We start from the raw sequence: 72,089 nt of genomic DNA, 5'->3' as shown, positions 1-72,089 counted from the left end.
TTTTTCAGTGCAACTTTCCTCTTTATAATTCTTATTGAGAGCATCCTGATCACCTTACGCCGGTTGTGGTAATGTATGCAATTGTATAATAGCTGCCAAGCGTGAAGCGTTACGCCGCATCCGTGCTGGGTGCAGGGCAGATGCTCAAATTATTTGACATTTGAATATCATTCGGGGCATTGTTAGTCATCGAACTCTAGTATCGACACACTTGGCACCTGTCGAATATTTAACGCATAAATCCATAGCGCTTGTTCGATCAAGTCGTCCGCTTGATGGAATCTGAGCTATATTTAATCAACAGACAAGACGCGACGTCGCATTGTTTTCTCGATTGAATAGCATTGGCGTGTGGCTATTAAAATATGTCTTATAGGCAAAATGTCGTGCTAAAATTTAGTAGACACTTTTTAACTGGGATTTTATAACTACAAACATGCAAATATTTACTACTATATTTTACGGTAAATATAGGTATTAGTTTATTTATAAGTATTAATACAAGTTAGGTTTGTTTTATTTTTGTGGTATTTATTTCGTGTGGATTTTTGTCTTATAAGTAAGTAGAAGTCGTTTTCTGATTAAGATAGTGGAAGTTCTTTTTTGAGGCAAAAATACACTATTATTCAAACAATTTACCCATGAATTCAAATTGAAATGAAATTAATTATTTGTTGTCGTCTAATTTATGAGAGAACAAATGTTAGTCGGATCATATATTTAGAAAAGCTATGTTCACCTCGATATTATAAACAATGCTATTTAAAAAAAAATAGTTTCAGTTGTATGTGTATGGGTTATTTATAAATGTAGTAATGTTTATGACGAGCCAGCAATGATTGTCGCGGACGCGAGCGGAGCGTGCGGCGAGTGATTGCAGCGGCCGCGTCAAACAATTGATTAGTCGCATAAACTCGGTTTGGCGCGTACTAACGATGTATCATCCAGACTGATAATTAAATTGTAAATTAGCTAATCCGATGCTAGCTCGCAGCCTGCCGTGGTCACTCGCAGTTTCCGATTGTCGTGGTTTCGTGTTAGGCACTAATCAAACATTATTATATTATTTTATTAATATATCTAATATTTTTATAACGTCTATAAATAATAATATTATATATATTTATTAGAATATTATCCGTCTGCCTGTGAACCATTTTATACACATGCATGTAGGTGTTGGATAAAATTACATAAATTCGTTCCGACCAACCCCGCCTGTGCTGATTGCGAAAAATTCAATCTTGTTTCATGGAAATTTAATTTAACATACAAAATGAAAAGCTGCCGTCGCTCGATATGAATCGATGTCGGCCGTCGACTGAGTGACTGCTCGGTGTTCGATGCTCGCCCGTGTTTGTGGACGCGATAGCGCTTTGTGTGCATATTGTAATCAATTGTCGAATTGTATCAATTTGTACTTTCAGTTTGCAATTTTGACGTGAATTCATTAATTTGTTAGGACTGTTAATGCAATCATGCTCGTTATATCGTTCAGGTATGTATATGTAGTTCGTTAGCATTTATTTAACATTTCGAGGATGGGTAATTCTTAAAACATTGAAACATAAAAATTGTCTAACTCTTTTTTGGATAATAAATGAATATATTAAATTCAAATGTACAATAACGAAATTATGTATTTCTTTGTTTTAGATGTATGGACTCAAATAAACTTTATACTAATAACTACTACTTATATATATATTTTTTATTAACACTCAACAATGACTGCATTACTACAAACACTCGTAAAAAAATATTTGTCATATGCGGGATTCGAAACCGTGTCAGTAAGCGAACCAGCCAGTTGCCTTGAACACTGCGCCAACCGGTTATTTTCTTTATCACTATTTTATTAGAACAAAAGATAAATAAGCTTATCTGTCCTAGCGTACGTTTACGAATTAATTATACAGATCGATATATTTTTGTTTAATTAAAGAAACTTAATTGCGTCTTAAGAATTAAACAATATCATTCCACTTAAATGCACCCGTCTCCGGAACATAGCAGTTTGTCACATTCAAGTCCGCCTATTGCGATGTGTCCGAATACGAAGTATATTTATAGCAGTTCGACGCTCCCGCACCTACCGTGAGGAGAATTCGCGTGCCGATGCCTTGTCAATAATCGCTAATAGATATTTCAGAAGACAATGCAATCGGCTAAGTATAGCTCTCGTGACTAACGTCCCGTCTGTCGCGGCGGCCCGCGTCTACGCATCCTGTTAATCTTATTATATTCAGAATATTTATCACCAATGAACTCTGTTTGACACCCGGTTCGATTCTACTTACTGCTGGCAATTTTCGTATCTTTTTGGTTTATCTCAAATAACTATACTGATTGATAGTGTAAAGTAACAATAAATAAGAATCCCTTTCTACATTAAATGCTGTGCATTCTTTCCGTCTTTCTGATTTAGAGATAAAGATGTTAGTAAGATAATAGTGCAGTCGCTATTAGAAAAAATTGCCATTCCGCATAAAGCCCATATGTTGGCAGGCGTCGGAAGTCGTAACTCACCGTTATGAAGCGAACGACACCAGTTTCATAAACATTGTTTTTCTTCATTTCGCCCCTAATATTTATATTTATCAATCCATCTACACATTTATTTATAGTTCAAAATAGCGAGCTTCCGAGGGAACCCAGGGGGCGCCCTGTCATTAGAATTTATTGTTTTCTTTGGTCATAGTTAGCCCCTAGAACATGTTCTCTTAAATGGGATTTTGTATTTCAAATTCATTGACCACCTTTTCTATAATGCTATATCATATCAGAAGTGCATAAAAATCATTCTAGCAAAAAAATCATACTTTTGTCCTTTTCTGGACACGATACCTAAACACTTCCTTAAAACTGTTTAACTACATATTAAACTAAAAGGATACAACTAAAATATTAAAAAAAAAACTATCATTTATTTTAGTCCGAGCCAGGACTTGAACCTTGGGCCATGGGATCTATAGTGTAATAAACTACAAATCAATTATTTTTATGAATTTTTCATACTTTATATTTCAAAATTATTTTTTATAAAATATGACTGCAAATATTGCGACATAAATACTATTGTATTGCATTGGCGTGAAACTTTATTAATTACACAAATTTTATTGGGTTCAGTCATTATCACAGGAATAAAATTTGTAATAAAATAAAACCGATTTTTGATTTTGCTTCGATATTATTTGTTCTAGATGTATAAGATATTTCAACGTGATATAATTAATGAGTCGGTCTTCGATCAGGGCACGTACCTGATAGGGTTCCGCAGATAGATTTTCGTAGTCGAGTACTGGGAAACAAATGTATTTCTGCAGTTTATGTGTTCTTCAGATATATTTTAGTCTCAATTTTTAAAGCTATTTACTTGGTTATGGCAGCACTCATTATATATTCTACCGCCAAACAGCAATACTAAGTATAGTTTTGTTCCGGTAAGAAGGGTAAGTGAGTCATTGTTACTATAGGCACAAGGAACATAACATATTAGTTCCTAAGGTGGCGCATTGGTAATGTAGGGGTGGTTAAGATTTCTTACAATGCTAAGGTCTATGACCGCTTGACTACATAAAATAGGTGGTCCACTTGCAAGTCCGCCTATCAAATACAATAATTTTATAATTATAGTTCTTAAAAAACTTCAAGCCTTCAATCATAAAATCTGATATTGATAAAACAATTACCACGTTTAAATCAAATAAGCGATAAATAAAGCTTTTAAAGTTACATCCATATTTAAGGAACCTCTTAATGAGGATTTATTCTTTCACAATGGGGCCCTAAAGTTATGTAATTTCTATCAAAAATCTCATATTTTCATCTAGTTTGTTTAACTGAAATTAATTGTACTATCGTTAATTGTGTTACTTGCGCGTGAGTCTATCGACGGCAAGCGACAAGAGGACATTGAACTTTTACAATATTTGTTTTTAAAATTTTATTTTATACGTGATAAATATTGAATAAACGATTGATTTATTATGATTTATTATTATTATTACTCAGATAATAATCGTTAATTATATTTAACAACTACATTTTATATTAATTTAATTGAAAAAATATGTTATAACGCAAAAAGTTTCTTAAATGAATAAAATATTTAAAAAAAACTGGTTGTAACTTAAACGTTAAAGTTTTCTCAGAACCTAAAATTTTAATTCGATATTAAATATTAATCCCATCGCTTTTTTACTATTATTTAGAATATAGGCAGACTGGCAAATATACCACCTGATAGTAAATGATCACCAATACCCATAGACATTGGGTCTGTAAGAAATATAAACTACCACTTACATCGTCAGTACGCCAACCTTGGGAACTTAAGTTGTCTTGGGCCTAGCTCACTCACCCACCACCTCGCTTACCAAAGCAGAATACAACAATACTACGAATGCTGCTTGGCGGTAGAACATGTGATGAGTAGGTGGTACTTACCCAGAAGGGCTTGCGCAAAGTCCTGTCACAAAGAAAAACTAACTTTCGTTTAAAATACCTTAAAGTTTTTTACAAATAGTAATAGCGACTTAAGACGTGATTTACGTTGGCTCTCTGAAATTACTTCATAGAATGAGTAATAATAACCGAATAATGCGGGCTTTTCTTCATTATTTGACATATTTATATACACAGTAGGTGCAACGCACGGGGACATATGGCGAGGCAATTTATGAAGTCGAGACCCCATTACCATTTTAAATATTATTTTTAGGGAATTTCGTGTCAGATCTCACTCGTCGAGTGGCCGTATATTAAGAGATGTGATCCTCTGATTAAGTCTCCCTGATATTTGTGAAGCGGACTGTTTTAAATCGTTTTGTTCATTAAATTTTGTTTTAACTAGTTTCTTATATTCTTCATTAAGGGGAAATTATAGGAAATAATTATGTTTAAATTTATAATACTTTAAGTTATCTAAGAAAAAAATATTGATGTTTTATTTATTTATCTTTCTTTATTTATTAATCTTATGTTTTACAATTATAAGTAATATACAATAAAATATATTTTTATTTTATTTGAAATGTTCTGGATCGTTTAATTCTCTAGGTGTGCTATCATCTAAAAAAGTCATGGGTTTATAATAGCCAACCTCATAACGTACACGAAAAGTAGTTGGTGTATAGCTGTAGATGCAATCATATATATGTATACAAGAACTATATATTGAAATACTACATTACTTATATGTATTCGTAGATAGATTGTACTAATCAGCTGATACATTGCTAAGAGGCAATTGTTTCACCTGACTTTGTTTGACTTAAATTACTTACAGCAATTCAGTTTGAATAAGACAAAGATCGAGTAATAGTAATGTGTATCTCCAAAATAACTCCTAACCGAACTCAGCTCTTCTTTAAACAACGGACGAGCAGTAATTGCAGCTAAGCAATTAATAGTTAACCAGAATGGCTATGAATGGTGCAGTTGTGAACTCGGCTAAAGTAAACACGGCTGGGTCAACCACGCCGTTAAAGTTTATGAAACGGAAGCCGTCAACTCTACCGACATGTGCGGCAGCCTGTCCTTCGATTTGTCAATAACAACCGATCGACGCGTGCGCAGTGCGCAGACCTGATGTCTGAACCCATGTCTCACATGAAATGAAATCTAACCCTTATATCATATGCTACAAAATTTAATTTTCAACACCAATCACGGTGCCACAGGCATGGCTCGTATTTGTTCATCGCTAAGTATTACTTACTTTAACACATGGCTTATTTAAATTAAATTAGTATCTATTAACAATATTGTATTTCCATTACTGAGTAAATAATAATCACAGATGTCTTTCTTTTTAAGCTCTTTAGATAATTTCTTAGTTAAATGTTTATAATATCATGTTAATAGAATACATGGAAGAATCTTGACCGTAAAGAAGTGTGGAATGAATTTGTGCTGCATATTTATATAGAACTCGTTGTGGAATCAGTTCGCAAGCTTCTCCTTAGAAGAGCAGGTGAAGCCTTTGCTCAGTAGTAGAACATTTACGGATGTTATTTTTTTATGTTTAATGAAAATTTACCTATATGACACTTGGCAAAAATTGTTAGAAATGTCATTGTCATGAAATGAAAAATCAGCTTATTTCTTTAATTGTTTAAACGTTTTCTTATATTCTTTCACATGATACTTCGCCTTGTTTTTTAATTTCTAATCAACAAATAATTTGAATATCTTAACTAAGGCTCTTAACATTATGTCCACATCTTGCGCAAGTAATATAATCCATACGTATTTAATATCGATATTGTTACGTTGTACGGATGTATCGTGTGTTGTTATTATGTTGAAGTTTAAGGTACCGCGGTTTGTGAAATGCAATGAGTCGTGACGTTGTGTCCGCCGGACACTGCGGTATTTGCTCATCGCTGTACACTGGATATCACTTTCATTTATTATATATATTTTTTAAACTTTATTTTACACAGAATTTTGTCCATTTGACACGGGGCTTTATTAATAAAAAAGAATTAAGAGCCTTTGTCGAGAATTACTTATGTTTTTTTTATTTTTTTTTTTTATAAAATAGGAAGGCGGACGAGCATATGGGCCTGATGGTAAGTGGTCACCAACGCCCATAGACATTTGCATTGTTAGAAATGTTAACCATCGCTTAGGACATAACATCTTAGTTGGGAACTAAGATGTTATGTCCATTGTGCCTGTAATTACACTGTCTCACGCACCCTTCAAACCGGAACACAACAATATCAAGTATTGCTGTTTTGCTGTAGAATATCTGATGAGTGGGTGGTACCCACTCATCAGATATTGATTATTGAGTTCCCGAAATCAATAATACTGTTCGCCGCACCAACACATAATTTACATTATTAAAATTTTATTGTCTTTAACGAATTTAGTATGGACTTTTGTTTTAATAGTGCATCTACTTTATGATAGTGAAGGGAAACACCGTAATGAAGCATGCCTTGAAAAATATTGATGTGTTCCCTTAATTCTGCAATTAAGTAGCATTTGCATCAGTAATATAGTATACTGGGCCTTTTGTCTGCCTAATGGGTACCACTCACTCGCTAGTTAATTCAACCACCAACTTTAAATATTATGTACTTGGGGTCTGGTTTCAACTTTAAGTGACCCAGGGTAATTACAAGCAAATTGGACATAACATTTTACATCTTGTGGTTAAAATGGCATTGACATTTCTTATTGTGCAAGTTTTTATGGCGGAAGATGGCCACACAACATCAGGTGCCCCATTTGTTCCTAAAATAAATAAAAAATAGCGTCGTTTTATTTTATCGTATTACATTATGAAGATTTAATGAATCATTGTAATAAGGGATTACCATCATCATCATATTCTGCTCACGTTAATCCACAGCGGGACATAGGTTTCTTCTATTGCGTGTCAATTCTCACGATCCTTTGCTAAGCGCATCCATTGAGCACGTTTCATTTTTCTAAATGCATCTTACCACCGGGCGGGCGGGCGGTCGGTGCCTTCTGGCCTCCTCGATTCTCTGGGTTCTAATAAGGGATACAAAGGCTTTATATGATAATATCCATACACAAGATAATTACCATATATTATTCTTATATAGAAGGATTTCTTTATATTAGATATTATACTTGAATCATTAAAATTACAAAGTAAAGTAGGTTTACTATTAAAATAATACTATTAAACTTAGTACGTAATGCAGAGCTAGTGTCATTTTACGACTCTATACGGTCGTAATCTAGGTTAATTGAAACTGAATAAGCACGTAAAACGCCTTACATGCTCTGGAGGCCTATCGAAAATAAGCTAGTAACTGTTGTTTATATTTCACCTTCCAATCGCGGTAGTCAGATAGCGATTTAACAATTTTGTTAACGACTGTACTGAACGAATAATAAATAGCTAATATCAAACGGAAATATCGGGTTCGTCAACGCCATTATATTCATACAACAAAGGTCACATCGTTTATATTATTCAAGGAAGTTTCATTAATTTCGAACGAGGGTATTACGTATCATGTTTTAGTTGAACCTTATTGATAAGAAATGCATTGAAGCCCACGAATGATAAAGTTAGAGTGACGAATATCGTAAGCTTATTTCGATGGTTACGCTTTCTTATGATCAAATGAGAAATTCAAATATTCCCCTTGATAAAAGTATCGTTCAAATCAAAGAAAATATAAATGCTGTCCAAAGGCGAGCATGCGGCAATCCCTCACACAAGTGGGTAAGACGACTTGAATTTTTAATGTTACACTCAGACCGTTGCAAACCGTAACAGTTTTCTTGTCATTGGTAGAGTGGAGATGTGAGATAAATTTTGCAGAGTGGCCCCATCTTTTCGTTTGACATTAATTTTTAATGAGAACACGCTTTATCAGTACCTCATACGTGGCGTGTCTAATGCCACTTGTGTGCATCATATAAAGCTTTTACTGTTTAATTTCTAAACGACCGTCCTAATGTATGCGTAAGTTAAAATGGTTTATTCGTTTACGTTTAAGCTAATATGGAGTATAGAGATAACGTTAAATACAAACTAACTATTGTTCACCTTGAAGCTGAATCAACTTCCTTGTAGGCATTGATAATAACGACGAGTTTAAGACAATAATGTTGGAGCTATTAGTTTTTATTTTTCGCTGCAATCGAAGGCCACTTAAACAATACACAAAACAAAGTTGTCGCGATTCGTTTCGCCATATAATTTCAGTTAATCAAACGCCGCGTCACCACGAGGTTTAGAATCGATTAAAGCGTTCTACTTCCGATGTTTTTATTGGGAATAATATTTATAAAAAATCGTTTACAAAAATTAGAAATCATTGGTTTTCTATTTCTTATCGTTGAAACTGTAGATGATCTGTATGAACAGCCAACTGTAACAACTTCCGTAATAAATCTGTATTTCTTCTCCGATAATTTGTTTTTATGTTAAATGTGACGGTTCTTATAGTTTTTTTGGTAGCTCGTCGTCGTCGTTCTCTTGTTGGCGCATGCTTGCTGCACCTGCTCGCGGCCTCGATGAAAGCAATGGTTACTTAAAATTATTAACTATCTTTTTTATAACATTTAATATCTCGATTGGGAAATAGATCACCTCGTTGATTACGAGTATCTTTTTGTTATAGTTTTGGGCTTTAGATATGCGCTGAAGCGTAGCGCCATTTTTTTTTAGTTCGTTATTTATGTCAGTCATTAATACAATAGTGCTTTATAAACATATTGTAAAATAGTACTCGATGATTTTTATCGTTTATTCTATATTTTGTTAAAATATTTACATAATGATTAAAGTCATAAAGATTCATCGTCACAGTGGCTGCAGTCGCGAGAACAACGAGACGCTTCAGTTAACTGTGTGGTGTAAATGGATATGTTCTTAATGGATTGTTAAACTCCTGCCACTAAATATTAATATTGAATTCCAAGTTGAGTTATTTCGGATTCAATATTAACACAAGTTATTAATTGTAATAATTTACTGATGCTTAATTTCTTATATCGGACAGTTAACTGAATGATCAGCTGTAAATGTTCTAAATGTGTCTATAAAATGAAAGACATTCTGACACTTATTTAATTTTAGATACACGTGCCAACAATCGTTGTTGGCATGTGTGACGTGACATGATATTAATAATTTTATAGTTCGATTCAATCCAGTTTAACGACCACTTTCCGGTTATACATAAATCTGTATTTTATAAACATTTTAACTAATTATGGTAAAACAATTTCGTTTTAATAAGTCTTAATGGCCTAAAATGTATTACTTACTTAATTATTGTTTTAAATAATATACTAAAAATATTAAAATAGAAATGTATTGCATTCTCGTTTTACAAAATTGTTTATTACCATCCGTCTTGTTTTTAATTTTTTTTTATGTATTGTTATTTTCTTTTAATGGTTGATTGGTTGTATTGATTCTGTCAAACACTGCTGTAAATTAAAGTCTATAGTGTTTAACGTATGTGAAACTAAGGTTTGTAGGTTCAGGTTCCCGTAATAATATTACCTCGAACGAGCATTATAATATTATATATCTAAAAATGTTGAGATAATGCGTATATAATCAATTAACGAATGGTAACGGGTTTGAACTTTTCATCCAGAGGCATTATTGTCTTTTTTTATGTACTATTTCCATTTTTATAACACTCGTGCTCAGCAACATCAGAAAACGTTGAAAGTTGAAACTTGCATATATCTTACGAAATTTAGTCGAATAGGAATGTTAACCAACTCACTGTTATTGTTGATTTGTACTATTTTCCATTTTAATCGACGCTTTGTTAGATAATATGTTACGAGCAACTTAACATTTACTCATCATTTTCGTACGTGATCTGTCAAACTCATCCCTATGTCAAGGGTTGACAACGGTGCGTGCCATCCGCTTTACCTGAGGATAACCCACTTATAATCACATCACTCATACATCACATCCGAAAATCACTCCAAATGACTGAGCAGTTTTGTACGTTATCCTACAAATTCATCTCAATACATGTTACTTTTTTGAAAACAAATTATCTGTATTATTAATTCTAAAACGTCCTTTGCAAAATTTATAATCAAAGGAAATTCAACTTTATTCTTTGTGGCATAAGGTAGTTTTTAATTTTAATGTTGGAGTCATACTTTTACAACGGAAGGAATAGCTTAGTGTGTGGCTGCACATTTGTGTTATTAAATGATTTATGGAGAAGGATTACAGTGAGAGACGTAGTTCAGTCAATTTTAGCGGTTATTATCGGTAGGATTAGATTCATTTTTGTGTATATATAGAGGGCGTTAATCATGCACGGTAGTCGTGTGTTGATCTCGATGTAATTGAGTTAACTGACACGCTGATGACTTATTTGACGTGTTTTACTATTCCATATCAACGTCGACGTCTTCCGTTATGGATCACGTCATAATATTTGTAGAGAGTTAATGCTTTAATTTATAATGTGATTTAATTATGTTTTCGTGTTTCGGACAAGTTTGAGAGTTTTTTAATTTTTATTTTTTAAGTTTTTGAATCGTGGAATATACTTTTCTGTATGAAATGATTATTAATGAAAACGAAACGAAAAAATGGCTAGAAATTCCGTATATTTTTGAGCTGGATGAAGTATACAATTATTGTTTAAATAGATAAAAATTATTTGTGTGAAGCCAGCATCTAGCTACGAATAAGTTTTTCAAAATAAAATGAAAATAATGAAGACATTGCTTTTACAATAGTTGCTACGTCAGGTAGGAAGTCCAACGTCGTATATATGTTATGGATAGCACATTCATCGGCGGTGCATTATTTTCTTAGATCGGGATATCAAATTGATAAGTGAGCCACATTCGAGGCGGGCGGAAGGCTGCGGGGCGGGCGGGGGCAGGCAAGGCATTATGAAATTGGCTGTATGTTAGGCGCCGTTACTTCCGATAAAATATAACCGGCTGCTCCGCTCATATCTGTCGAACGAACCGCTGAACATTTCCTAGTAACCGACTCACGTCTCCGCTGCAACCATCATTTTATCTATTAGGGCAATCAATTATTTATCGTGGCCCCATTAGCCAAAATACTTTTGTATCGTTATGTTTCTTTTAATATTAATAAATAATCTTACTGAAATACGTCAATTATAAATGAAATATGGTCTTTGCTAAATTCATATATAATGTTTTAAGAATAAACATGAGATTGGCTAGATTTGCTTATTAATATAAAATTAGATTTTTATTTATGCTTTTATTCATTATGTATTAGATTATTAATTAACATACGATGATTATTTTAATATAATTCACAAAACAAATAAAATAAATCATTTCATAATGCTGCTTTCACACAAACACCTCAGCAAGCGTGTATTAGTGAGGCAATTAATATTGTAATTAAAGATATTATATTACTTAAGTTAGTATATTTCTCAAGTATGTAAAGATTGAATAGAATTGATTAAATTATTAATAACATTATATGTGTCCGTTATTATCATTAATTTAAAGCTATTAACACACTTATCTTTATGTTTATTAATATGCCGAAAAATATTAAAACCTCACATTAACAGGTTTATACAATTTCAAACAAAGTTTTCGAACGTATTGAACACTTAGTAGTTTTACTCGTTTTCGTTCTTGTACATTTTCATGCATTCTTCGGTTTAATAACTATCTCTACTTATGCAAAAAAAAATACATCGCCCACCAGCACCGTTGGTACGTGAAAGACGGACAAATCAAAGAACACTTTTGTATTTATAATATTACTAGATGTTAAAAAGTTAACTTTCAACAGCTACACCGAGTTCAAATACATTGTGTATCGCTTGAACACTTCATTGGTAATGGATTTTAAATGTAATGAACAAGCTTCAACTATACAACCAGTGCCGTATCTCAGAGCGTTTGATGTGCTATACCGCGGTATTGGTCTCGAGCAGAGAGTAGTACTGGCTAGAACGGCGAAGCAGGCGTAAACTCAGAGATTTATGTGCGCATAACCAGACGTTCCCTTGCTAAACGATCAAATATATGGATCTCAGTATTCATTTTTAAATAACTGAGTACGCTTATCGAAAACTAGAGTTTTAAAGTTTTAGATGTTATTTCGTAACCTATAAATTAATAGTAAAATAACGTTAAGCATTAAAACAAGTTATTTATCTATATTTATATATATAATACGTTCAATTTTTTTTTATTGATCCATTATTTTTGTCATTGTTAATAAAAGAAATGCTGCTAGCATTCTTGCCACCATTCCACGTGGTCACGATTTGCACAGTAACTATTTCTAATTTTTATTTATATAAGGTTTTCATGTAATTAATTTGTATATAAGATATTTAATAAAGATAATTTGAATTAGAATATTTATTTATCATTTATAAATCTTTTAAGACTTTTAATAGTAGATAACTTTTATTTTTTTTAAGAAATAAGGAAATACACACTTAGTCAGAGCGTCAGTTGCGAACATCGGTTCACATTGTTTGTATGCGATATGTTCATTGAATAATTAATTATGATAATGGATAGCTAGAAAACTTATCAGAACATGATTTATTCAAACGCTTGTCAATAGGCAGGCAATAGATATATAAATTTATTTTATTGACATATATAGAGATTCTAAGTATAAAGTTCTATTTGATATTTACGTAGACGAGCAAATCGCAGTTGATGGTAATATAACCTAACCACTTTTTTCTTCTAGCTTCTATTGCTATACACAGTATTGCGTTATACAAAAAGTTTTAATAAAAATGTCTGTTCTAATATATATGTTTCACGAAAAAGAATACTAACTACTGAGTTTCTTGCCGGTTCTGCTCGGTAAAATCTACATTCAAACCACCGAATCGATGGTTGATTTATACAGTAACTGCCTGTGAATGTCCAATTGCTGGGCTAAGACCTCCTCCCTTTTTGAGGAGAAGGTTTTGGAGCTTATTCCACCACGCTGCTCCAATGCGGGTTAGTGGAATACACATGATATAATTTCAGTGAAATTAGACACACGCAGGTTTCCTCACGATGTTTTCCTTAACCGTCAAGCACGAGATGAATTATACTCGCAAAATAAGCACATGAAAATTCAGTGGTGTTTGCCCGTGTTTGAACCCACGATCATCGGTTAAGATTCATGCGTTCTTACCACTGGGTCATCCCGGCGTCGGATTGATAACAAATTTAATATTATAAGATGTCGGTTTAAGAGTGCTTGCAAAAGACTAATAATCTTTTAAAATTTTCTTATAAGAGTATACTTGAATAAATTATAATTTGTTTTGATTAGATATTGCTGTTTGTAGTATACGTTCATGAAAATACTATAGAAAGAGTGATGCATGCATTATTTCGGTTGTTATTATTTCTTGTTTGGTATTATACGTTTGTGTTGTAGAATCGTTTTGTCCGGGAACTGTGGTCCGCTATCGAGTAACTAAAAAGGTGTCGTTAGTAATGTTCTTTGAAACATCATAAAGATGTCAAGCAGGCTGTTACCTGATTGTGGCTATCGGTTGGTGTAATAGAGCGTGCGTAAAGCCGACCGCGTACCGTGTGCCTGAGCATTCTAAGACGAATTCAAAAATTAATCCGCCATTCATCATGACTTTACCTCAATAATTGCCCACTGAAGCCGTATTTCTGGAATATATCTTGATATTTATATAGAAAATAAGATATTTATATCTTATCTGTATCTTTTAAATTAAAATGTAATTTTTGTGATTAAATGGAAGCATAGAATGTCGCGAATGATTTGATAAAAAAGTTTAATGACACAAAAATTGATTTTTTTTTTCTATTTAAGTCTAAGGTATGTTTAATTGTGTTTACATTTGTTTTGCTGTCTGTACCTCCTTTTAATCACTTCATAAGTCACGAGACCAGCATTGTCAAGGTTTATCTTGTAATTTTTGATAGTCAATGGTCACTTAACACTTCAAATCGTTTCGGATAGTTGTTTATTTATTTTAATGGCACTTTAGCCCTAAAGAGCATTCCACTAATCACGACAAGTGCATTGTCCAATGAATATGACGAGATCTATAGTAATTAACGAGCGCACATAACAGATTTTTTTAAACATTATCAGTAATTTTTAACGACGACGTGATTAACAATTAAGGTCACTTAAATAAATTGTCAATTAAATGGCTTTATGATTTTTAATAGAAACTAGACTAATATTAATTGAGGAACTGGTTCTGCATATGCCAAATGTTCCTTTAAGTATATCTTATTTATCTAAATTAATTAATTAATTTACTTTAAATTTTGAATTTTATTTCTAAGTATTTTTCTATATTTTGTTTTCTATATCTGATATCTGAGCTAAAAAATTTTTTGTACAATTTATTATAAATCGAGAGAAATAAATTTTACACAGTAGTAGTAGTATATACAGTACACAGAACAAAAAAATGTTAAATATTCCAAATTTCGACCACATAACGGTTTGTTCAATAGAGAGATCAACATTACAAATATTCTGTATAAACAAACTTAAAACTCGACGCAGAATACGATACGACAGAAATGTCAGTAAGTGATACGCGGCATTGATTGTAATAGATAATTATAACATTTAAAGTATACACTACACGGATCAAAATAGTGCATCACCGTTTTTTAACATTTTACAAGTGATATAGTTCATACAGTCGATGTTTTTGTCGATTTAATAAGTATTGCTTCGGTTGTTATTATGACATGAGGTCAAAAATTTCTCTATTGTGTACTATTGATAATTTTACCACATTTGGTAGAGTCGCGCAAGCGCTTGCGCGATTCTACCAAATGTTACAACAACAACAAGACGACGACAAGAAATAAGCGCTTGCGCGATTCCCACCGACTCATCATATATTCCACCGCCAATTGTTGTGTTCCGGTTTGAAGGGTGAGTGAGCCAGTGTAAGTAAAGAACAAGGGACATAAAATCTCAGTTTCCGCTTTGGTGGCGCATTGGCGATGTAAGGGATAGGTAATATTTCTTGGCAATGTCTATGGAAGATGGTGACAACTTACTATCAGGTAGGTTTGCCAGTTTGTTGACCTATTTTGTATAAAATTAAGTCAGATACAAAAAATAATCATGACTATCTATAATTTCGCCATCAGGCTTTAATTTCCTTTAATGTTCAAAGTTTTTATTTGAATATAATACAATAATTTTTCATCAGTATTGAAATATTAGTCGCCCGTCCATTCGTCGTTCCCCCAATAACATTTATGCTTGATTTGTCACCGTCATCGGCGAGCGGAAATTTTAATTTATGCGCTTGAAATTGTTTGTTTTTATAGGAACATTGTTTTTGTATTCGAAATTTAAAAAAAAGTTGATTTCACTCAATTGAGGAAGTTACGTAGAACATTTTTGTTTCAATAATATAATATAAATATTTATAAGATACCTCACAATTAATGGCATTCGCCAGTATACTTTGGTAAGAGAGGCCAATGAGAGGTTATTGGGTTTTTTATCGAGGATTCTATGTAGTATCCCGGAGTCTAAAAGAAGGAAGTGTGTACACTCCCGTGCTTCGGAAAGCTTGTAAAGCCGTTGGTTCTGCGATTGAACTTTTTCTTCTTGTGCTTCTGTGCCTATGCACACAGTGGTGTACTATAATATGCGCAGTTGGCTAGTCTCCCTTGAGACTGGTTTTTGTGGACGAAATCAGTCAGGAGGGCATCATGTCTAGCTTATGCCTCTTTAAATATTGTTGTAATAAATACCCGCTGCGACTTGTTGTATGTTGATAGTACTATTCCAGAAACTTTTACGCGAATGTTAATAAAGAATGTGTTGAACATTTGTTTTAATTCAATCACATAAATTACATAGGGAGTCATATGAAACTATCAAAGAAACATTTATTTTTAATTATAATTATATACGAGTATATATATTTGCTTTATGTGTTTTAAAACCCACGGCAGACATACCTAAGCCTTCGAGGCTAGTATAGTAAATTTACTAAATATTTTCCAAATAGAAATGTAAAGTTATTCTGTCTTATGTAACTCAAACTCGAACAAATCATGCAGCAGATATCAGAAACTGATACGCGGCATTCTGCATGTATCAGATGAACATCTGATAGTATGTATATCTACCAATCCGCATTGGAGCAGCGTGGTGGAAAAATGGGCCCGCAGTGGGATATTACTATTGACTGTTCATTTACGTTAGACATTATAGTTTTACACGTACGAAGTTAGTAGGTTACCTACGCTTACGATAAGATTAAGATATCCTTTATTAAATAATAAGCTGCCATCATAAGAAATGTCTAAAGGTCGTACTTATAAACGTTGCTCCGCGTCTGTTCAGTTAAACACAGATTTCGTACTTTCTGTCATAATTGATTTGATATTAGAAAAAATACACAGCAATGTTTAACTAATCACCCACTTAACAACGGTTATAAATGATTAGTCATTTTTCCATTTAGTATTATAACTATTAGGTCCTTACATATAAAATTAACGTTTTCTCGTACTGACCACTTTGATCTGAAATATCTCCTCTTTGGTTAAGAATTCCAAATTCAAATTTATAAATTCATTTAGCTGGTACATTTGAGTTAAAAAAAAAACGTTCATTTGTTTTTTCCTCATTATTTTTTTCCTTGGCGTCGCTTATTACCGCACAATGGAAAACATGAAATATCGGTATATTTACGAGTACGAGTTCTACCGTGGCACCAGTGCTGCAGAAACAGCTCAAAGGATTAATGATGTGTACGGCGCTGGTGTCGCAAAAGTACGTACGATTACGTTACGTTTTTGGTTTCAACGTTTTCTTTCTGGAAATTTCGACCTTCAGAACCAACCCCGTGGACGGCCGGAGACCAAAGTGGAAAATGAAGAATTAAAGGCTATTGTGGAAGCGGATCCATCACAAGCACTTTTGAAGTGCAGACTTTGGGATAGGTGATAGAACTGTATTAATCTACTTGAAGCAAATCGGGAAAGTAAAAAAACTTGAACGATGGGTACCTCATGAATTGAGTGAATCGAACTTTCAAATACGCGTCGACTGTTGTGTTACTTTGCTAAACTGACACAATAATGAAGGGATTTTAAATCGAATCATTACTTGTGATGAAAAGTGGATACTGTACTATAATCGGAAGCAACTCCTGCAGTAAACGAAAATTGATTCAGAAAAAGTTACTTGTGAGTATTTGGTGGACTAGCGCCGGTGTCGTTCACTTCAGCCTTCTAAAATCTGGCCAAACGATTACGGAAGATATCTATTGTCAGCAACTGCAAACCATGAAGGAAGAACTAGCTGCTAAACAACCGAGATTGGTCATTCGCTCTAGGCCACTGCTGCTTCACGACAACGCAAGACTACACACTGCACAACAAACAACCACTAAGTTAGATAAGCTACAATTGGAATGTCTGCGACATTCACCGTACTCCCCGGTCCTTGCTCCAACAGATTACCATTTTTTCCGGAATTTGGACAACTTCTTACAAGGAAAAAAATTCCCCCCTATGGTTTTGTTAGGGAATAAATGAATAGGGAATGAATGGAAGGGATAAATGAACTACCTATGAGATGGCAAAAGTGCATGGGTAACAACGGTGCATACTTTGATTAATTAAATATATTTTGCAAAAACAAAAATTGACTTTATATTCCTCCCGTACAAAACGCCAACTTCATATGTAAGGACCTAATATAATTACCTCCAGACCGATTTCAGTCTCAAGAGATTGGCCGCCGTGACTCTTATATATCTCTTCTTATATATCTTATATTCTCTTCTTATATATCTTACAGTGCAGAACTGTGTGCAAACACAGGTGTACTTTTATATATTCCCTAACTTTCATAATCTGATGGTACGGCAATCTGATACGACCGGAAAGAGTTCAGGCCCAGGACCAACGGCTTTACGTGGACACTCACGTAAGGCACGTGAGTGTCCACACTTCCAACTGAGAATCGGCTGCTACTGAGAATTTTCTGACAGGAAAACGCAATAACTTTTTATTGGCTCGACCTGGGAACTGACCCCAAGACCTTTGGGTCTGCGGCCTTACATCAAGCTACCAATCAAGCTACTAGACCAACGAGGCAGTCAATGATAACAAAAAAAGTAATAGGTGTAATGTCATGTTTTATAAATATATTTGAGAATCCCAGCTGTCATTTAATTGTCAAACTCTAAATAACATATTCAAGTGTACAAGTTTAAATTGAATATTAAGCTATCACCGGATCGGAAATATAATCTATAAAGAATCGGCAAGAAACTCTATCACTTAGTACTTACTCTTTTACTCAAATAAAAAATAGTCAACTATATTAACTAAATTTATATGTTTTAAATGTTAATCAACGAATACGAACTTCACACATTCCTATCGTATATGTAATCGTGTATTCAAATGTGTAATAAGCGTTATATCTATTAATATTTATTAATAGCTAAACTCTAAGTTCTCATATTAGAATTACAAATATTTAGGTATTATCCGCGTGCCAAGAAACTATATATAACTTTTAATATAGTTGAGCATTTGACCAGTCTATCAATACATTTTTTAAGCAAATATGCAAATTCTGTCGTTTATCAGAAGGTTAAGTCTCATTTAATACCGATAGGAGATATAATGTCGCCCGTTTCAAATGTATATTGCTTAATATCAAATGCTAATCGCCGTTTTATATGTAACATTATCGTATCTTAAGAAAAATCATCTTGTTTGTCCGTTCAGAATTAGGAATTTTCGAAAGTGGTGGCTATTTGTGTACTCGTTATAAACGTATAACTTAATTAACAAAATTCTAAACATTGTGATTATTTGTTTACGTTAAATCTGTTTAATATACTTGTTACTTTTAACTTTATATATAATTATCTAAATAGGGCTTAAAATTTTTGGGCTATTAATATTGTGAACAGATGCTGTGGTGTTAAGATTAACCCAGAGTCGGGCCAATAAAAAGTTTTTCATTTATTTAGACACTGTAGAGTCGAGTTGTTATAAGATTTTCAATGTGCGATTTTATTATTTATTTTATACTAATATTATTAGTGTTTTTAAAAGTCAAACCGTATTTCAAAATATAACCGTTTTATTTAGGTTATTAAACGAGAGATAAAGAGAGAGAGAAACGTGGGGCATACTTGTAGAATACTAATTACTTATGTATATAATAATTTTATCAACAATTGTCAATTGTTATATATATATATATTATATTTATTGATATAAAATCGAAATGTAAAAAGATTATAAATTAGTTTAAAATGCTAAAAGTACCCTTAATTTTTATACATCATGTTTTATTTTTATGTAGACATACCTATAGGTTATTTAATATGAATTGTTAACCACGAAATGACCTTTTTTTTAAATATATAGGCTAGCGCTTGACTGTTATCACACCTAATGAAAAGTGATGATACAGTCTAAGGTGGAACGCGCTTGCTTAGAAGATGCCTATTCACTCTTGACTTGAAGGTACCCATATTGTAGGTGGTAGGGAAAACGGAAGTCGGGAGGTTATTCCAGGCCTTACCGGTGCGTATTAGAAACGAAGAAGCAAATCGTTTCATACGTGTCTTAAGTACGTCAACTACGTACGGGTGCAGATCTTGCGAATGAGCCTTCTAGCACGACGATCCTCTGAATCCAAAGCATCAACCTGGTACTTAGCAAAGCCGTCCCATATATGGCTGCAGTACTCCATGCACGATCTAACTTGGTCTTGATATCAGGTCAGAAGCTGGTCCGGTATGAAGTACAGTTTGACCTTATTGAGGATGCCAATTTTTTTTTGCCAGCAGTCTTAGCTTTGGATTCAATGCATTGTCCACAGTTTAGATTGGATGTTAAAGTAACTCCTAGAAGCTCAATACGTCATGTAATCAGATGCCCCAAGGTGTTTCAGGCGTTCTTTTAATCATATTTTAATATCGTCGAGAATAATGATCGAAGCTCGGATCTCTTTAACAAATAAATTAGTATGAACTTAATAATTACTTTTTATCGATATTTATATAAGACGAAAGTTATAACTGCTACTTGTTAACACGATAGATCCAAGAAGTTACAATAATGTTTGCTTTTTTATAGATCGTTAAGTCGAAAAATGTTTTTAGAAAATATTTTTTTGACAGTCTTCTTCTAAGAAGAGTCCTGATGAATGATTATTAGCATTTTTGCACTCAATCAGTCACAATCACAGAAATGTTTTGGTGGGCGATTAGATATGTAATGTTGTTTTTGTATGCAGTGTCAAATAAAGTCATAAATGAAATAAGAGGAATGTTGATTATACGTCTGCATAATAAACTATGTATGTCTCTAAAACTTTGCGTATAATAAGCAAATATAATATCAGCAAATTAATATTATATGAGACGTGGAGACTTTTATTGTACTTAATTGTTATTATAATTCATCTCGTACATAAATACATAAAGACATGGTATTTCGAAGAAAATATGTCATTTTTTATACTCTTGTTTTATTAAGGCTATAGTCGAAATATTACTTTTTACGCTTCCAATCTAAATATGATATATTTTCATAAATGCTTTAAACTCCTATTATTGTCTCTAAGGTTAGAATTTCCTTAAAAAAAAAAACTTATTATTGAGTGTATACATCATAAAAAGAAGCAAATTAAGTTATATTATTAATTAGTTCAGCGGTGACACTTAAGCCAAAAGGTTTGGGGTATAATAATAATAATAATAATAAATATATAAGATTTAAAATAAACTCAATAACTAATAATAACTTTGATATTTGACACATTTTATAAAAAATGGTTGTGAGATGAATAGTAATCAGAAACTTTTATAATTTTGGGTATAACTAAATTAATTAATTGAAAAGTATCTGGAACCGATAATGCCCATAACTATTGGTTACGCTTCAAGAATTCTAATCTACGAACAGTGACATGGCAAAAACCATAGAATCCGGCGGTTGGTTTCATCCAATTACCTGTAATCATTTATCTTTTGCAGAATTATAGACAGCTCAAATTAGTGTCATCGTTCTATTGAAATTTTAATTACTAAACAAGATTGTTTGGGATAACGTTGTAACATAAAAACTTTCTTTGAAAAATAGCTTGAGCTCAATGTCAATATCTATGGGCGTGGTGACCACTTACCATCAGGTGGTCCATTTGCTCGTCCGCCAACACTATAACGTAGAATTTTTATCAATGAACTAGTTAATGAGATAATTTTTTTTTTACAATCGTAAGACAGCTCGCAAAATACTCAATTGAGTTACCTGGTCAATTCGTGTTAAGTGATCACCTCTGCCTATTTATAAAACAACACTTACTCCATTGCCGCCAATGCGCTGCCAACCACAGGATTTACATTGTGCACATTGTGTACATCAGACCAGTAAATATCTAAGATGGGTCTGCACAAAATCATATCATGGGTAATTCGAACCTGGTGAAATGAATTCGTTACATTTTTGTTTAGGGTTTTATGTACTTACTTTACTTTTTTACTTTTGTTAAGTATATATTTATATCATTTTTAATAAGTACGATGATTTGTATATTTTTTATAAAGTTAACAATATCGATTGTTCGTGAATCAAGCGGAAGTGGAATGTGAGTCGCGGTGTGTCGAGGGCCAGAGCGTGACTGTAACCACAAATGGTCCATAGTCCACGAGAGGGGTGTTGTCCATGCCGTATTGTTAAATTTAGAAAATTTTCATTAATAACATCTAATCTTGTAAATTATATGTTGAGTACAAATTTTGATAAGGTTTTTTTTTTATTTAGTTGTAGATATAATTTACAGAAGTCAATTACAACCTTGCATTTAAAAATGTCAGAGTTTTCTTAAGTTTGCATTACTTACCTTTGAACGTAAATTACGATAAATTCCATATTAAAAGTATCAGCTGCTGTGAATTCTTACAAACCTTTAAAGCATTCTTAAAATAACAAATTGAAAGGTAATAGAGTCTATTTGTACGTGATGTTAGCACTGTCTTTAGTACATCTTGATACGTAGCAAAATAAGAGGAGAACAGGCGTGTCGTACAGCACTTATCTAGATCTGAACATTCTCAGAACAGAGGGCTCTGCTACCAAATATCATGACTACCGTCTTACAAATGAGAAAATTTCGCTCTAATTATTTATGAATGTGTTATCGTCATATCTTGGGAGCTCACGACCCGGCGTCTGTGCGCACGACAAGAACAAAACCGTTGGTAATTAGCAAATGTGGCTTTCTTTGTTCTCCTGGCACGTTTTGCATTGGTCCCCAATCTATTACTATATGTAAATGAATGTGTATGTGCAAGAAGAGTCGCCGATGTATCGTTAATAAACTTCCATTACTTTCATTAAGGCTATCTGCGGACGGTGGCCGTATCACGACGTCGACCGTCATGCCAGCGACACATAACAAAATTAAACGCGATGACGCTATCGGACGTCGCGTAACGCGGCCTCTGCGCATCGTCTTCGCGCCGCTATCCACGACTTTACTTAATTGCAAAGTACGCATAAATGATGATAATACGTTTTAATCATTACACGGAGTACCGAGCTCAACATCATTCTCCGTAATCCTAAATCTTGTTATGGAAATGTCTGGAATACCTAAGCATCTATAATAAATTACGTTTCAGATTATCGTATGATCCAATCGTAAATTAAGACAAGATACATAATTAAGGCGAATAAATAAAATGGTTGGCATTTCAACAGGAGCACGTTCGATTCTGCCGAGCGATATATATACCCTCCATTTTGAGCTATCAGGCCTCTTTAATAAAGTGTAGTTTGATTCGTTACATTTAATTGCGATTCAATCGCCAACAATATTGAAGGAGGCAGAAGAGTGTGGAGGTGGGACGGGGCTCTGAATGTCACGACAAGATTTTTAATTACGGCGAAGATATCATCTAAGAACTGCACTCTCCACTATAAGATGGCGACACATTGTGGAATTACAATTCAATAATTATTTCTTAAAAGGTTTATAATGAGTCAAAGCCATAATTTCGAGCAGTGGCAGTTTTATTGCATATGACCTTTATCTTGAGCAGCTTAAATGGCGTAGTGTACGTAGAGGCAATAAAGTAATAAGTAAGCTGGTAAGTGAAGCCGGCGCAGGGAGCCGGAGGGAGCAGCGCAGCGCGTGTCGAATATGATCCAAAGTTTATTTTCGTTCTTCTAATGCGTCTTCGCTGTCGTCCGGACGACAATTAAAAATACAAAAAGTGAAACGTTTGTTTCAGACGTTCATTGTCTCCGTTATTAATAAATTCATTTTACTGAGTTGAAGTGGACGTGTATTTTATTCGCTTTAAGTGGTTTCACATTGTTTTGTATTTATGTGCGGTTATTTTCGGCGAAGACATTATAATGCAGTTTGTGGGGGAAGATGGAGGCGCTGTACGGCTCACTCCTGCTCCATTAGAGATATTTGAAACCTCGAGAGTGCACTCATAAATTCACTTTTGTAGTAATAATACGCGTTCTAAGAATATCCATTGTTGGATAGTTAAATTTTAGTCATCACTTTCTTCCATATAATAAATCGTAATAACACGCATCGTTGGACTTTGTATATCTCAAAAAGAAAACATAATACGCTTAACTGAATGATTGTACCTACTTAAAAGATACATAGTATATAAAATAAGAAAGAAAGTAGAAAATTATGAGGTAGTATCTTTAGTTGGTAACGGCTGCGGCGCGGGCGGCACGTATCCGCGGCTCCTCCTCCACTACTGCATTTACTTTACAACCCTGATATTTCACAGGTAGAGCTCTTAACTTCCATATGTCCGTTTTTATGGTCTGCTTCACTCGTTATGGCCTCGTGTCACGTGATCCTTTGATTTCACAGGGTTTTCATAATGTAGGTGGTAACTATTTGTCTTTACTAGTTTCTATAGTTCTAAATTATTATCAGACAATAACTTTTTACTCGTACTATTGTAAAGCAAATGTATAGCAATAATAATTACTGTATTATTTAAACTTGCATTAATTTTCTTATCTTTTTTTATAAAAAGATAGAAGAGGCTCCGCAACAAAGTGAAACAAGATCCACTCTACTAATCCGACAAAAGCGAGCCTTGTTACCCTTCAAATTTATTTATAAGAAAACTCTCGGACAAGTCGTTAATACCTATAAAGTAGGGGCGAGAGAGGCGCGAGCGAGTTTATAACTCACGTACCGAACTTTACTCGCCGACACATAAAATAATAGGTGTAAAAACTTACACGGGAATGTACTCAGTGAGCGAGAAGGCCGCGAGATGGACGACGCCTTCGCGGCCGCGGGATGCTCTGAGCTCGCCTTGTGCCTCGCCGCCTCGTCTTGCCTTACTCCAGACAGCCTTGACTAACCACCTTGCTTGTCTAACGTTCGATCGACACGCGCATCATTAACAGATCAAAAACTTATCTTTCACATCGATTTTTTATTAAAGTAAAAAATAAAATAATAAAGTTTCATTTTTGATAACAGTGGACACACGAGACAACAAAAGAAATTATCTTGCATAAATCATGGTAATGAACACCTTTCGAATGCTTTTATATCGTTTAATTCAGATATCACTGCGGAAACAAACGTCGGTTTATCCAACCATCTGTAGCGCATGCGCGCACCGGTAATCGTTAACCCCGAGGTGATATTATTTTGAATATCAATTTCCTTTATCATTATTGTTCATATGGTCCGTACGCGAGGGTCCTAGAGTCCAATTTACGCATAATTCCTTATTAACTAAACGTGAAGATGTATGACACGAATTCGAATTCGGAACAGATATACGTAGAGTAGCCCCGGGCGATGGGCACGTGCGCAGGCGCACCTTGCAACACGTTTAGTTCAGAGCACAAAATTAATGTCTATTTTATTTAAAGTGCATTGTTCTTTTATTACAATTCTATTGTACCAAGTTATTGCATCCAGAGTGCTTATCTGATGTACAAGTTCAAACGAATACCTAGTCTATTCAATTTGTTATTTATACCTATATTCGTTCAACCTTTTATACTAAGTATGATAATATATTACCTAAATAGATCATTATTTTAGTTCAACAATGCAACAAATTCTCTAATAGGCGTTTTAGATCAGAATCTGATCTGTTCTGCTGCGGATAACGGGCATAACTTGTTTCCATCGATTCATATTTGCATGCGTTACAGTCAGTTATCCTTCCAGTGACCGAGGTCAATCAGCTATGCCCCAACTATAAATTTCTTTTAATAAGACACAAATACAACTGTCTGCTCGTTTTTGTATCTCGACGCAAAGAAATTTAAATAAAACAATTTTATCAGATTCGACAGGTGGAGTAGTTGTTTCTGTTCGTTTTTGCTTCGCTGTAGGTTACGGATTAGCCGGCAACTAATCGATTCCCGATACGGAAGGGGAAGAGCTTTATTAGTTTCATAGTTTCACTGACTTATACCTATAGCTTGTTATTAATCACGCTACTTTAATTACTACGTACATCACGGGCGAATTTTGCATGTGGTATTTAAAACCTTTTCTTACCATGAAGTAATTATGAACGTAAGACTTATATGTTGTTATAAAATATAATAATAAAAATATTAGAAATGTACGTATCTATAATATGTAACTACAAAAAGGCGTTCCTTATTCGACTTAATTATATATTGATTGTGATTAAGATCATTTATGTGTTTGAAGTAAAAGCAAAGTGAAGTAACAGCATCTAAATCTTCCACTACTGGGCAAAATGAGCTTATTCTTAAATGCAGCTTCAAAGCGAATGGATTATGAATTAAATGAACATTTTTATTTAGTAAACATACCATGAAAGTAGGTAGGTGGTTTCTATCATAATCATATGCATAAGAAAGTAGCATGTAAATCAATATTCATCAAGTCGTTAATCAGTCTGAACAGCCCACCCACGTCCGTTGTGGTACTTACCGTTTTCTTCACCATCGGTGTACTCATCGTCATACTAATTTAGCACAGCTCCGTCTACCAATAGACTATGTGCAATAAATATTTAAGATTAATCTGATTGGGACCCGCAGCTAGTTAGTTTGCAGAATACTAACGATCACTAAAGACTCGATTCTGTTCGGTTATAAAACAGGTAGCGGGGAATTCGTTTTGTTTTGTAATAGTAGTTTTGTTTATTTTACTCGGCTAAATTAATGGAGAATTGGTTTGAACGAAAACATTATTTATTTCGATTCTTATTTTAATAAATTGGAATGTAGATATGTAGAATTATGTTTCCTTTAAATATTTATAATATTTAATGTAAGCAGAGTTATTTTAATTTTAATTACAAGGTTGATCTCGACTTTATTTCTGTATGAAATTTCAAAAACACTTCGTATATATTATAACATAAATAAAGTATGAGAATTTACTTTTTGTGTATTTATAGCTACAGGGCTAAGTGATGCACTGGTAGGTGGTAAGTGGGTGTTCTAATGGTAAGTAATAACTTTCTCATGGTCATTAGAAAATATAAGGCATGCTTTCATTACCTATGTACTTTACCGTATAATCTTTTGTCCTGTGTCGATTTTATACAATTGTATTTTATGTTTTTATCATAAAGTTGATATGAAGTATTGACAATTTAATATCCTGGAATATTTTCATATATAATTCTTGAATAATAACTTATATATTAATGGTAAATGAGGTTTTTGTTTGTTACTTTCCTTCAGTTAATTACAAATTGTAATCCTTACTACTATTTATTATAAATGTGAAGTAAGTTTATCTATTTGTTTGTTTCACGTCTTAACTACTCAACCGATCGTCATGAAATTTTGCATACACCTTGGAGCACAGAAAATAACATAAGATACATTCCCCCTCACTCGAAGCTCCTTGCTGAAATATAATTAAATATTATTATTTCTATCTTAATTTACTTCGTCGTTACTGCTTATGAAACTTTTTGATTTTCAATAATGTAATGTTTTTGTTCTTCAGTTTCTTTATGACATAAGCAAATTATTATATTGTTAATATATCGCAACTATATCGTTGACCTTGGTGAACGTTTCACGGATCCTATACTCGCATACGATATAGCTAAATATTAATTAACATCTATGATAAGCCGTGTAGCTTACATAATTAAAACTATCTTAGTACTACGAACAGTAGGTAGTTGTTAGTAGCATCTGATTTGTTAGGCTTTGGGTACCTATCACGTTACAAATTGTATATCTAAGATCGATACGGGCGTAATGAAGAGGGCTCAGAATTTAAATACATTTGCATATTAGAATGCGCTCAGTCTATCGCCAGGGGGTTGCGAGTGCGCCGCCGCCGTCTGGGTCCGTTTGTGCGGATTCTACTATCAAACGGACGGCTCGTAAACTAGGAAAACGACTCGGTTCATTTAATTATTATATAACATGAATATGAGAAATTCAAATTATAAATAAAATCTTAATTAAACGAGTGAAGTTGATCTTTCATATTTTTCTCAGATTGTTTTACCGAGATGACCCAGTGGTTAGAATACATCAATCTTAACCAAATATTTCGGGTTTGAACCCGGGCAAAAACCCAGTGGTGCTTATCGTCAGTTGTTTCATGTGCTTAATTTAATATTATTATTTATCTCGTTTCCTGTAAGGAAAATCGTGAGAAATTTGCATGTATCCAATGAAAATATGCCGCGTTTATCGTCGACCCACATCAAAGCTGCGCGGCGGATAAAACTTAAAACCATCTCAAAATGAGACGAGGCCTTCGCCCAGCAATGGGAAAAATAAAGGTTGTAACTTTACTTTTTGCTAAATAAAATAATATTATATATTTCTTATCATCACATTATTCGTTAATCAGTAAAGTAATGTCAAGTACGTAATTATTGATAAATTTGTAATTGTTAAACACGATTTAATTTTATTAAAGGTACGAATCTGCAAATTGATTTCAATGTTCCTACTTATAATTTATAAAGGAGCTCATGAAATTTTTAACTTTATTTCGATCGCATTTGCATTTTATATTGCAATTTTAACATTAGTGGACATTTTATGTAAGACTTAATTAACGCTTCATATTGAGATTTCTTATCTTATCGCTTGTATTTTTCTATATAAACTTATTTACAAGCTGATCACAACTCTCGATTATATTATCAACTAATAAGAAAATGTTTGTAACAATTACGTTTATTAACAAATGTTAAAAGTAATCTATTTTAAGTTAAAATTGTGAAAAAACTTCAATTACAATATTCCCTTTGTATTTTTTTATAACTGGATCAGTTGATGATATGTAACAGACGTGTAGCCCATTCCTTAAGTCATTTTATTGTTTGCATTACTCTCGTTTACTCCCTGTAAAAATTTAAACAAAGCAATACAAAGTAATAAAATAGAATAACTAATCAGTGGAATGTACCATTTTAGGAATTAGGCGGTTACCACCACCACCTCTAAAGTTGTACTGTCGTGTGGCCGTAAATATGTAATCTTTATTTTGCCTTCGATGTGTATTGATAGAGTTATAAAAACACATAATTAAAAACATTTAGAACTTATTAAAATTATTCTTCCAAATAGTAGATAAGACTATATGTACATTAGCTACCTATCTTTATATTATATACCTTTAACGCTCATTATGCGATACCGAGATAGAAAGCACAACTAAATACAAACGGAAATGACATACGAATCGTATACCAAATGCTGGTGATTCGCACAAGGTACTATTTTGTGTAATAGTATTTATGTATGAGAACATGTGTCCGTGTGAACACGACACGGGGTGTACTTGTGGGTATGTACTGGAAGCTAGGTCGTACGATGCGCAACTCGATAGCAACACCAATTAATATGCAATGTCGTAGCAGTCGTAAACTAGTCACGAACATATGCCAATACGTGGGTCCCGTTAGTGCTCAGCCTATTTGTATAATTCAGATAAATCGTTCCATTATATCCTAAAATTAAATCTGTTAGATAATAAAAATATATTCAGAGATAAATATTGTTCTTATTTATGTTTATAGTTCATCTAGGCGAGGGAAAACGTCGTGAGGAAACTTGCATGTGAGTTGTGACGTCACCGAATCGCATTGGAGCAGGTGGAATAAGCTTCATATGTTATCCCTATATTTACGGTAATTTCATTAATTGATTTTAAGTCCCTATAAAATACAATTTATGTTTTTTTTAATACATTTTTGAAATAAATTGTATAAAGTTAATAATTTAAAATGAAATGTTAAAAAGATAGTTTTATTGAGAAATATTTAATTAAGTTAAACTAAATTAATTCATTAAGTATTTGAAATAATATGATTTTAATTAGCTAGTATCAGAGATAAAACAAAACGAATGTTTGTAAGATATGATTATCGTTACTTAAAGCCCATATCGAACGCAATGAACTATACGATCTTAGAGAAACAGTAGCGTACACTAGTAATAGAGTTAATCAAAGATAATGAGAGCGGTGCGAACAGTATGGTAATGCGTGGTATCACCCATCGGCGGCCGCGCCGGCGCCCCCTATCGCGACATCGTCGGCGCCGGCGACACAGGTCGCTTCTTTATGTAACTAAACAATAAAAATCATAACTCGATTTTTAACTTTACATTTTACTCAATGAATATTAATTGAACTTTCATACTGATACACTACATTATAATAATACTGATAAGTGATAACCATAATATTATAAACAAGGAGGTTTAGTTTGGTTATTTAAAGTTTCTATATCGCTCATAAATTGTATACAAAATCAAAGTACTTTATTTAACATGGAATCATTACACTTACGTACTTATAGTCAAACTAGAAACTACCTCCGGTTCGGACAAGAAACGCCTACCCCGGAGAAGAACCGGTGAAAGAAACTCAGCGGTTTTTTAAATATTACCTATATTTCGTTTACAAATTTTCAGTATAAAAAAAATAGCCATGAGGCGATCGCTTCTATTATGGTAATAGACACATCTTACTATGAATAGTAACACAAATGAATACAATATTTTTAGATCAACTTATTTTTGTTGAAATATAAATATTTATTAATATAAATAACACGATGTTTTCGTTTCGATGAATATAAGTCGTCCTTTCAATATTACGAGTATAATTTATACACTTGCATGCTTCAGACGTATATGTATATTATACATAATATTATAGACGTATATGTATTGAAAGATCGTATAATAAATATGGTAATATACAGCTTTCGGTACGATGTGTTGTTTTAAAATTGATGTTATAAGTGCTGGTTTGCCAAAATTACAATATTTTTTTGTATTATTTTCAAAAAAATATTTTATAAAAATATACGTGAGAAGTCAGAGCGTTTCGCTTGTTGGCTTCGTAAATGTGAATCAATAAGAATCACTAATTAAATAATTGATTGCACATGTTATTTTTAATCTGTTTTATTTTATAAAGTTGCTTAAAACAGTGATTTGTATTTGAAAAATAAATTAAACTCGCATAGCGTACTTATAATTGAATATTGAGTTAAAATTTTAGCACGCGAAACCCTGAAAAGGATAAGCGATAAAACCAGTCATGTTACACCGTGTAGATTGATGACCTACCGCAAAGTCGAGGCCAGAGCGCGCGGGTAGGTAAAGGTATAGGTATAGCCCACTGACGTTAAAGCTCGCAACGCACAGCATAATAATTAGTCATTAGAAAGTAGGCAGTGAAGTGGAGGGGGAGGCGGGTGGAAGGGGGCGGTGCTCGTCTGTTTCAGCTTATCTGAAATTACATCTTTTATGGGTATCCGTGATTATTCCGCGCTGCAGCGACTTGCGGCACGTTAGTGCCGCCCGGAAAACAACTTGACGGTACCATCGCTGTTATACATAATCCCTACTATATATTTTTACGAGATTGTTTCTGCTTTTGCTCCTCACATAGTATCGATGTCGCTACCGACACACTATCTAGTTTTGTGCACAAATTAAAATGATGTACTATTTTATGCAGTTTGTTTAGTTGTTTTTTTTTGTTTTGTTAATGTATTTAATTAAAATTCTAACAAAATACACGTATTTAATAAATAGCCACGTTTTAGTCAGCCACGCAATCAAGTAGCTAGCTATATTAAAATTGATGACGCCTCTTTTAAGCAGCGGCCATGGGAAGGCAGAGTGGATAAAATCAAATATCTTTGTTTTGTTACACAAAAGCGGTGTCTACAACAACAAACGAATAATTCAGTGGAGTTGAATTCATAATCAAGTAATTTATGTGCACGGCGAATAAATTAGCCGCTACAGCCCGCGCGCCGCCCATAACTTACCCCAATAAATTGCCCAAAGCGGGCCAACTTCATTTTATCTCCAAATACTAATAAGTACTGATACCTACGTACTCGGTAACTCGCTTTTTATTTCCATTTTATTTTTAGTGGTTTGTAAATTTCCACCTCACTATGACCGTTTTATGATAACGTTAGGCGATAAGCCACTGATAAGTGTCATAATGGTTGTAAACGGGCGCTGCTGACGAAACCTTACACAAAATGTGTATTAAAACCAAATAAGTGTTTTATTGTAATATTGTTAACATATTTAACCTGGTTTTTATGTATATATATATATATATATATATACACATATATATACTAATAAACTTTATTTACTGTAATTAAATATGTTTGTAATAGTTGTGAAATATCCTAGTCTTTATAAAATTATAAAGTTACGGCTAATAAAACTAATTTTGATCAACTCCTTAGGGTATACTTACAACCTTTTAAATAACTAAGATGGTCTCAAGTATCAGGTAGCACCTGCTTTGCATAAGGCGTCATGCCGAGAACCCCACGTTCAAAGTGTAAATTTTGCGATTATATGTAGAAAATCGAGCATAAATACAGGAAACAAAACGTTTGCTGATAAGATTAATAAGTGTACTACATAATATGTTAAAGGAAGGTCGTATGAAGGTGTCCTTATAAACGATTACAATTATAAATGAATTCACACAAACAAATTACTTAAATTTAATTAAAATATTATAATGCAAATTGAATGCGAATTATTTCAAAAAGAACACCACCGTATATTTCTTGAACATAAAAAAAATCGTTAACATACTCCGACGACAGTTGTGTAGCTGTTTCCATCAACAAAAGCACGACCGCTACGGAAGGTGCTATTCACGCATACCGGCCGAAAAAAAATCGAATATTATAATATAAACACAACAAAGGGCTACTTAGCGACCGAAATATACAATTTGAGTGTATACAACCCTTACAAAGATTGTCACGGTGTCCAAATTGTCCAATCGAGGCAACGATAAAATTAACATACGCCGAGCGATGTCACCGCGCAGGAAGTATGGCGTAATTTGTAAGCTTTGTGATTAATAAAGTGTACTAAGTGTGACCCGAATAGGACAGATTAGCGACCACTTTATCACTTCAATACCGAGTTAACGTCGCGTGACGGATCTCGTTTGAAACTCATAAAGAGTCCAAAGCAAAATACGCTTGTAGATAACGCTTACTTTACGTCTTGGGGCCTTCCACTTGCCAAGTTTAGAGCGAGTCACGCGGGAGGGTCAACTTTAACAAGTTTATTAAAGTTTAACATTATTTATAATTGAATTCCTACTTTAATTAGATGAAGAGGACAATTTTTGGTAACCGATTCATTTTCAGGTCAATAAATTCTTTAATTTGTAATATATTGATATTTTACAATAGTTCTTTGACTCAAAGTCAAATATTACGTCTAAATATTTTTAACAAAAGTTTTTTTATTAATATTCTTGAATGAAACTGAGCTAAAAATTTATTAAACGTTGCATATATTAAGTACATAATGTTATTCGCGAGAATGTTATTTTGCATTTACTTATGATCATGAATTCGCTAATTTGTTATTTAGACGCAGCATTGTCTTATCTGCTGGGATAACTCACGCTTCCTCCATTATCCCGCCACAGGCTCACATTATAAAGGTGTTCGCCCAGGATTATAGGCACTTTGAATTTACATAACATTTTCTGTCATTTGCTTATCTCTCACATGACAAGACTTGCGCATTATACATGAATATATTTGACAAATTTTAGTGGCAGCGTCGGTGCGAAGTATTCGAGAATGTCTGTGCGAAAGCCGGCTATAAGCCGGGCACGACGGGCGTGGGGCTATGAGCATTTGAATAATCGCAGTGCGCTCAAAGCCGGGGTATTATATGATAATAATTTCACGCGCGAGCGCTTCCCGCCAGGCGCGGGGGTGAGGGCGGCCGCCCCTTGACTCGCCGTATCGCCTTCGAGGAATGTGTGAAAAAATTTAACCGCATTGATGATAATAACCAAGTATTATTCATCCCCCATTCGACTCGCTGCTACTTTGACGTCACGCCTTTATAACTAATGTTATCTACCTACCTGTAACTACTCGCCTCTCCCCTAATTTTATTTAATTAATTGCTACTACAAACGGTAAAATCAGTGAGGTGAAAAATACATTCAAATGCTACATGTTAAAAAGACAACATTGTTTGAAATAACTTTTTTAATTGAAGTTACCAAAATCGACATTCGCGGAAAACTGCTGAATTGAATTTTTATAAAGATGTAATCAAATATTCAATATATAATTACACGTTATATGAACATATTTATTTATCATCCATAAACACTCACAAATATATATATCTAGAACAAAGAAAAATAATTAATTACAATAATTTCCGAATGAAAAGCTTACAAAATATACACAGATATAAAATAAACTTTATTTACAAACCAAGTTAATGTGTGAGGTTGTTAAATGATCATAAACTATTACTATAAACTTAAAAAAAAAAAACAATTGTTTTAAAAGTGGCGTCATAAAATTAATAATTTATAACATTGTTGTTTTTAGATGGCATATCGCTAATATAACGTAATTATTAATTAGTTCATAAAGAAAACTAACACCACGGTCAGTGAGCACACGTGCCTGCCCTCAGTAACAATTATGTAATGTAATTAATTTTATAATCTATCATTATATCATAGCCATAAATGTTAGGCAAAGTTGCTTGTCATAAAGTATTAGTCAAAAGTATATATTAAACAGTTAAGCTATGTTTTGATGTCAAACTTTCAATTGATAATACTCGTAACTTATAAATAGGCATAGTGGGCATTGGCAATTTTTTTTCACTTAGTGACTTTGTGCATTTACTACCACTAAACAACAAAGCTTATTATTGGTATTCCGGTTTGAAAGGTGAGTGAGCAAGTGTAATTTCAGGCACGGGGGACATAACTTTTTAGTTCCTAAGTTTGGTACTGCATTGGAAAGTAATTAGCATTTTTATAAAACAAATACACACCTTATTCAAGAAGGCAATTACTTTAAAAGGTAAACTTTGAACGTACTCTGTATAATATTAACTCTTTAAATCGTTATTTTACAAGAACAATTAAATAAATTGCCATCGATTCAAAATATAGATGTTAACGAGAATAACTTGCGACATACTCTTTAATTTTTCACCAATCGTTTATATATATCCTGTATAAGTAACAATTAAAAATAAATCAAAGCTTTATCATCTACGAGTATGTAATCTTGTATATAATGATATGTCTAATTCATTAAAATATTTGTTTTAAATATTTTATTAGGTAAATGTAAAATTATCTAGAGGATTAAATTATATAATTTACACGTGAATAGATATTTTATTACCGACGTAGTAAGTTAAATGTATTATAAAAATATGTTACGCACTAATGTACTTAACGTGTGTAAGGTTTCATGTTTGTCATATATAGAGAAATACATGGTTTTAACTTATTGTATTGTTTCAATAACATATATGTATATCTTAAAAGGCAATGTCCTGACTGACTATCAATACATAGGTCATACTACAAAACAATATAATAAATTTAGTATTAATATTAAATATAATTTATGTAAATGATTCCATTCTTTAGAATATTTTGTAGATGTTTAATATAAATTATAATAAATTAACAATCGTTGTAAAAGATATGTTTTAAGCAAACATGTTAATATATTAAAAATAAATTTCATGCACCATATACATGCATATCTATTTGAGCATTGATAAATGTCTCGATACGTCTCATGATACGGGCTAACAAAGCATAAATAAAATAAATGCACTTCCTCCCGAACTGATAATGGTTACCCTTTGTAATACTAATAAGCATTTAAAAACGTGGATAGCTATAAACATATAATTAAGTATAAACTTCATGCACCAGTAAATGTAGACATTAATTTCCACACTACTTTATCTATTTGGGCGCACAAACCGCCTTTATCTGTCATCGTTCTCTACGTTACCGGCGATAAATAAGACCATGATTAAATTCAGCGTTTTTTATTTCAGCTTCTAATCGCATTAACATAGAATTTATATTTGACTGTCCGAAAATGTCGCATAGGTTGTACAGGAAATGGCCCAACGCAGAGGGAAGGCGACTCCATGTATTGCGTTTACTCGAAATTATTTTAATATGCAAATAAGAAAATGTGAATTGGAATTGTGTTCGGAAGACGTCCGTGGAGTCAGTTACACAGATGTATTCTTTAAATTAATAGCTGAACGAGATTAGAGAACTGTTAACTGCTTTACATGGCGCGGGCTTACGGCGCGGTTGGCTCGTTTATACCGAGAAACAGACAAATGAAAGCACATAATTACTAGGCCGCCCCGTTCTAAATGCAACAAGGATTAGAATTTACATGAGAGCGTTAACAAGCACGCGTATGGCATTTATGACTGCAATATTTAAATATCTTTCCCTTTTATAAAGGCAACAGGATGTTCAAAGTGCACAAACTGAAATATTGCCTCTACAGAAACTTCTAATGTATAGCTTCACTTACACGACTTACGCTTTCTCATTAACGCCCTGTGTGGAATGAGCTTTACTTTAAAAAAGAAGTAATGAATGTTAACGCATATCACCGCTGAAGGGACTACTCATCTCATCGTCGGAGACATTACGAAAATATCTTATAGACTTATTTCTTAAACGAAGTGTACTTAGTTTTTATTTGATTTTGATAAATATTTAATAATAATACTAATATTTATTCTTTCAAATAAATATTCTTTCATTAGTAAATACTTAATATGATACATTTATTTTTATGTTCGGTAAGAAATACTGTGCACATTTTTGGGTTACATTTGTAAGCGGGTTAATATTATATTTCAGTATAATTTTTTTTATATAAATGTATAAAATAAAAACATTAAAATACTTTTTCGAGTATTTGTTTTATCTTTAACGTATCGTGCTGAAACAATGGAATAGTTTTTTTAAAGAGCCCTGTACAGCCGTAGTTTTCTTTTAGAAAAACATACGGGACAATTTTCATCCCGAGTTGAAAAAAAATAATTGTAGAAGATGACCAGAAAACTATATCACTTTATCCAATCCAATTCAAGAAGGCGGATTATCAGCCGCAACTCGTGTGTACCTAAAGTTATCAATAAAGATAAGTCGAATACGTTTATTAAAAGCTAAGTAGCGGTTAGTAACTCGGCTTGATAAAGCTTTTAAACATTAATCTATGTGTATTGATTACAAGGAAATTAATATTCATTAAACAAAAGTCACTAAGTAATTCAAGATTGTTTTGATTTATGCAATAGATCTGATCGAGATCGAAGCAAATAAGATGTAGTTGCGCGGTCTTTTATCTCCAAGGATATTAGATGATAATGACTGTACGTGTATCTTGATTGGAAGACCATAGATTTTATAATAATGATGACGTATTAACTAACACTACGACACAAAACGTATAAAATTTAAAAAAAACATCTCAGTTGAATTATCGCGCATTGTTCTAAATTCAAAAACTTTGTAAATTTATTTGTGTTGTTGTATGTAATTACGTTATGAATTTATCGACTTTGTTATATGACAAGACCTCGGGTTCTCTTGAAACCAAAATTTTATGAAATAACTTCATAGTAAGTCTTTATAATGCAAAGGTCTCTTTAATATTTCAAATATCTATTTAATACTATTACGGCATCGCGTCAACAATCAGTCTGAGAGGACATAATTGCCTTTTATATAGATTATATATACACTGGCCTCCAAAAAAATCGACCCACCTACATTTTTTGTAAAAAAGCTATCGTATGGTTTTAAACTACCACATATTTATATTTTTAAGATTGATAATGAAAAAATGCAATTGTAGGATTGTACAAAAACAGAAATAGTGCGCAAAAAATAGGTTTTTAGGTAAATATGTGACAAAACACGAAAACACAAAATTTTACGCAATTTTATTTTTTTGTGTACAAAACGATTATGCCGTTTGTTTTTAAATTTGGGTGCCTAAATCTTACTTTAATAGGGAGTGTTTCCTCCTCTTGACCTAATCACTGCCTGCATACGCCTATTAAGTGACCTGATTAGCTTTTTAATGTCTTCCTGTGGGGTCCGTTGCCATTCCTCAGTTAGGGCAGCTTCCAGTTGATTCAGGGTTTCTGGAATTGGATTTCGTGCTCGAACCGTACGTTTTAGCTGGTCCCAGAGGTGCTCTATCGGGTTTAAGTCCGGACTATTGGCTGGCCACTGCATAACTGGAATTTCGACTTCCCTGAGATAGTCTTTAACAATTCTAGCGACGTGAGGTCGTGCGTTGTCGTGCATAAGTTGGAAATTATCCCCAATATATCCAGCGTAAGGCATCACATGAGGCTCCAGAATGTCCGTTATGTAAGTTTCAGCATTAAGAGCACGATTACGGAAAAAAAACCAGCTCTGTGCGCCCCGTCAAAGAAATACGGGAGGTATTTCTTTGACAACATTGTAGAGCCTCCACCAAATCGGACTGTTTCTCGAATGCAACACTGAGAAGAAGCGTTCTCCTGGCCTTCGCATGACGTTACGTCGTCCATCAGAGCCTACTAGAGACATTCGGCTTTCATCACTGAACAATACTGTCTCCCATTGGTCCAGTGTCCAATCGACGTGCTGCCTAGCAAATTGTAGTCTTGTTTGTCGATGGGATGCTGTGAGTTTTGGTCCTGTTGCTGGCTTGTGAGGGGTTAAGTTTTGCTCTCGAAGTCTTCTTCTTACAGTATTTTCACTCACAGACACTCCACGACTTTCTAGGAGTCTACCTTAAACGTCAACAGCCGAAAGATGTCGGTTTCTTAAAGACGTCAAACCAATAAAACGGTCATCGGTCGGGTTCGTGACACGCCCCCTGCCAGATCCTGGTCTCCGGCGATACTCCCTAGTCTCCAAGTAGCGTTTGTACACTCTTCGCACCGCTGAACGACTTAATTTTAGTGTTCTAGCCACATTTCGCTGACTTAACCCCTCACGAATAAGAGCTACGACTTGAGCAGCTTCTGCTTCAGTAGTATCCATTTTTTATGTTTAAACTTATTAAAATTATTGTTTCAACAAAGTTTCATACACTTAATCAATAATAAACATCGAACCGAGATGACTCCGCGTTAAGAACTGGAAATAAACTAACCATGTACTTTGTGCACAAAGTAACGTTTTCTTATCAATACTTTAAAAATATTCCAAATATCCTCAATAACACTTACAACTCCTCCAAATCAATATCAAGTGGGTAATAAAATGTTAAATGTATGTCCCATAAGTAAAACAATCCACCTAGGTCGTCGCATAGTTAAGATAACAACTTTGTAAGTAAAAAAATACGGGTGGGTCGATTTTTTTGGCGGCCAGTGTATATTATTAATAATTGTGTATATATTATTAATTTTGTGTTTCTACGAATTTCATATTTTGTATGATACGTTGAAATTACTGTGTTATTTAGATGAATATAATTTGTATTTTAGACTATCATACGACTATGACGCGTGATTTCTAAATATGGCCTAAGTATAATGATAATAAAGGAGAAAATGTAATAAATCTGTTTAATAAATGAGATGAGTGACTCAACGCTATCTTAGTGCAATTATAGATCAACTTATTAAGTGGACAATTTAAGTGCTTATTTTGAAAGTGATTACTGATGTAGGAGCATGCCAGGCATACATGGATCAGTGGCGGCGAAACGTGAATCATAACCGAAGATTGCGGGTTCAAACCCACGACAGTATTTTCATGTACATAAAATAACATCTCATCATAACTCTAATGTGGGTTGAGGATACATTTGACAGATTTTCATTTGTCATATGCAGGGTTCCTCACGATGTTTTCTTTGATCGCCGAGCGCGCAATGATTTATAAACACAAATTAAGTACATGAAATTTTAGTGGTGCTTGCCCGGGTGTGAACTCGAATCATCGATAAGATTCACATCTTTTTATCACTGGGTCATCACGGCTCCTTTATATAAATTACTTTTTTGTTTATATTCCATTATGTGTTCGCAAATATTCTACAAAGGAAAACATCCTACAAAGATCTGCATAGGTCTTATGAAAATCTACCAGATGGATATCTACCAACCCGCATTATAGCAACATGTTGAAATAAGTTCCGAACCGTCTCCTCAAAAAGAGGCTGCCTTAGCCCAGCAGTGGGAAATTTATAGGCAGCTACTTTATGTATGCTTACGGAGATTATGAAGTGATGGATAAACGCATGCGCTGTTTAACATACAATGGCTAAAATAATAATAAAAAAAAAATACAACAAATGCTATGTTTCCACAGACGTTAATTAAAACAGCTACGGTTTACGGCGTTGTGTAACATCTCAATTTATGCGGGAAATAGAACGTCTAGCAATGTGATTTATACGTCGCAATGATTCAACAGAGATATTAAAGTATACTTTCGAATGATATTGATTAGTATTTGGTACAGTTGCCACGGTCTTACCCACTACACTGACAGTTGACTGGATGCCCGGTCACAGCAGACATTGTATTGGTCATAATGCTTCGATAAACCTCATTATCTTCCAATCCTTTTTAAACGCCATACAAATAAGGCTCTGATATTTTACGAATTCTATGGGCGGTGGTGACCACTTACGAGTAGATAGCCCATTTACTCGTTCGCCTCCCTTATCTATAAAAATAGATTGACATTATTTGAGTGTAAGTGTCAATGATGTCCTGACTAACTTCGGTTAAGGCGGTGGATATTGCACAAGTGTGTGCACAAACTCGGGTGCAGTTGCTATTCCCTCACTTTCTTAATCCTATGGGATAACAATTCGACATAACCGGGGAGTATTGAGGGGCACGACTAAGGTTTAACACGACAACTTCTAAACTGGACTGCTACGTAGTATTTCTTGATGGTAAAACTCAATAACTTGTTATTGGTCAAAACCGAGGATTTAACCCACGAACATATTATATGCAGGATTATAAGCTAGACACTAGATCAACGTTAATGTATAATATTTTGAATATTCGAATATAGTACTTCTTTCACAGCAATTCAGTTTTAATAACGACTTTGATCTATTCTATTACACATTTTTTCCAGATTTGGCATTTAATAGAACAGACTACATATGACCAAGAACGATCGTTTAATAATAATATTGATGCACGAGAGTACCTACTTTATACATTTTATATTAATTTTATAATTATTAGTTACTGCAATGCTAAAAGAACACACTTCGTATCTCACTTATCTTATTCTTGAAATGTTGAAAAAAAATTTTCTCTCACTCTATTCTAATCTCTAAAAATTTATAATGACTATTAGTAACATTTCACAAAATTCTGATCAAGATTTAAAAAATATAAAATATATACAAATTTATTGACTACTGCTTTACTTAGTAAACGTGTACAAAGGTGTATAAATGAAATCGTTAAGTTTCAATAAAAAAGAAAATAAAGAATATTGGTATATGAAAAATATATATTTATTATTATTAATTTTTTCAACTATAATAACCTTCTCATATTTTTTTAAATCAATCATAAAATAAAATTTGAGATTTGTTACTTTGACTTACTTTGAGAAACATTTCCTTTACAAGTTAAGCTCCAATGTCGTATTAATTCAAGGTCAAACTTATTTATTTACTTTTTTTCATCTAATTTAATTAGTCTTAGAAACCACTACTTATTCAGTGTTAATTACGATTATAAATATTGATAAAATGCTAAGTAGAAAAATGTCTGAAAACTATGTTTAATGAATGCAAACGAAGTCACGGTGTATTCACCAATCGTTGTACGCAGTACGATATCTATACGCACATAATGATGATTACGAACAGGAAACACAAGTTTAATTTAAAAACAAAATCGCTATTAAAAGGGATTGCGTCATGATATACTCTATATAGGTATCTTCAAAATATAATTACACGAAAGCATTTAATTATCGTTCTGTTCCAACTTGTTAGGGGTAATCGTATCGGTTTTTGTATTTTATTTTTCAATGGATCCAAAAACTCCCAGACGTATTTAAAAACGGGCGATATCGCAACGCGTTAAAATTGTTGTAGCAACATTATAAGCGTTACGTGAGCCTCCACGAATTTGTACGCGCTTCAGCGTTTTTCTCGTCCGATATCGAAGCGTAATTATAGGCAGAGCCGATTAACATCTGTCGACTATTAAATAAACTCAGATAAGGGTTCAATTGTGAGTAATTATTCTTATCCGTCGGATGTTCTCAAAGAGCTGCCTGCCTCGTCTCGACGTGTGCTCCGGCATAATTTTCTCATGATCCGCAAGCAAATCAAACCTACCCTTTTATTAAGCAGTCACATTGACTTGACTGCCTAATGTGCCCATCCATATACTCGTACACATTGCATAATTGTTTAATCGCTATCATAGATTGTTAAAGAACTTATTTATATTTTGTTATTGAATAAACAAATACCGGCTGTTAACGTTTTTTTTTTCTTTCTTCAATTGTTAATGTCAACGAAAGTATTTCTAATAATAGAATATACTTGATTCTTAGAAGATATCCAATCATGTCGATCAATCGCATTGACCGTAACGGGGTGTTACAGCAGAACTATGAACACGATCAAAACGCGCCGCATCGGCTCTCGGAGCTCTAGCAAAAAGCTCAGTCGCTAACAGAACGATTATAATATATTAGTTGGTCTTTAATTGCGTCGATATAATTACGTCGGTAGCCGCGCATACGTGACGATATCCCGGCCGCTCTCCGCTCTGCCCACGCCGCGCCGCGCTGATATTAAGAGAAATAACTCGGGCTAACCGATCGAATGTTTTGCGATAATGAGCGGCGGCTAAGATCGAAGTGTCATTAGGAAGCTGTAACTGACGATACGCACCTTAAGTAATCTTGCTCGTCGCTCACGAGAAATTTATCCGATTATAGAACTAACATTGCCTACATTGATATATGTTTGTTATCAATTTCTTATGCATTTTTGTGCGGAATAATATTTTTGAGGAAAATATATCGACATTTTAAATTAATATAATATTGAGAAATTACATGATACAAAAAAATTAGAGCACTAACTTAATATCGAACCTTATTAAAATACACAATATTATTCGCAAGAGTAGACTGTAGTCATTTCAAATAGTAACTAAGTGTAAATGACTATTTTCTGAGACAATTATGTCGGGTCTTGACAATAGAGATCATTCGGCGAGGCGAGGAAACGGGGTAATTTCCTAATGGTTCAAATGAGGTGATAGTTAACCATCGTGGGAATCAAGCCAATACTCGCGACGCCTCGAGTTATTGTGACTGTTTCTAGCCTAACACATCTAGTTCTCAGCATTATCCAACGATACGTACATTTTCAGTATCCGCAGTTTGAGTCCATCTGAGTTTAACTAAGACGGTATATATTATAGTATTTTATCTTGAAATATTTAAAAAATATAGTACATATATTGAATCATTCTTATAAATAAACAATAGAAAAAGTAAATTAACATTGAAAGCAGAAACAAGGATAAAAATTATGAATTAATTCTGATAGGGCGGCACCTCTCAGACGCGCGACATACTTCGTCCAGATAAGGGAAAAGCGTCGCTGGCTTATAAATGACTCTTTATTAAACGTGAAAGCAGCGACGTCGGCTAATGGGCCGATCATGCGCTCCCATTAAAGATTATTTAATATTCAAAAGCGGCCGACGATAAATCACGATCGCCCGCCATGCTTCTTTGACTGTACTGCACTTTTGTCCAAATACTTCCCATAACTTGTTTTGTAAATGTAAGTATTATCCTTACGCGGAAACGCATTGTCTTTTTTAAGAATATCAATAAGTTAAATATATGAGAAAAACCCTTTATGTGATGAAATGTTCTTCTGCGACGGCATTTATAATATTTATTTTTAATTTAATAGGCTTTGTTTTAATTTCTTATTTTTCATTTCGATTTACGGAGTTATAGGTTCTGCTTAAGGTAGTTTAGGTAGGTTGAGCTACCGCGTGTGGTCGTTAACGATTACTATCGGAGTATCTTCCAATCGTATAAGGAGGTGCGCGATGCTATAACACTTGTATCTTGATATTCTGGAGATAGCGTGGCTCAGATAGTTTCTCGCTTATTGTCGAGATTGCTATTATTAGTTCAGCAATCCATTCGCGTCTTGTCTTCATTAAGACTGCTAAGATATACAACTGATTTTATTACGCCTTTATATACATTTTCTCTGAAACTTTGTTTTTGAACTAAAATATCAGTTAAAAACCAAAATGTTGTGTGACGTTTCACCATTTTAATATTTTGTACAATTGCATTTTTTTAATTAGCTGGTACCGTATGGTAAATATTGTTATGTTAGTTCTGTACTTTACTTATATCCGATGAATGCAACGTAAGACAAACTATATTTGTCTGTAATACTAAAATTTGTTTTTCGCCTCTGCTCCGATAATAATATCTGCCCATATTAATATTTTCAAGAAAATATTGTATGTATTATATATGTAGTTGCCAACGAAGATGTTAAATTATTTATTATATTGATTTGAAAATCCAATTTTTGGCCCGCAATAAGCAATGCTGCCGATTTTTTGCGACAAATGGCAAAACAATAACTCGTACCCTTACGCGACTGAGCTAATAACAATAAAATAGAAAGGCGATCACAGGCGCAGGGCGGCGACTGGTTCAATCAACGCGAGTCAGATTTATTTTTATGAAAATTGGCATAAAATCGGGCGGGTCAGCGCAGTGGCCCCGCGAGACCGCACGCCCGACCGTTTACTGCATATCGTTTCCTCCGACGAGAGCTCGGCCGGCTCTCGCAAATATTGCCAGCGGTCATAACTTTTTATATGCAGCGATGACATTGCAGAAAGTGTCGGGTATCTTGTGGATTCTTTAAAGCTGTATTATTTCAAAAATATATTATAATTGAACATATATTGTATCTTATATTGGGCATACGCATCCGCGGCCTCTCCCGTGCCTTGCTCCACTCGTGGCTCGGCAGAGCTCTCATCAGCCCCGCACTCTGGTTTCCCTTCAAAACGTATAAATCTTTCGCCTTTTACATGCAAAAACTACTTTAAGGTAACTTATTTCGTAAGAAACTTTTTTCACAAATAATGATATAATTTTTTTTAAATTTTGATTACTTATTTCGATACGATGAAATGACATTAATCGATCGAGGTGTGCTCAAGTGTGTTCTATTGCCTTTACTTTGTCGTAGAATTAAGTTATTGACAACATATTGCTATAAAATATAAAGAAAAATAATCATTAAAAGAAAACAACCTGATTCACTTTTACCAAAATGATATGAAATATCTATAACATGTAATTCATTATAAGTATACGCATATTGTACATTTTTTTTATTGTCACACATATTTTAAAGGAATCACACTATACGCAGCTCTTGAAATTGTCAATTCCGTGTGATGGTGTGTTGATGTGCCGACAGTGAGTGGAACGGTGTCACACTCGTAAAGGCGTAGCTCCATTATTGTTCAGACTTCAAACCTCACCTATTGTCTGCTATTTTAGTAGAGTTTTACGTTTGATATTCTCTAAGCCTTTATTCTAATGATTGAGAAAGTACGGTTTTGATGAAAAAAAATTAGTAAATAATTTTTTTTAAAATAAATTGGATTGGTTACCTATTAAAGATAAAAGGTACTTTGGCCTGTAATAACACTGACTCATTCACTCTTCAAACCGGTACACAAAAATACATAATGTTGATATTTAGCGCTAGGACAACTGATTGTAGTAACCGGAGAAGAAATGGATGGGAACCACAAGGCCGCGCTTCCACTTTAATTGATTAGGGATAAAATATCACAATCATACTTGACACCTTTAAAATCTCTCGGTAATACTAGTCACCATGTGTCACCGCGCAATTGGTTATAATTAATATATTAGATTATTCCGCATTTTCTAACTAAAATAAAACGTCAAAAACAAACAACAACAACAATGTCAGCAACGCTACGTGCCAATAATAATATTTTATGTCTTATATAAAGCCTATTAATACATTAATCAGTAATACTTTAATAAAGATTTTATGATAAACTTAATTACGATCCAAATTACACGAGGTATCCAGATAACTAGCAAGAATACAATTTAATCCAAGGTGATAACGTACGACATACACAGAAAGTTATGTTTATAAGTTTGAAATAGGGAAAGAACGACATAAAGTTTTACGTGTACCATAAATCTGAGAGTTATTCTCGTGGGATGATAAGATGGGGACTGCCGGTGCAAACCTTTGGCCTACAACTCTGCATCGATTTTGCAATCCATGCGAGATTCTTGTTTAATGTTTTAATAATTTAATTGCAATAAAAAATAATATTTATTTGATAAAGAAATAACAATATAAGTGAATTTCCTTTAGTTCCAATTTATTTCATAAAACTATTTTTTATAAGTAAATTTAAAACTTTTGCTATTGCTAGATATTTGCCGTCCAAATATTTAAAAACATACATTAAAGTGTCAATCTTGTCTTCTTTAAACAATATATTAATTATTTTAGGCTGCTCGTGGGCAACCCTCTCAGCTTACTTCTTCTATATTATACTTTATTTTGATGCAGTTATAAATTCGATTTTTCTTCCGTATGACTCAATAAATATTGAATATATATTATATTCATAGCGAAAATCAGATATTTGCTTATTTAGATGAGGCACTTTAAAGATATATTTATGTTTAAAAAAATGTTAATAAATAACGTTAGTTCAATTATTTGTCACATAGTATTAATCCTTACCAAAATTTGAAAAAAATACATGGGACATGCGGTAAGTTGTTGTGCGGTAATTTGTGGTTATAATTCATCTCGTGCTTTACGGTGAAGGAAAACATCGTGAGGAAACCTGCATGTGTCTAATTTCACTGAAATTCTGCCACATGTGTATTCCACCAACCCGCATTGGAGCAGCGTGGTGGAATAAGCTCCAAACCTTCTCCTCAAAATGAGGAGAGGAGGCCTTTAGCCCAGCAGTGGGACATTCACAGGCTGTTTCGGCGGTAAGTTGATTAGTAAAGCACGAGCGGGCAGATCGCTTATCTAAGCGTCTTTCTGGACAGAGTATAATATTTGTTCACATCTCATAAAAAAACCATATTTTTTCCATAAGGAGTCGGGTCGAGCTATAATGCTTTAATAAAATTTACGTAAACACTGCAAGTAGTCGACAATATCGAAAATAGTTTGGTGTCTCCTTTCAATGACGCAAATATATTATTCAATAGCCATACCATATTACTCGGGGCTAAATCCAAATTTTCAATTTTGGCGGTTATCATTTTACCAAAGCAAAGCTCACATAATATTTACTCGTTCGAGAGAAGTCTTCGAATTTCATATTTATTCGCGGGAGCAAACAGCGGGCCGCACCCACGCCGCCGGAACTGATATTATTGTGCATTCCGTATAATATTGTTTGCTATTTGGCACATTCTCTGTTTGTTTTCGTCTTTCATATGAAAGGGGAGCTATAGACGCGCAAACAAATGGGTGTGAAGTTTCTTCGCACTCGAGTTTGTATCGGGAAATGCTATTAGCTTGTATCGGAGTAAATTTATTTATGCATACATTCGGAGTTGGCATGAGGTTAATCAATAAACTAGAAATAGAATATTAGATCAGTGTCCGTGATTATAGGAGCGCAAACATTGTACGTCGGTGAATATGAAAGCGAGCAATCCATTAAAACGGAACGAGAAGTGAATAGCGACGGAGCCCGGAGCTCTGAGCTCTGAGACGACTCGCTTCTGATAACCCATAATGCACGGATATTTTTGCGTTGCTCATATGTCGGAAGTAATGGCTCGTGTGCGCTTCCTCGATAGAAACTGCAGGACTTTACTCAGAATATATTTTTGTTTGACGCAAATGAAAAAATGAGAATTACAAAGTTAATCATTTCAAGCTATGTTTTAATTAAATATATCTTCGCATTTTTTCTAATTGAATCGAATAATAACAACTTTTTACTGTTAGGAACTTATCATTAGAATAAGAAAAAATGTCATTCCTTTATACGTATGTTTATTTTATATCTGATATGAGATATCCATATTTATCTTTCGTAAGAAATGAAAACCATAATATATTATATTTGGCATATAAAAGGCTCGCTTATCTAAGGGGTTTGACTGGAAACGAACATAAAGGGTGATCCTCTGTGACAAATACCGTGATATACAGAGCGACAGTCGTAAGGGAAATATTTTTATAAGATGAAACATTATTATTTTTGGGGGCGACGGGATCAGACAGTCGTATTATGAGTTTTGCGATAACATCAATTTTCCCATACCAGACAACTAATCTTTAAAGATGAATGTCATTTTAATTCAAGTTCTAACTTTAAGTAATCAATTCATCTTGTCTGAGTTATAACATTTTGCTGTTTAACTATGAGCGTTTTAATTAGAGTAAAGTTTACATTTGTTACCAAAAATAGCGATCAATAGGAATGGTACGAAAAACGGTCTCTCAGCAGGAAACGGCTAAACGATAAACTGTTAATAAAACAAATTAATGCGTTAACCCTAAAATTGGACAAGTTCAATGCAGAGGTCGTTACCACTATAGGAAATAACCCGTCGTGTATTAACATTGAAATCTGTTCGTTGTATTCGATGTCATTAAAGTCGGGAGGGTAATCCAGGATAGTGTATTTTATTGTTGGGTACATTAGAGCCGGTTTGTATTGTGTGCGCGAGCGGCATCCAATCAAAACATACAAGGAGCATATTGATTCTGAGAAGTGTCGCTGTTAACGTAGAGGCTGAAGTTGAATACATTAGCCAGCGGCGTAATGAAGTCTCGTTGCTTGTAAACAAACATCGGGCGTGGAGCGGGCGGTGGTGCGGCGCGGTGGCGTGGTGGCTGATGGCGGCGTGGCCCGGGGCGCGCGCGCACCCTCACTCGCTTACAGGAATTCTATTTCCACGACAAGCGTCATGTGTTAATTAACTCACACCTACGTTATTGAGATATCTCCGGAGATGCTACTGTTGTTATTAGCTGACGAGAAGGCTTATTGCTTACTGTTCCTCTGCATACGCTACCTTGTGATTGTTTATCATGTTCACAAGTATATTGTTCTATGCTAAAGCGATAGCATGCATCTTAAATAGGATGCGAACATGTCTAGGTATACCTAAACATATTACCACTTATCCTAGGTGATCCAAAAAAACATATCTTTAGTTGGAGTATAAATATGTATATATAACAAGAAAGTCAATTTAATTAAATGTTACCCTGCTGTATTAATATAGGGTCGCTATTTAATTTTTTTACATACTCGTTGAAGTAGTCTTGCGTTTAAAAATAATCCGTTCAGGGATTAAGTACAACAATGCTAACTTTCAGTGAACGACACGTCTTAATAGGCATCTTCATATGATGGGTGTTCCACTTTAGAAAAATAAACAAGATTATTAAAGAGAAGCCGTTCTGAAACCACATAAAGTGCGAGCGCCAGCTGCCGTTCACCGCGCCTTTATGATGAAAGACGTAATTTTTAATACCCGCCGGCCACTGTATCATGTTTCCTGTTATGACTTTAGTATTTGATGGGTCTTTGTTAAATCTCTTTCGTTTAAAGAAGCGCTAACAGTTTTGAGCCCGTTAAAGTTTTTTATAATTAAAGTCTCTTCCTCTAAATGTATTTTAAAATTTTAAGTATCTAAGTGGATGCGCAGTATGACTTTGATTAACATATTTCGAATAATTTTACATATAAGTAGTTTTTCTTATATAAAATATATATAACCTTAAAGTTACCTAAGAAGATTATTTTTCAAGATAATAGCGGGATGTATGACATTCTCGTATCATGCAAATGGAAAACGCGACGAATCGCTCGTAAAAATTGCCGTTTCTTCTGTTTACGATAACCATGGTTTTATAAAATTTTATTACACGTTGCAGAAATGTCGTGTACGCTGTTTTGAACGTCATTGATGTCGTAATATTGGGATTTCATTTGATATATTTTATGATCGATATTTGCCAGCAAACACATCACTAAGGAACAAAAATAGGGTCTAATAGAAATATGAATTTATTATTATATATTATATTATATTTTGTATCTATGTACATTTGTAAAAAGTAACGGCCTCTTAGTTTATAATGAAGTTGATACAAGCATATACAACTGAACAGCATGTGACGGAATATTATCTGACACGTAAAATTTTTCTTAAAATTTCCATCGCTTTCGAGCACAAGACGAATTTTTACTATAGGAGAACTCAGCGGTGCTTGCCCGGGTTTAAACTCGCGATTTTAAACTGAGATCCACTTGTTCTATTCACTGAGCTATCTTAAATCTCGATCTTGGCTTTAAGGGATATGAGGAAACATATTAGTTTTTTTCTAACTCAAATGAATCTAGCTATTATTTTGATAATTTTATCATATGTTTTTTGCGACAATTTACTTAATTATTGGTGGACTTTAAGTGCCTAGCGTGAAAAATGTATAATAACAAAAAATACAAAGAAATCATTAAACGAATACGAACAATATTTTGCACAGAACTCATTAATTACATTAATAGTATGACCTTCCTGAACTGTAATCTAGCATCGAGAAAAAATGTGATAAAAAGAGAATGACGGCCCGCTACCGCGAATTAGTCATTTTGGCAGCCGCTCAAATGATTCAAATTAAATTACTTATAGCTTGAGATATTAGCTATTGTTTAAAGAGCGTTCATCAGAATCGCTAATGCGTTGTTACGAATTTTAAATATTAACACTTTCTATAATGAAGACACATCATTAAATATTTTCATTTTAAACAATTTGTTGAGATTAAGATTGTGTTGTTAACATTCCAGTCGGGATGAGGTTGATTGGGCATTTAAAAATATAAAGTGTAGCAACATTATAGTCAAGACAAAAATTGTATGCCAGCGTGTTGAATTGATGAGAAGGACAGCTGCTGCGGCCGCAACCGTTTTCTCATTTTAAAATATTAATTAAAAATCTATTCGAATTAAATAATTAAAAAACAAGATATATTATACTAGTTTTTGGTCGCGGCTTCGCCCGAGTGATAGGGAGTCACGTATTAGGTAAATAAATGATATGTCTTTCCTTGTGGTTCAACACAAGGAAAGACATAGGCGACTTTTTTAGCTTACATCATACCATATTTCAACAAAATCAGTTCAGTAGTTACGCACATATAATATTAGTATAGATAAACGTATAATCACGTTTTAGCAATTCCGATAGAAAATACAAACAAATATGTAATCAGTTATTTCTTTTTGTTAGAAATAAAGATTGAAATTACACTTTTTGACATAAACTTTCCCCATCTGCTTCTTCCAAAACATAAATTCCTTCCCAGATTACTATTTGCATGGCGAAGGGTTTTTTCGTCGGTTGTTATAATAATAAAGATAATGTAGCTACTTTATAGCAATACAAATAGAAACAATAATTTAGTTTTTATTCAAGCATTTTCTTTAATATAATCAAAATTACAAACTCGTGTTTAGTTCATTATGAATGTGTAGTCAAAGCTAATGTGTAAGTGAGATAAGATGAATACAGATTTATGATGGCGAGGAGCAAAGAGACTTATGAAGGGAATACTTGTGTGTTACGGCTCTTCTGCACATAAACACATCTTAATTTCTCGTTGACTAGCGGGCTATTAAAATAAAGTTTTAAATTATGGTACGTCTGATTTTATTTATGTCACTACAATTTATAGTGCATGGATGCGTGACGTCGCGGCAACAGGGCGGGCGGCCGGCGCAGTGCGCGGGCGCATCGCTGACACGCATATGACAGAGCGTTGATAGTTATATTTTCCAGACGATTTATTACATTATAAGAGCATGGTGCGTGCTCTTAATATGCTTTCAGGTTCATAAATAGTCGTCATTTTATTTTGATGTCCTACAAGACACTTGATGACACGTATAATTGTTCAGAGGTGTCTCTCAATACGAAAAGTTATTTTTGTTGAAAATATTTATCACATTATTGTTTTTTGTTTAATACAATGAAAATTCGTGGCGATATTAAATTGTTTTAAAAATGAGTGTTTTGTAGGTCATCGCTGAAGATGATTTTTGTGATTGTAAATAACAAGAATCGTACGACGTACTCAATCGCATGTTAGTTAGTTCATCGCACATTATTTTCAGATCATAAATGTCGACGTTTCATTGTTTGAGTTTTTCAGCCGCCGCTAAATCAGAAACTTAATTGATATAATATCACTTCAGCGGTCGCATAAAGTCATTAAACCGATTCGAATACAAACGCCAAATTATGTGTCGAAAGCAAAAATAAATGTAACGAAAGAGCGAGTCGTATAAACAACTCCATTTTTATTTTAATGTAGTTGACGCATTTGATAAACATGGCGTCGGTATTCGTGTGAAACTATCATTGCTTCGAATCACCCGAACAAGAAGTACTTAACAGTATTTTGTCATGGTATTACCAGGTAATGAAATTGAACTATCAAAGTTTTATTGGGGACGAAAGTGGATTGAATAGTCTCTTCAATATTATCTTAAAAAGTTGCCACAAACTTAGAATACATTGACATATATTGCACAAGTGTGTGTGTGCTTACGCAAGCACATGGACACTTTTCATGTCCTGACTCTTGTAGTTATACTTATAGTTATCGGGAAGACAACCTGAGACAAACCGCGAGAATAAAAAAAAAGAGATACAATAGTCGCGTGATTTAAGACTTTATGTGATTTTCGAGGCAAGGGACTAAGTAGTTAATTCGAGCTCTTAATTAGAATTTCTTTACAGAAAGATTCAATAACTTTCTATTGACACGACACGGGAATCGAACCTGGTACCTCTGAGACCAACGAGAGATTTGATAATTCTGTAGTAATTATATGAACGATTTATAAATGAAAAATATTAGATATGTTAAACAAATCTTAGAAGGATCAGAAGCGATAATGGACAGTGAAGCATATTTCATATCGCATAATGGAGAATTTACAAGCTGTCGGAGCGAAATGACTCCCAGAGGTGGTCGCGACTACTCGCCGTTGCCGCTTCGTGCAAGAACATTGCAACTAAAATATTGTTAAGAAGTAATAAGTTAAACAAAATTTTATTTAAATTCTAGTTTATTTTAAATAAAAGAACACCTCACTCTTGGTTACTCAAAAAGATGTAAATAAAAAGAAAGTTTTCTTGTAGCGTCAGAAAAAAAACATTATCGATAAAATATTTTGAATATATATAAATTTCTCACATAATATAACAATAATTCTATATCAATCCAAGATTAGGCTAACGTTACATAAACTTCCTGAACAGAAGATCTGTCATTGTTCAATAATTACGACGTTCTTATTGCTACAACCGCCTGGCTGTATGCCATTGTATTCTTAATATCAATAGAGCTTAGACAAATACATTTGATTCGAATGATTCGACTCGAAGCGATTTCTATCGCATTTCTATGACATACTTGTATAATTGAATACAGATTCTGACATATTACAAATAGCAAAACTTAAATCGAGTTAGAATATAATGAAACAATATATAGGTTAAGAAATTATGTTATCTAAAAGTTATTAAGCGTATTTTTAATTATTTCCATTAATTTTAAAATAATTCTGTAGTTATTAAAAAATCCATAAATGATAAAAAAGACACTTTTCACATTTTACACGTTGAGCGTAACGCAAAATGTTCCCTGAGCGTCCAGCGCGTAGCCAACATTATTATTTATGTCCTCCAGAAAGTACATTTATAACAATATTACGGCTGACCGCGCCCGCCCTCCAAATGATTTTCCTATTTTCCGAAGATTGCAGGTATATTATATTTCATGATCGTTATTTATGGAGCGACTTTTATTACGAATGCGTGCAATGTCTCTATAATATTTTTTATTGCGTAAAAATATTTGATCAACGATGCCTTGTATAGACCACTCGATTCTAACATGCATAATTAATAAAAGTAGCTAACGCTTATAATATCTCACTATTTAAATGAATTAAGCAATCATTTTTTTATATAAATAATATTTCCGTCTAATTATTTATCGCGGTGGTAGAATTCTTGGCTTCATGTGTTCTTGTCTGTGTTCTTGGCTCACTCGCATTCGCAATTATGTTATTAGTTAGGATGTCATTTCTTGATCATGCACTAACAAGAGACTTATGTTATTTAATTGGTGTAATAATATAATTATTGAGTTTTTTGGTAGAATCGAAATTCACATAGTAGCTTTACATTTAATTGGTAAATCTTGTAATATGGCGACGATAGGTCACACGAGATATTTTTAATTCGATTTAAAAAAATAAGTCATGTAAACATAAACATAAAGTATTCTATGTCAAGTGGACACTACGATTTACAAAAATAATAGATATTGTCTCACCGATAGCTCTCAGCGATTTATAATTTTGGATGCGGATAATTCCCCAAAGGTGAATATATCCGTCAGACGCGACGCCCTCAGTTACGAAGTCCGTCTTACGAGGCTCGCGGGAGCCGCCGTCGCTCAACTCTCCATAACCAATAACCGTAAATAACACAGCTATGGACGTAATAATAAAAAGATACCTATGTTTGCGGATTGAATCCTAATTTAACAACCCCGAGAAGTAATCTGTTAGTAATTGGCAGTTGAATTGTAAATCGCTCATAGAATTAGGGAGTTCAAAATTGTTTCAAATACAATCTTAAATACTTTACTGTACTATAAGCTAAACTTTATGAGATATTCTTGGTAACGTTTGTATTTTACATTACATTTTATGCAACGAATACTTAAATGGTTTTTCATGTTTCAGAGTAAGAAGCTGTGGCTTTGTAATATTCAATTCATGGAATTATGTTTATTATCTTAACTGAGCCAATAGAATACTTTCTTGAAACAAAACCTCTCAAAGCATCGGTCGACTGTCGTTTATTTTTACCTGAAGCCCGCGATCCTGCACATCTCTCCCTATTAAATTTTGTTTGCATTTATTTTAAAGGTGCGACGCTCGAGATGTGGTATGTGAAAAATTACACCTCAGGCCAATATTTATGGGTGATATTCGGCAGCGGTTCCTTTGTGCGATGAGGGTGTATAAATAACATCGCTTATCGCGTGGGAGCCTACCCTTAAATTGGATTTATTTTAATTATTTATTGGTACAATTATCTCGCTGTCATTCCAAATCATTTCATATTTGTCATATCCTTAGTCTTACGTACAAACTATAAATGTTTATAAAGTTCTTAAGAAAATATTTCTACTGACATTTGAGATATTTGAAATAAAATTGAAACATTATTATTACTAAAAAAATAGGTCTCGTTAATTAACAAAAAAGACATATTACAATATTAATTAAAGATAGTGTATTATGAATATTTATTAGTGAATTCAAATAAAAGCAATCAAGGTCTCTTTAATTGAGTGCCATACGATATTAGTGGTTTTTATTTCATGAGTATCTATCCTTTACTGCACTCGTTATCTATATTCCTTTAACCCGCCATCATAAACACTTCAGTTTTATCTGCGCGTTTACCTTTACGTTTAAATAAATAAATTATTGTCGGCGAGAGTAACGTTGGTTATTTTTATCTATAATCGCGGGGTATGACCATAAATTAGTTCTATATTTAAAGCATGTTGTTTTGCATACAGACAAGCCGTCTGCACATGCGTGCGACATCAATCTCAATTCTGAAATATTTTTCCGTCTGCGACGCCGCGGCGGGACCGTCTTCTGATCGTTCGCATGTTGTACGTTTTGGTCGAATATTTTTTCAAACTGGTATACTTGAATGAAATTCAAGTTAAATGTTATTTTAATTAGGCTATTAATTGTTGAAATTAAATGCTCTTTCGTTCTGGTATTTTACCTTTCCGTCATGAGTATTAGTTTAATATGTAAATGTCAATTGGAGTGTAATCTTTATATTCATTGAGCACATGAAAACTAATAGTGCTAGCTTTTGCAGTTATGTATAATAAGCCCCAAGGTTGGTGGAGAGGAGAACGTAGCATAGCAATGGTATATTAACAGACTGCTATTTCCACTAATATGTAAACTTTACGATACCGATTGTTTAAATTTTTAGTTTAATAACGTTCGTTATGACGTTATTTTTAAACAAGGTATTTATGCTTTAGTTAAAAATAAAAATAATTTAATATTATTATACGGTGAAGGAAAACATCGTGAGGAAACCTGTTTGTGTCTAATTTCACTGAAATGCTGCCACATGTGTATTCCACGAATCCTCATTGGAGCAACGTGGTAGAATAAACTCCTCAAAAAGGGAGAGGAGGCCTTAGCCCAGCAGTGGAACATTCACAGGCTGTTACTGTATACTGTACTGTATTATTATTATTATTGTTATCATATAGTAAGGTTTGTAGTTTTACTATATAAATATATAGAGATCAATTTTTATTTCAATCAACTTCCGCACATAAAAATATTTATACAAGAAAATTACTGCCTCGTATTATCGAATTTATTATTAGTCAAACTCTCATGCGTTATACCAACCGTACTATTTGAGCGAGGGGAAAATGATTGACGGCATCAAGAAGTTTCATTTTGCGGCTTGTTGAGAAGTCGAGGACACGTCGATAACTACGAGGCACCTACTACAGCACTCAATTGTCTCCTCGAGAACGCTATGTTTTGGCTCCCGTGATGCACTCGAATTCCTTCGTTTCCCTCGCTTAATACAGTCCAATGACAATTTGAGAGTTTCATTGGTTCCAAAAGTACTTCTGATTACTGTTGATTCGTTTTTGACACTTATCTATATACATAAATTTGGGAACAATATAAAAATTACGTATTGCTGAGCATCGTTTTGTAAAACAATTCGATTTATCAAAAATATTAACAACAAGCGTTATTCTAAATTGTAAATTTATTTAAAAATGGAAGCAAACGTAAGCACAGACAATTCGTTTTTTGTCATTCACTAATAGCATAAAGGTCCAACGTTCGTTTTAATACATTTAAAAATAAAACCTAAATCAATTTAACGACAAATCTTAATACGACATTTTTATGCTTATTCAAATGTCATATAATTTTGCATACAATATTTTGTTTGTGAAATGAAACAGTCGTTGACAGGGGAATTTAATAATGACAAAATAATACAAGGCAAGTTTAAGGGCGACCCTTTCTGCTGTCCGTCATACGGCGCTCTATTCATGCACATAATATTTCTGGGATATCCGCCGACCGCCTAACGACTGACTAATTTATTCGCGTGTGGTGGGTAAAAGTTTATACAATGACAGCGCGGTTCTATAATTTGGAAATTATATCCAAGTGAACACTTTTGTTTCATCTAGAAATAACAGTATGCAAGGGATAAAATTACTTTGTAACAGGTAACTGTTCAATAAAAGGTAAATCGATGCCAGTATACAACAGTCATACGCGTTACTTCGTACCTAAAATAGTTTACCATCCAGAATAGGTATGTCATCCATAATAGGCATTATTTTTAGTCGCTGATGTTACTGTTATCCAGTAAATAATTAAAGATTTTTACATTCATAGTACAAATTCGACTATTCGTTTCAAAATGTTTACAAAATCTTTTATTCTTGAAAGATTACCTTAGAACTTTTATTTATGTCATTAATTTTTTAATTCAATTGATTCGATACAATACATATTGTCTCGAGGTTAATCGCAGTCATGATGATAAATGCATATCGCTTCATCTCGAGCGCAGAGATTAATGTACGAGAGGCGAATGCGGCTAGACAAAACCGCCTGTGCGTAAGCAACTATACACTAATTCGACCCGTGACTCCAGTGTTCACGCGACAACTACACTCTTCTATTACCGACGCTTATTATTTATCGCTTACAATTCTAACAATATCGAACATATCATCGAATAGTGTGCACATAAAAGTGACACTCCGAAGTCTTTGTATAGGGGCTAAAGTTCTTTAGCTGATATCGGTTCTTACGACGTCGATAATCATCTTAAACGTTCACAAGACAATGACATGATCTACATGTAAGAACTATGGTTTGAACTAAAATTAAGTGAGATGAAAGAGAATATTTATCTGATACAAAAAAAATAATATTATTAAAGTATTAGAGTATTGTTCGGATGTGATGCTTTGTGCAGACACAATTACAATATTAACACGAGAGCATTCCGCTCGATTAAAGTCATAAATGAGAGAAATGTCGGATCAAAAGAATAGCAGGTGTGCCCTATTATTATAATTTGTCATTTGTTCTCATTCAGCGTTTATATCCTTTTATGTTACAATATTAACCGCGGGAAACTAAATGACATTTCATATTATTCATACGTTTTGATGACGCCCGTCTGGCGCTGTGGCGGAATATCTATCATCTAGCCACAATAACAACATTTTTAACAGCTAAAGTTAATGAATATCGGCTTAAACAAAAAAAACTTTATATTTTACAATAATACCTAGAAGGAATTTGGAATAAATACTATAACAAAACTTAGGCGTATTATCTCCGTGTTTTCTAACGACTATCAATGGATATACAAATGTGTTTTAGAGGATTTTGACAATTAACCCGTCGCTTTGTATTAAAAAAAAAACTGTTAATGCTTAGTTATTTATTATACCTAACATGTTTTGATATTAGTGATGATGTTTTATCCAACATAAAACTTTGTAATTTTAAAATGAAAATCTTTTGACCAGTATTATATCTGTATTCTAACTAAACGTATAAATAAAATATAAATTAGTTAGATTTTATTACTTATTTCACCCGTCACTCCCATTGTGGAATAAATGTTTTATAATGGCGAAGATTCAGTGATAAAAGTACAAAAGCCAAGATGAACACTTTTGAGTTGTTAATTTTAATATACTCAAATGTAAAATTCATGAAGGTGGTCTTCGGCATTTTTGCTCATGATAATAGATATTGATATGAACTTAAAATAGACTATTTCAATATATAATCTCATTACAAATTCCAATAATAAACTTCTTTCGAAATTATTCTCGAAAGTTATTTACTCTCGTTCATTTAGAATGGTCATTCACAAACGATGAACGTATCGTTCATAAATTGTTTCATGATTGTATCCCAATTGATACAAACATTTACAGATTGTTAGCTGAATAACAATGAACGAACATAATCCAAATCTAAACGCCACAACAAACTTGACGGAATATAAATGTGATGGTTGATCCTGCTGGCTTGTGAACCGTGGACGTGATGCGTCGTTATTAACAAACCTGCATTAATGACACATAAATACTTTACCGCACTCGGTCCACAGTGCGCATACACTTTCACGACGTACGACTACGTACGTCTATTCCTCTAACTACGGTCGACGTCATTTCATCCGTTAATCGGGTCTACGAAACGATTTCATTATTCGAGTCCACAGTTTTATTGTTTATGTACATGTATTCACGAAGTACGCAGCGGTGGTTATGCCTTATTAGAGATGGTCGTCGACTAAAATTATACAATTTCATCTGTATGGCATATGTTTTATTGAAACCGAGATAATTAATCGACAATTACGATGCTGGACGTTATAATACGAGACATACCGCTGTGAGCGCCGGCCTCCGCCGCTGCTTAGGACCTAAATGTCGCTTATAAATCGAAGAGCCAGCTCCCCGCGGCCGCGACGTGCCGGATAAATATTGACATTTATGCACATATTGCTCCATATACGTTTTTTATGCTTGTAAAATATGAAGCTAGAGCGGAACGTTTGTTCGGTTTTTAATGTCGATACCCTCTGTAAGTAGCCATAAAAATTAACATAATTGAATGTTTCTCGTTGTAAATACATATTATTCGATCGTATAAGTCCAAAACGTCTCCGTTTATGCTTCTTAATCAATAGGGAGTACATAAAAGGTGAATTAATAAAAATTCGATTCGAATTTTGTGTAGGCGACGTCAATGACAATTAAAGAGTATTTAGTTGAGCAATAATAATTGTTTTAAAACTTCCAGTACGAATGCGGCCTACCAGCAGAGTGGGCGGCATGTGGCGACAGCGACACGTCGATCTGATAACATGCACTAGACAACATCCAGCAGTTATCTGCAGACGTGAAATCAATTGAGCTCGCGGAATTATCGCATTACGATGCCCGAGCTTTGCCTAATTGGACACTTCCTTCCATGTTCTTTTTCAAATACAGTACAGTCAATCGTTAGCTTTACGCATACTATAATGTAACAGGGCGTGTATTTATAAATATCTTAAAATATATTTAATGTCACCCGTATGGTAACAATTTCGTGCCGCGTCTATAAAATGACGCGTCAGAGAATAACAACAGAAATATAAAGGTCTTTATATCACAATTAATCACCACATTACTGAAGCTGAAATTTTTTTTGTGATTGTTAACAATTTTATACTTTAACGTAAAGGAATAAGGTGCTGAATTGTGTTTTATATACTTCTATCATACAGTAGCAGGAAATGCCAGTGTGGCGTCGAGTCAACAAAAAAAGTCTAAAACACGTATTATGCTGTTAACTGCGATTTAACTCATTTCATATTTGAAAACTGTTGTTGTCAGTTGCCACTTAATTTTATTACATAATTTATGGGATTAGATTAAGTGACACGGAGTTCCTCGAGAGTTCATAAAGATATTATGAATGATACATTAATACCGGCATTTATATTAAGCTGTTTCGAATATATTCTGTATCGGCTCGTTATTTTTCGTAGCAGATATAATAGTTTTAACTGTGAATATAAATAAACAACAGCGTTATCTTAGTATTGAAATATAGTATATGATTTTAATGTTAATATGTTATGTGCTTAATGATAAGAATATCTATGTGCTTCCATCTAGTGGCTAGATTATAAGGCCCAAGGTACAGGGACCAAATTACGTGTTTGGCTACAAAAAAGCTAGCAAATGTTACCGTGAAAAAATTCTCAGTAGCAGTTTTCAAAATTAAGTAGTTGGTAATTTTTACACATTACCTTGGATGTACAAAAAGCCGTTGGTCCAACTCTTTTATGTTGGATTGCTATCCCATAGGATTTTGAAGTATAGAGTGCACCTCTATTTTCGCACACATGCCTTTATAATGACAACGCTCTTGGCTACACCTTACGATTGGCCATCGTGACCGAAATTCGATCAAAACGACTTTATACTATTTACTCCGCCTTCGCCTAAGTTCAAATATTTTGACAGTTTTTTTTTATTAAAGAGCTTAAACAAATACTATTATTTCGATTAAAAACATTCTCAAAGTCATTCACATTAAGATTTACGTACAGTAATCAAATAGCCATAATAAGTAATATGTATGTTCATATGTTACATAAAATATAGTTGGATTAACATGGAGATAAATCGTTGATAAGCGCTGACGTGCTTACAAATCGATAACAGATTATAGCTAAACTTCGTATGCGTTAACTAGAGATTTTACAAACATTCTTATAATGGTGGTAAATATTAATATATTATATGTTAAAATAGAAATGTCTTGACGTTGGGTGTTACATAATAGTCTTTACTAAATAATGAAGTAAAATAAAAGTATAATAAAGGCCTACAAATGTCCCACTGCTGGGCAAAATCATCCACTTTTCGCGAGGAGAAGGTTTAGAGCTTATTCTACCAAGTCGCTCCAATGTGGATTCAGTGATACTGGTCGTCAGAATTTCAGTTAAATTCGACACATTTTCATTTGGGAGATACGTTTTAAGTACAAATTAAGCACATGAAAACTCAATAGTGTTTGATTTTGAACACGTAATCTTCGGTTCACATTCACGTGTTTTAACCACTGAGAAATCTCGGCTCTATCGGATTACAAAATTTCTTAAAATTATAGAAAATATGACTAGCTATATACAAAACTAGTAGCTTCGGACATATTAGAATAAGTTAACAATGCCATAGTAAGAAAAAATTGGTACTAATATTTATTACAAAGTAATTACTTATACCTAATATTATTACTAATATTAAATATTATTCTATATAATATAATTTATTTTTAAAAACGCTTTTTATTTCCATTATAAAAATAAGTCTCTTAAATAATTTCGTTTATGATACCTAATAAATTTTGTCTATTTTTCCACTTTAGAGCATCCGAGCTTTTTATATGAAATTTTCAAGCTGGTCCTGCTCATGAACTCTCTCCGGTCGTGTCAGATTGCCATCCCATCGAATAACGAGAGTAAGAGGGAGTGCACCTGTATTTGTGCTCTATTATATCCTGCGCAGTTAGATATTCTATGGCCGAATGGCCGTTATCGCCGAAATAGTGTGACATCTGACGCACATCATCATCATCATTATATTTCTTTTAAATGAATCTAAAAACAAATATCATTTCATTTATAAGCTTATTCGTTTAGTTGTAACAGTTTTTATTGATAAGAGAATATAAATAAGGACAGAGTTGCTTGCCGGTTCTTCTTCGCCTTCAATTTAATTTAATATTATAAAAAGGCGAATTGAAACTGCCTATAGCAGCCTACTTGAAAACATATTTTGATTTTGAATCATAATATATATTTATGGAATCGCAAATCGGGTTTGAGTATTAGTTTTGAGTTGGTCTATAAATATTAAGCAGGTCGACCATATCGAACGCATTCACCAGCCGTCGTATTAGCCATTCAGTGTAAACACTATAAAGTCACCTCATCATATACAACCTCTTTAAATCAACAACTTATATAACAGGTCACATGCGTTAAAATGCTTTTAAATAACATTGTTGTAATACAAAATCGAAAGGCATAAACAAATTTTCATTCGGATTCGAATCGATTTTTCGTGTATTTTTATATGTTTTCAAGTTAACAAAAATGATCATAAAATTATGATAACGACTGCTTTAAAATAATAAATATAAAACTGAGGTAAAAATATATCTTAAAAGAGTTAAATAATATTATATAAATCTTTTGTAGTCCTACCTACTTCAAACGAAAATACTTATTTGGGTTATAATTTTATTAAAAAAAAAAAAAAAATACACAAAATCTTTCTTACTTAACTATATTTTTGTTTTATAAGCTAATAATATAAAATATAAGTATATTTTGTAGAAACAAATCTATTTATTTTATTATAATAAATGGCTTTGGAGTGAAATATATTACTTAGTAACTCTGTATATATATATGTCTCCTTGTAAGTTAAACATCATTATGTTTTTTTTAATAAATTGTAGGTACATCAGTGGATTTACACGATTCTATATTTAATGGTATTTAATCATTGCATGTTATATAATGTAATTAGAATTCTTAAATACAGCTAATGACCACATCGGATGACTTATGAAAGGCGCTGCTAAGCTAATTCATATTTGCCTTTCTTGTTTTTTTTTTTTTAATTTTTAATCATTTACTCCCTTTCATCTGTCACCGATTCAACGTTCAAAAACACTATCATGAAAAGACTCTCTAAGATAGTGATGGCTGTTCATTACAATTTTTTTTAAAGTAAAAAAAAAAAAACTAATTATAATTATAAACTTTCATTGAAATCGATCTTCTCAACCAAAGTTAATTCGTCTTCATACAAACATGGCTATTTTGTCTCTAATGATGATAAATTACAATGTATTAAAATTGAGCAATTCGGAGTGTCTCTATAAATTGTTCAGACTGTCAGAATATAGTGAAACGGCAATTAAATGGTCGAACGAAATTACCACACAATGAGTCGTGTATATCATCAGATGACATCTGTCCGCCACTCTGAAAATGCTGGACTAACCACTCATCATACACTACTTGTAATATCTATACAGAGATGTCCTTTATTGAGGTATAATCGTATAACGTTGTCCTTTTACATATACACATACAACTATGGAAGTATAGAGATGAAGCGGTTATGGCCAATGCATTACATTAAAATATATAAATATAAATAAAACATGGAACTCATGGAACTGAGTTTACTATTATTCAACTTGAAAACAAGATATTATTCTAAATACAAAACAAATAGTAGGTAGAGTAAAAAATAAAAATAATTTTCGCGCTCCAACATCCAGCTGTATAAGCGTGATGCGCTAGAGAAAATATTTATGAAACCCCGGGACGCATGACGAGGAATGTATTTAATGAGCCCGCGGTAACTTATACACTACAAGTTAATTTACACTTTTTGGAATTTCATTCACTCCCTCGTTTGTTATGAAAAAGAAAGCGCTAAATTAATTAGCGGTAAAACGAACGCGCCGTGATATACAACTCTTCAAAGATTTATAACAGCTCAGTGCGTCATGAATTATGCGTATATTTTTATATTTTATTACATACCTCGTCTATATAAAGACAATATTGAAAGCTGAACGAAATATTCTTCAAAAGTATCAAAGTATAATCGGAACCAAATAACTACAAACGTATTCAACACGGTATTCAAATATCGGAATAGATCTCGTTATTTGGTTAAAGGTAATGCAAATCTTTATGGTAATGCGATTTATCGCAGCGGTTACAGATTCATAATAAAATGATGTCCATGCATTTGTAAAATAATGATCCGATATTATTTTCAAGTTTTCACGTGTCACGACAACGTGGAGCGGCTCCTCAGTAATTCATATTAATGCTATTCAATTGCATGAGGTCTATTGGTAAGCATATTCAGCGATGTATATTTCGTAACATTACTTTCAATATTTAAAGTGCTTATACGATCCGCTTCACCTTATAGTTGAAATGTTACGTAATATAATATGGTTTAGGTGATAAAGAAACCTTAAATAGTAATACAATATAATTGATTGGAGATGTGCGTTATTTCACTGCGTTTAACTAAGCAAATAGAAAACATAGTTTTTCCAGTTTTGGTTATAACAACGCTAAAAATATTTAGTTATAATCTTAAATAATAACTTTTTAGTTCATTAAGTTTTTATCTAATTAAACTCACTGAAATTCGTCTTTCAAAAGAATATTAACTTTTTTAAATTTTAAAACATTTACATGTTATCGTAAACTCGATAAAATATTGTGTGTTCATAAAATATACTATTTGCGAAATGAAAATGAAGATAATTGGGCAGCTGTGCATTCATTAAAGAAGTCGGACGTCTCATTGACGGTCGAAATAGAAAATTAATTAGAAGAGTAACGAAAGCAATTATTTACGCGTTTTATATGTTAAAAGCATATTATAGAATTACAGAGTTGCCAAGCTGATATAATTATTTGTATATATAGTTGATACTATCGTTGTTTTCTAATGCCGTTTAAAAAAATGATCATGTACTAAAAATTCGCTTACAACCGTAGAAAGAGACATGCATATATTAATCAAGCTAGATGATACCTACAATCACCTGTAGGTTAACTTCATCTGTTTCTGCTTTTACTTTTAATCAATTTATTGCTATATTTAACTTGTACGTAAAGTAAATAAGGAGTTCTACAAAAGCTATTAAAGCATAGTATAAGACATATTCTCCAAAGTTTTTGATAACATTTTCGTGATTATATAAGATTTTTCGAATAATTTAGGTTATGTAAAAAGTTGAGATATCTCTTTTTCTGTTAGTATGGAAATATCCTAAGGCATGCCGCTGATCTACATGATAAGTTGTTATCCCACAAATTGTATATTCAGTATCAAAATATGTGTGCGAATTGAATTTTCTTTACCTTTTCCCAAAGAAAAAATAGTTAAAAAAAGTTGTCATATGAATTTTTCACCTCGTTTTGTCTTTGAAAACACTAGGTACCTTACAATGTACACTATTAATATAATATTATTATTGAATTGACGTATCTATGGAAAATATTACATAAATTGATACTATGTTATTTGTTTTTAACCCAGATAGTTCTGAGTTATTCATGTTTATATTTGAAGTGGGCAGGCAGTACAAATGCGCCAATTAATGGTAAATGGTCGCTTACATCACCATTTCGCCACCAACCTTGGAATATAAGATGTTATATTCCTATATTTACACTATCTCACCCTTTAAGCCGGAATACAACAATTCAAAGAATTACTGCTTGGCAGTAGAATAACAATTATTAATAATATTAGATGCACAGTGTTTATTAACGACCAAAAAAGATAATCACCTTGATCAAAATTAAAATTCTTTAAATAAGAAATATGTTGATGACTTCCTGAAGAATTTTCGCGACGGCGGCCAATCTCAAGGGAGAATAGCCATCTCCGTAGAACATATTATGTGCGTGCAGTGTGTGCGCAAACAGAGGTGCACTCTCTTTTCCCTCACCCTTAAAATTCGATGGGACGGCAAATCTGACACGACTGGAAAGAGTTCAGGTGCAGGACCAACAGGTTGGGATAATGCCAACTGTTCTATTGAGGTTTGGAGCTTATTCCACCACGCTATTACCAATGCGGATTAGTGGATACACACGTAGAAGATTTTGATCATACTCATACGGGTTTCGTATTTCATAGCACTCAATAAATTATTGTCCTGGGTTGAAACACACGTAATTTTCTGTTAAGATTCATATGTTCTAACCACTGGGTCATCTCGGCTCTTAAATAAACATTTATTGTAGGAAAATGATAATAAACCTCATTTATAAATTATTCACTTCAAAATAGTTTCCATAGAACAGAGAAAACTATGAAGATGACATAATGAGGTAGTTACGATTCATCTAGCACAACGAGAATGGGTAAATTGCGACATTTTTAGGCATGTAGATATCAAAACATCGATTTCAACAAGTACTCTTACGGTATATATCGTTGCCCGCAGCGCACGTACTCAGATCTACGTTTAGAATGTTAATTTCATATGTAGTTACGTTACGCATCGCTTACCGATATCGATAGACGAATCCACGTTGTGTTATAAGCTATAACTGGAACTTCTCCGTCCCCTGCGCGCTTTCTTACATCAAAAGCGAACGAGATCATCGAAGGAAATGCGAGAGTTCTCTTCAAATTGGACGTGCCATTCGTAGGCCTGCGACCGACTTCGCTCGACACGCACTAGTTTTATTACCCTCATGTTTTTAAATGGCCCTCATTTCGTTTCAACCAAATTATTTATATTTAACAACACGGACAGATCGTTTCCCAATCGACTTTCAACCTAAAATTCAAGAGTTGACATAATAAACAGTGATGGCATTACTAACGCAAATATTCAACCGATACACTTTTTAATCGTCAACAATGCCATGTATTTTTTCATTATCTGTGTACTTAGTTACTTGACGTTCTATCAACACGTAATGTACGCAAGGTCGTTACTGTTGGTAAAAAACAACCTTGCTAATATCATAGTGTTTAAAAAACGAATAAATTACTTAATCTCAAACTATTGTTGCCAATTAATGCTAACGGTTTCGTAGTGATAAAATATAATTTTAAACATTTAATGGTGAATATATAAAATATATCTTATATGAAATACAAAAAATTAATTGGCGTCTTCTATCTGTAAACACAATTATTATAACCATATTGTACTTAAGGTTACAATGTAATAAATATATATAATGTTATGTAATGTAACTATTTTAGTTCATTGGATATTTTTTTATTATATTTTATTCTATATTTATGATCTATAAAATGTAAATCCCATGTCACTTGAAATAAATAAAAATAATGTATGTACGATAAGATGTTACCTTAAAATTTCATATACTAGAAGTCTAGAAACTTCCCGTATAAATATATTAATTATGTTAGCGAAAGTTTTAATGAATTCAAAAGTGTAGTTTTTCAAATCAATACGTACTTTTGACAGAAACATAGAACCTTTTCTTTTTGAATTGAACAGCTAGTTTGATAATTACTAATTACTGTAAACGTAACAATTGTATAGAGGAATATTTTCCGTCCGTGGCATTGCCCGCGTTTGTGGGAGTCAGGCGTTAAATTATATTCCTCACTTTACAACTGACAACGTGTATGCGAAATTTAATGATCCTCGGTTGAGTAGTTAAGATGTGAAAACGTAACAAACAAACGAAATCACTTTCGCATTTATTATATTAAGGATAACATAAATACCTTCGAAATGAAATCATCGCTTAGCGGTCGTTTTAAGAAAATATTATTGATGAATTTATTAATCATTTCTTCACAGTGTTGATTTCTGAATCGGTTGTCGTTTTGACAATTAATAAGCAAGTGTAAATCTTCCTGTTTGAAAAACAATTCAACTTTAGACGATATTGCAATTGTGAGTTATTCTAACACGACAACACAAGGATTCGTTTATACCAATTAAATAAATGAAACGGTTATAAAATTCCAATGACAATAAATATCCTCTATTACCGATCGTACAGTATTTCAAGCCTAATTGTGTTTACTTAAATCGATCCAAACTTACGACAATAAAGTGAATCATCTATACGTCGGGTGACCATGGTTCGTATACACAACTAATATTTATTTAAAATTATAATAGTTAAATTAAACTTGACTTAAACGTATAACTTTAAGAAACAAAGTGTTTTAATTGAGTATTATTGTTGTATAAGTGTGTAGTAGTGGAGTTTCCATAAATTTAACAAATTAAACACTAAAATTTATAATATATACAAACAAATATACATCTTATAATGTGTGTGTGAGTGTAATTTTACGTTTAGTAGGATTTTGTGCTGGCCCAAGTGAACGGCAAATACCCTGACCAGATATTCTACCGCCAAACAATAATGCTTTATGTTGCTGTCCAGTGTAGTTTGAATTATGTGTGAGCCAGTGTAATTAAATGCATAAGTATAATAACATGAGATGGTCATATCATGGATTTCGGCGTATTGACGGCGGAAGAAGTGTATATATTTTTGAGCCACGATAAATGTAGAAATATCACATACTATCGGGTGGCCCAATTGCGTTGCAATCCTAAATGTAAATAAAAAATGGTCTTGAGCACATCACGTCACTCATGAGTGCCATAGACGAAATTGGACTGGTTCCAACGGATACTGTTAAGTCCGTATCGAGCTTGTGAAGTTGTGAACTGCATTAAAATACACCATAGAGTACTACACTAAATATAATCTATATCCAATCTAATATATACATTGTATCATCTGGAAAGCTGATAAGTAGTTTAATGATTCATTGCCATATTTCCATGTTAGGATGAATAATTTGCATGCAATCCATACCACGATTGATATATTTCATCGAGACAGTCGATGAAGAGTATCTTCACATCTAATATCCACAAGCACGGTCACGGGCACAATAAATCGCTTAAAGAAACTTCTGGACTTCGTCCTTGGTACTTTAAGACGGTGATCGAACTGCCTATCGAGGCACATGTCACAGATCCTGGCAGCTTTTTCATCCCGTTATTCTCAAGTTTGACACTTTGAAGGTAAAATGGAATATAATAATGTCTTGAAACAGGCTTTGTTAATTTACAAATCAAAAATACCTACAGTTTATGTATGTCGATTCTCATTCAATGTAATTTGGTCACAAACATTTGCAGCCTAAAATAACTCGGACAAATCCATTAAATATCGATAGTTTTTTAATTATTCCGTAGCGCATGGGGTTATCGATGTCCGCAGCTGTTTAGAAGTTGATTTACGTCGGTACAGAGCGCGGCCAATTATCTTATTAGTGGCCAATTCATCGTTCATCACATTAACATATAGACGGCGTAGGCTCAAAATGAATCATAAATTTTAAATTCTATTAACAACATTTTTATACTCCATTATAAGCATTTAGGGCTAATTGTATCGACATTAAATAAAAAATAAGTTTTGTAACTCAATGACGTTATAAAAAGTAACTATCTAAGTGGAAACAATAAAATCTTTTACTTCTATCATTAAAATTTATGTACAGACAAATTAATTAAAAAATATATATATTTTAAGCTCAATTAAAAAAAATTAACCGTAGAAACACACATTAGTTATTATTTAATTATTTATTTCCTTAAAAGTTATACAAAGACATATCCAGGCATTTCTGGCATGCAATATTATATTACATAACATATTATTTTAAATAACAATAATCTTAGTAGACTATAATAAATAATATTATTAACCATAAGAGTTAAATTGAATTGTAATAGAATGTATTTTATCGTCTGTTTGTACCGTTGGCTTATTAATAAAAAAAACCTTTTTTAAACTTTTAAATTACGGAAATATTTTGTTGGGTCATTTTCATTAACATAGTCAGTAATAATTCTCTTATTCCACTATCAGCGGGTCAATATTTTCTCGTGAAGCTTGACGTTTTGTCACACAAAATAACGTGTTTTATAGCCGTACGTCGTTCGCTAAATGTTTTACTGCAATAACAATAAAGAAAAACAAAAGCATATTGTTTTCTCTTCCCGTGCTTATTTTCACACGAAAAAGAAGACAATCGTGTCGTTTTATTAATATTTATTTGTTTGACCAAAATACTCAGTGACCTCGAACATTTAGGTACGATCAGTCAATACGGACAACGGCTCGTTATACAATAAAATAAAAACGCTAATGAGTACTCCTAAAAGTTTTAATAAGCCACTTTATCTCGTTATAAATTATAGGAAATATTTATATTTGTATAATTCTCACGAAGATTTCATTGACACGTGTTTTTAATAATATTTCTATAAGAGCTGCTCAACATTCGTGTTGCAGTGAACAAGTAGCCCTCTATGCGCTTCTGTGAACTGTACGATGGCCATCGCAATTACAACCCGCTGATGTTCTCATAAATCAGTACATATCTACATATCTATGTACCGATATGTACTCTGAAGTCTCGCACCGATGATCTCAATACAAAACAACTAAATTTTATAACATAAATATTCAAATTTATTACGATATGAAGTGCTAAAAATTATACAGCCGCTATACAGCATAAATACCATCTTTTATATTGTTTGTTTTGTATTCTTTAGATTGATATCTTAAAAGTTTCAAGTCGAAGTAATTATCATATTTGTGTCAGCATTTTATTCACGTATACGTAATAAAATTTAAAGGAAGAATATCATAACTGTTCCAATGAAATATTACCTAAATATGTTTGATATTCAAATAGCAGAGGGGACTTCCGCTGGGAACGCAGTGGGCCCCCGACGCATCGTCAGATCTCAGGCACAAATACTCGTATTTTACTGCTACAACCGATCTGAATAATAACACGCTACATTAGTTTCCCATTATGCCTTCGAGACAATAAAATTTGCCCAATTTTACGATCACATTAATAATTTTATGAATGGAAGCAATCGTTTTAAATCTTTAAATGCGATGAAATGAATAAAAAGTGCGGCGGAGAGGGCGACCGAGGTCAGTTGGATGCGTTGGCAAGGTGTTAAAAGTAATGAGATGCGTTTTCATTGGGCGTACGTCCGCGGCGAGACCTGCGTTATATCGGTGGTGCAGCGACCGGCGAAGAGCGGAAGGCACTCGATTCCCAAGGTATCGCTTGCATACCGCTTGCCGGATACATTCAAACCCAGAGTAATTAATGATTTCAATAACGATATCGTGGCGATGTTCCTTTGTGATATATCGACTTATTCGTTAACACATAATATTCACTCATACCTCGTATATAATTAGTTTTTTATACGTATATAAACTTTAATAATGCGCAGTTTAATTAAAGGTAAGTCAGGTTACTGGGTGACGTGACGTTACTTGAAGAAATGTATTCAGTTAGTTTTGTTTCCTCAGACGCGGACACGGCTGCCTTATAGTTCTTTGTATATATTCTTATAACTAATTGACCGATACGGCAGGCGTTTTGTATATATAATCTTACTATAAAATTAAACTTAATTCTGTAAGTATTGCGTGTCGATAATCAAACCTCAAAGATAAGCCTTCTCTTAAAAACGTAATCATAAATTTACAATTAATAATGATATTTAATTTTAACTAATTTGGATATCATACTCTACTTAAATTACATTTTGCTATAGTACTAAATAAAAGAAAAACATTTATAGACAACTTACTTGGTGGCATGGCTTTATGCCAACCCGTCGGGGTAGACAGATAAGTGGGTACTCATAGCTCATTCTACCGCTAAGCTCAGCAGGTCTAACAAAACAGCAACCAATTATAAATAAAAAATAATAATAATAAGAATCGATAAAGGGTGTCACATCACTGGCTCATTGTAATTAACTTTAAGGATGTGTAAGTG

The sequence above is a fragment of the Nymphalis io genome, chromosome 3 (genome assembly GCF_905147045.1).
Source record: "Nymphalis io chromosome 3, ilAglIoxx1.1, whole genome shotgun sequence".
NCBI classification, from domain to species: domain Eukaryota; kingdom Metazoa; phylum Arthropoda; class Insecta; order Lepidoptera; family Nymphalidae; genus Nymphalis; species Nymphalis io.
Note: the sequence above shows the minus strand (reverse complement) of the source record.